The 68,611-nt window shown below is 49.1% G+C and overlaps 4 protein-coding genes and 2 pseudogenes across 8 annotated transcripts in view; 5 read left to right on the top strand and 1 right to left on the bottom strand.

Annotated features, from left to right (window-relative positions):
• The first annotated feature begins 12,325 nt into the window (after positions 1–12,325).
• Positions 12,326–18,885, top strand: LOC112832645 (tubulin alpha-1C chain). The gene is made up of 4 exons (XM_025883390.2): positions 12,326–12,483; positions 15,064–15,286; positions 15,457–15,605; positions 17,800–18,885. Exons 1-4 carry the CDS (start codon positions 12,481–12,483, stop codon positions 18,772–18,774), a joined length of 1,350 nt encoding a protein of 449 aa, XP_025739175.1. The 5' UTR covers positions 12,326–12,480; the 3' UTR covers positions 18,775–18,885.
• Positions 18,886–23,456: 4,571 nt separating this feature from the next.
• LOC112832379 (ATP synthase F(0) complex subunit g, mitochondrial pseudogene) lies at positions 23,457–23,914 on the top strand (annotated as a pseudogene).
• Positions 23,915–34,176: 10,262 nt separating this feature from the next.
• Positions 34,177–37,737, top strand: PRPH (peripherin). 3 transcript variants are annotated; one of them, XM_025883038.2, is made up of 9 exons: positions 34,177–34,754; positions 35,165–35,225; positions 35,408–35,503; positions 35,908–36,075; positions 36,177–36,302; positions 36,391–36,611; positions 36,722–36,771; positions 37,007–37,086; positions 37,339–37,737. In XM_025883038.2, the coding sequence occupies exons 1-9, from the start codon at positions 34,213–34,215 to the stop codon at positions 37,402–37,404; spliced, it is 1,410 nt and encodes a 469-aa protein (XP_025738823.1). In that variant the 5' UTR covers positions 34,177–34,212; the 3' UTR covers positions 37,405–37,737. The 3 variants fall into 3 exon arrangements, with proteins under 3 accessions (XP_025738823.1, XP_025738824.1, XP_073737954.1); XM_025883039.2 differs by having other exon boundaries at positions 37,336–37,737; XM_073881853.1 differs by lacking the exon at positions 37,007–37,086 and having other exon boundaries at positions 37,336–37,737.
• A 9,407-nt stretch (positions 37,738–47,144) lies between these two features.
• LOC141370741 (peptidyl-prolyl cis-trans isomerase A pseudogene) lies at positions 47,145–47,641 on the top strand (annotated as a pseudogene).
• Positions 47,642–59,037: 11,396 nt separating this feature from the next.
• Positions 59,038–65,678, top strand: TROAP (trophinin associated protein). 3 transcript variants are annotated; one of them, XM_025883062.2, is made up of 15 exons: positions 59,038–59,147; positions 59,397–59,551; positions 59,655–59,826; positions 60,582–60,739; positions 60,829–60,966; positions 61,156–61,238; positions 61,744–61,796; positions 62,262–62,374; positions 63,295–63,411; positions 63,519–63,602; positions 63,702–63,761; positions 63,994–64,119; positions 64,277–64,877; positions 65,154–65,347; positions 65,531–65,678. In XM_025883062.2, exons 1-15 carry the CDS (start codon positions 59,111–59,113, stop codon positions 65,576–65,578), a joined length of 2,139 nt encoding a protein of 712 aa, XP_025738847.1. In that variant the 5' UTR covers positions 59,038–59,110; the 3' UTR covers positions 65,579–65,678. The 3 variants fall into 3 exon arrangements, with proteins under 3 accessions (XP_025738847.1, XP_025738846.1, XP_073737952.1); XM_025883061.2 differs by having other exon boundaries at positions 59,067–59,147; positions 59,373–59,551; XM_073881851.1 differs by lacking the exons at positions 65,154–65,347; positions 65,531–65,678 and having other exon boundaries at positions 59,067–59,147; positions 59,373–59,551; positions 64,277–65,147.
• A 672-nt stretch (positions 65,679–66,350) lies between these two features.
• C1QL4 (complement C1q like 4) overlaps positions 66,351–68,611 on the bottom strand; it is a 4,291-nt gene continuing 2,030 nt past the window's right edge. Inside the window, exon 2 of the mRNA XM_025882658.2 lies at positions 66,351–67,215. Coding sequence (XP_025738443.1) covers positions 67,036–67,215 — 180 coding nt within the window. The 3' untranslated portion in view covers positions 66,351–67,035. The remainder of the gene's footprint in view (positions 67,216–68,611) is intronic.

The following is a 68,611-nucleotide window of genomic DNA, read 5'->3' as shown; positions in this document are numbered from 1 at the left end:
CTCCTATTCCTCAAATGTTCTTTGCAACAGCTTTATCTTCCTTCCTTCCTTTTTTTTTTTTTTGGTTTCTTAGTTAATAAATCATAGCCATATGTTTATTCTATATTTGTATGAGTCATAATTTTAACTTTTTGAAAGTTATATTTTAACAGTTGGTGAGGGTTTGTGGACAGTCTCTTCTGATTGCATTTATTTTCTCAGGATGCAAAGTTATGAACTGAGAGTGGGAATGGGGAGGAAATTTGGGGGGGTTGAGTGTTGTGAAGAAGATATCAAGAGACTTTTTGGAGAGTGGGAAGGTGAAGAGACTAAGGGAAATACACTATGACCTGTGAGCAACGTAAGGCCCACTGGAGGTTCCTAGTCATGAATTATAAATGGCTCTGTCAGCATGCCACAGCCATGCCTGCAGGCACAGGGTAGGCAGGGTTAGATTTAATCAGGTTTGAGGTTTTGCTAAGTGAGCACAACAAAGAAAATGGAGCAAGGGAGTTGCAGGTGTAAGCAAGAGTATGATTATAGTGATGGACCATGAAAGGAGGGATGGGAGGACACAAGGGGGTAAAGGACAGGAAAAAGGTGGAAGGGTCAATGGCTTGTCAGTCCCACTAAAGAAGCTTTGTTGGAATTGGCTTCCTCTTGCTGGAAAGGTGGAGGTGGTGATTGGATCCTGGGATGGTTAAAATTGAAATCGTGATGAGGGGGCAGTAGGGGTGGGGATGCTTATTAGAGCTAAGGAGTGTATGGGAGGATGGAAAGAAAAGCACAAGTGTGACTAAAAGGGACGAGATCTAGGGTAGTAACTCAAGCAGGAAACGACACTGTGTGGTTTAGTCCTAATTTGTCCGAATTTGTGTAGACAAAGAGTGAAGGGTCAAGAAAAAGGGGTTATTTATCAAGATCCTAGGGGCTGTGCGCAGGAATAAAAACTAGGGCACAAGTGCATGGGATTAGTGTTAATAAAATTGGAGGGGACCCTAATGAGATAAGAGAACGGATAATATCAGGAACAATAAAGAAGCAGAGACATTTTGTTGAGGATGGGATCAAAGCTGTTGGAGCTCAGGTGAGATCCCTTAATCCTATCACTAAATTAGGAATCTAGGTTATCTGCTATGAGTGAACAGGTAAGAGTAGATTAGGAGTTTAAAGGACATAGAAGAGGTTGGGAGTGGCTGGTTGCCTTGGGAAATGAGTAAAAGAGATGGGTAAAAGAAATCATACGGCAGAGAAGGATGTGAGAAGTTGAAGTCTTTGAGGAAGCTGAGAGAGTATCTGAATTTCCTGTGTCTCGTAAAGGTGGAAAACACAATAAGCTTCTTATATGGGTTAACGTATATAATTTACATGGATTACAAGGTTGATCACATAGAAATTTTACTAGTGTTTGCCACGACAAGCCCTACAACAATGGTACCCTCAAGCTCCTCTGGAGCTCCACATCCCCATACTCACCACTTAATACTTACTTAACTAGCCCTCGCAATTTACGGGTTCTGAAGGTATCCAGAACTCTCTACAGGAAAGCCAAAAACAATCTTACTTCAGCCTTATGTCAAAAAAATAAATATAAGTAACCCCCCACTCTGGTATTTCCTATCACGATGACCAGCCCAGGCTCCAGAGATAGAAAACTCAAAGCCTTGTTGTCCCTCACTCCTCCTGATCCAACGACACACCAATTTCTACACTGTGAACGCTTCTCAAAGCTTGCTCGTCCTCCTATTAGGATCGCTTGCAAACTGTCCAAAATCTTAGGAGGTTTACAGATTCCAAACTGGGACATGGGGGAGTGAGGCAGAGTGGTTGTGGTCCCCCTCCAGGCATCGAATGGGAACCAGCTCTCCCAGGCCAGGTTCTCTCTCTCTCTCTCTCTCTCTCTCTCTCTCTCTCTCACACACACACACACACACACACACACACACACACACACACACACACGCTTGGATGGCTAGGCTCTAATGGGCTTCCAGTCTCCAGTTCCAGTTTATGCAGGAGCACAATCTGTGGTCCCACATCAATACTTGGGGCCTTGTTTTGTTTTATTTATTTATTTTTAAAGAATTTATTTATTTATTTGAGAGAGAGAGAATGAGAGATAGAGAGCACGAGGGAAGAGCGTCAGAGGGAGAAGCAGACCCCTGCTGAGCAGGGAGCCCGATGCAGGACTCGATCCCGGGACTCCAGGATCATGACCTGAGCTGAAGGCAGTCGCTTAACCAACTGAGCCACTCAGGCGCCCTATTTATTTATTTTTAAAGAATGTATTTATTTATTTGTCAGAGACAGAGCACAAGGAGGGGGAGCAGCAGAGGGAGAGGGAGAAGCAGGCTCCCAGCTGAGCAGGGAGCCCCACGCGGGACTCAATCCCAGGTCGCTAGGATCATGACCTGAGCCGAAGGCAGACGCTTAACTGACTGAGCCACTCAGGCATCCCGGGGCCTTGTTTTAAACTACACCACTAGCCTAGACTGCTTTCTTCAAGGTGATTTTGTTTTGGGTCTCAGTGTCCTTTTCTGCCACTGGGCTGTTGTCAGGTACTTCTTGTCTACCCAGACTGGATTCCCTAATATAGAAATATGAAGATCCAAGGGTGCCTGGCTGGCTCAGTTGGTGGATCATGCAGTTATTGATTTTGGGGCTGTGAGTTTGAGCCCCATGTTGGATGTAGAGATTACTTAAAAATAAAATCTTAAGGAGTGCCTGGGTGGCTCAGTCGTTAAGCGTCTACCTTTGGCTCAGGTCATGATCCCAGGGTCCTGGGATCGAGCCCACATCGGGCTCCCTGCTCCGGGGGAAGCCTGCTTCTCCCTCCCTCCCTCACTCCCCCTGCTTGTGTTCCCTCTCTTGCTGTGTCTCTCTCTGTCAAATAAATAAATAAAATCTTTAAAAAAAAAGATTTATTAAAAAAAATAATAAAATCTTAAAAAAATTTTTCTTTGAGACTCTAGGTTGGAAGTTTTGGTCCCTTCCCACCATGGGATCCTTATGCGTATTGATTCACTCCCTACTTCTGTTCCCCACTTGGATGCCTAACAGGTATTTCACACTCAACATGTCCAAAGCAAGCCCTGGTCTCCCTTCTCCTCATCACCCTTGAACCCGCTCCTCCCAAAGCATTCCTCATCTTGACATCCACTCCATTTTCCCAGTTGTTCAGTTCCAAAGGCTTGGAGTCATTATTGATTCTTTTTTTTCTCACAACCCACATCTAATCCATCAAAACCTCCTCTCCTATTCAGAATCTGGCCACTTCTCACCATCTCCTCTGCTACCACCCTGGGCTCCTGCCCAGATTATTATTGGGGCCACTTAACTGGTTGCCTTCTTCCATTTTTGCCTCCCTACAGTCTATCCTGAGCGTAGAGGCCAGAGGGACCCTGTTAAAACAAAGGTCTAATCGTGCCGTGACTTGCTTAGAATCCTCCAACAACTTCCAGTCTCACTCAGAGGAAAAGCCAAATTCCTTACATGGCCTCTAAGGACCTACATAATCTGGGCCCCACTCTGTCTCTGACTATCTTCTATTGCTTTTTTTCCCTTACTCACACTGCTTTAGCCATTCCCTTGGCCTAGACTGCTCTTCTTCCAGACACCTATGTGGTTCAGTTCTTCCTCCAAATCAGAGAGACCTTTGCCACGTCAGGTAGAAGAGCGCTCCTCATTACTCTCTAACCTTCTCACTTGGCTTTATTTTTCTGCCAACATTGTGTCCCTTCCCCAAAGGCAATATGAACTCTATGAGGGGCTTTGTCTTGTCCTCAGCTTCTAGTGCAATACCTAATACATACTAGAGACCAAAGAGATATATATTGAAGAAAAGAAAGAATCGTGTAATTTTGCTTTTCTAGATGATCTTTATGTTTTCAGAGTACTATGTAAAATGACTGCAGGGGCGCCTGGGTGGCTCAGTCATTAAGCGTCTGCCTTCAGCTCAGGTCATGATCCCAGGGTCCTGGGATCGAGCCCCGCATCAGGTTCCCTGTTCAGCAGGAAGCCTGCTTCTCCCACTCCCGCTGCTTATATTCACTCTCTCGCTGTCTCTCTCTCTCTGTCAAATAAATAAATAAAATCTTTAATGACTGCATTATATAAGGAATCTTTAGAGGCTACTCACTCAGTCAGTTATGCTATAACTAACATCCAGATCTCCCAAATCCCAATCCAGTGATCTGTTTAGAAGGCTGGTTCGAGAGCAGGTATTTATCCTCACACTGCAGATGGGGAAACTCAGTCACAATACAGCTAGGGACCCTGCTAAAGGCCGTGCTGTTTAATCACACTAGAAACCAGAATTCCCAGTTCCTAGTAGTCGTAATGGCTCTGAGAGTTTACACCGTTGTTACTGAGGAGTCAGTAAAGTCCTTACTTCAGTATTTTGTTATTTTAATCTTTACTTTCCCTAACCATCCCCCGCCCCATGTCTTTCCTTGTGTGTTTTATTTTGTCCTTGTCTCTGGAGGTCAGAACGACTAATACTTACTTACTAAGTAAGTAACCATTACTTTCTTTGACACCTGGACTTTGTCTTCTTTTGGCTTCCTTAACCATGTGCTTGGGGTTAGGCTGGCAAAATACCATAAACTGAATGGCTAACAAACAACAGAAATTTATTTCACAGTTGTGGTGGCTGGAAGTCTGAGTTCTACATGCCAGCATGGCTGAGTTCTGGGGAGGACTGTTTTCTGGGTTGCAGACTACCATTTTGTTGTTGTGTCCTCATATAACAAGAGAGCTCTCGGGGGTCCTTTTGTAAGGTCACTAACCCCATTCACAAGGACTCCACCTCATGACCTAATTACCTCCAGAAGCCCCACCTCCTCTTTCCATCACAGTGGAGGTTGGGATTTCGGCATATGAATTTGGGGGCACAACAACATTCAGTCCATTGCAGGCTGTCTGGGCCCTGACCAGAGGCCTTGAACCACCCCCCAAACCCCTAATGCAACTAAGCAAACCAGCATCGAGGCAACAGGTTTCATGGCTTGTTAGGTGACCTACATTCCAGGTTTCTTTTTTTCCCTTGGAACAACTTTGGTTTACTCTCAGTCATTTCAGGCATAGTAAAGGGGAAGAGCATTCTTAATGTAAAATTTCTTTGTTTTGAGCGCAAAGAATTCTTTCCTTCTCTTTTTCTTTTCCCACAATAACATGAAGTGGGCTCTGTCCCTTGGGTTCGGTACAAATAAACCGAGCTGCTGAAGGAACAGGGTAAGCAAGTTGATTTTTGTAGTTACAGGCTGTTCCACATAATCCATTTACAAGGTCAGCAGGGACCACAACTTACCAAAACAAAGAAGTATGTAATCTAAAATGAGGAACTCTTGATTATCAGAAAGAAGCAAAGACCTTTTGGGGTTTCTAAATAGCTTATATTCCTGACTCTATTGGAACAAAGTATGCTGGAGGGTGAGGAGAAAGTACATGGGCTAGAGGGTCAAAATAGCCAAGTGCTATACAAGTAAAGGCCGGTGAGTACAGGCCCACATAATTTTAGAACTCTGTACCAGGCTTCACTGTGTCTTGTAATTGAAAGGTTTGGGGATCATTCCAGGTTTGGATGATTTGGGGAAATAAACATGTAATTGAAGTTGTAGATATAAAAGTGGTTCTATATTAATGTTTTTGGAGAGAAAACAGTGGTTCAGAAATGAGAGTCCTAAAACTGACCTCCTGAGGAAAGGGGTGAGGATCCCAGAGAGGAATGCCAGACTGAAGACAGCGTGGGCCAGTGTGTGACTTTAGATAAGTTATTTAATCCCATGAGCCTCAGTTTCCTCTTCTGTAAAATGGAGTAACAAGCGTCCCTACCTCATAGGATTGTTGTGAAGAATAAAAAGTTAAAGCATGTAAACTCCTTGGTCTGAAGATGAAAGCCCAGATGGTAACCCTGGTACTAGTTGGTGGAGATGCTGGGGAGGGCAGTAAAGGAGTTGGGGACTTTTATAACCCAAGAAATAAAAGGATTGGGAAAGAATGAGTTGATTGGGATCGGAGGGCTGGAGGTAACCCTTTCATAGTCCGGAAAGGCCAAATTGGGAGGAGAAGCCAGGCTGGGCTTTTGGGCTTTGGTTGGCTGTGGGGAGAGGATTCAGCCTGAAGCCAGAGAATGAACCAAGCTCTGAGATTGGGGGCTGGGGGTAGGAGGATAGGTAGACCTTGTTATGCCTGGAGTAAAAGAGCTAAGAGAAATGGCCTGATTTGGACTAGTGTGGAAATAGGGGCAGTCCAATTGGTGTGTGTACCTATTTAACAACCAGCCGGGAGTGGGGTGAGAGCCTAATTTGTGGTGTTCAATGATTTATTTCCATGGTGTAAATATAGCCACCACTGCTGATTTCAAGCTCCCCACATGATGTCCAACCGGTTCACAAAATTCCTGAAACTCTAACGATTGGCTCTGGCAGACCAATGAGTAGGGGGACTAGTACAAAAGCATAAGGGGTTCAAATTAGGGAGAAGCCCACTGACTTGAAAGGCCGAATGCTTTCAGCCAAGTTAAACTAACTACCTAAAAAACATGAGACTGATTCACCTTTAAGTTTCCCAACTGTGTATAATTGAATCACTGATATTCCCTGGGATGCAGTACTACTGTACCAATTATGTAGGAAAAAGACAAATAATTCGTGCACCTAAAAATGGTTGGCTCTGTGTCCTGGGAGGAGGGGGAGGGGGCAGGTAGAGAGATACCAGAAGAAGGAAAAGGGAAAGATTATCCTGAGATTCATAGTCTCCGAGTAAATCCCTTACTCTCTCAGCGGCTGGCAAGAACTTATAATCACAAGGAAAGAAAACTCTCAGGGGCCTTTCACTTTGGGCTGCCTGGGTGCTCTTTAGGTACATGAATAAATAAAATTATTAAATAAACATTGCTATAAATAGGGAAGGTTTCCAGACTCCAGGTTATGGTCCACTTACTAGAATAATAATGTAAATAATTGAAGAATTTGAGTACAGTAGCTCCTTTTAATCTTCTGCAAGAGAACTTAACCTGTCTGTCCTAAAGGGGTGGGGGCAGGGCAGGGAACAGAGGGAATGGTTCCTCGTTATGGGAAAGATGAGAAAGAGCTCTAGGTAAGAAGGCTTGGCTGTCCACAGAGTGGAAATATTGGGGAAGTCAGTTGTTTCAGTTAGTCACTGGGAGGAAACAAGTCTGAGGTACTGTATGTTCACGGAATATAAAGCAGATTAGAGCAAGCCAAATGACATGTCTGTGGAAATAAAATGTGAAATTTCCGAAATGAAAGCCAGTGTTCTCTGGTAGTCTCCCGGAATGGAACAGGTGTAAAGAGCCCCCATGAAGGGGAAGAAGTCCAAAACACTGCTCTGGCCACAGGGGACGTTGAAAGAATGTGTAAGAAAGTTATAAATGTTGCAGATATTTTCAGGATAAAGAAGAGTAAGTGAAAGCTAAAAAATCTAAGAATTATTTTCCCCATAAAAGAAAACAACGTATTACCTAGAAGATAAATCTGCTCTTCTGTATTTACAAGGGGGTGAAAAAAAGAAAAAAACAAACCGCCTCAGAATACAGAGATTTAAAATATGCTTGTAGGGGCTCCTGGGTAGCTCAGTCGGTTAACCATCTGCCTTCAGCTCAGGTCATTGATCCCAGAGTCCTGGGATCCAGTCCCACGTCCAGTCCTTGCTCAGTGGGGAGTCTCCTTCTCTCCCTGCTCCTGCATGCTCTCTCTCTCTCTCAAATAAATAAATAAAATCTTAAAAAAAAAAAAACATGCTTGTAAAGAAGGTGATTGAACTTAACTGCAAGGAGTCCCAGCTGTCCTTTGGAGGTCTTAAAAGTAGGACAAATTCTCCTTTTTCTTGCTATATTAGTAGTAGTAAACTTGTCTTAAAACAATAAATTCAATAAGTGACTTTTCTAGGGCTTCCTTTCCTTGTGAACTAGTGCCAGTAACAGGCTAACGGAGGGCCTAGAAATAAAAGAGGCAACTGTCATTTTAGGCATTTATTCTGAGTTCTACCTTTTATGGTTTAGGGTAAGTTATTTTAATCTTAGGACCTTATTTCCCATGGTTCTATAATAAATACCTTTGTTAACAACTTATCTTTGAAAACTTCAAGGCACTATTGCAGTAGAAAATATCTTCTTGTAAATTGCTATAAAGCCCAGTGTATCCATACCATTATTATGGTATGTACATATGTACATATTATGGTATGCTCATATGTACAGCAGAGGGCTCAAGTCACAGTATCTCGGAATGTCAGGGCTGAAAGAGGCCTTAGAGATGAAACTGTCCAATCCCCTCAAATGCACATGCGAATCTGGGGCCCAACAAGGAGAAATGCCCCTCCAAAGTTCTGTCGCCAAAAATGGCTGAGCAGCGGCTCTCTGTTAATAACTCCACATGTTTGTGGTGAATCCTAGAAAATTTCAACTAGAAAGTAAAACTGACTTCTGCCTCGTCTCAGTAATTTTTTAGACCCATAAAGACCTGTTTCCATAAAGGTTACATTTTTAACTGTCCACTCAGGAAAGATTTTTTTTTCCCCTCCAAAACAATCCAGAAGGGGGCAACAAACTTAAATACAGCTCCCAATGCTTAAAATTATTTTATTTATTTTTTTAAACAGAAGGTTTTTTTTTAGATTTTATTTATTTGAGAGCGCGAGCGTGAGAGCATGAGCAGGGACAGAAGGAAAGGGAGAAGCAGACTCCCTGCTGAGCAAGGAGCCCAAAGTGGGGCTTGATCCCAGGACCCTGGGATCATGACCCAAGCTGAAGGCAGGCGCCCAACTAACTGAGCCACTCAGGCGCCCCTTAAAATGATTTTAAAATGCAAGATGCATCTTCATCTCTAATTTTGTTCTCTGCCACCATCACCTTCAACAGTAACAGCTACAGATTTTAATGCTTTGCTGTGTGTATATCTATGTATTTTTTTAATCTCATTTAAGTCCTCACACCAGTGTATCCCACCTATAAGTTATATATTATCCCCATTTTATAAGGGAGGAGATTTAGAGAGATTACAAAATTTGCTTAAGGACCCGCAGCTAGAAAACAAAAACCAGAATCTAAATCAAGGTAATCAGGACTGCAAAGCCCTTAAACATACTGAAGTTCCTCAGGGGCTATCTACTTGAATATGATAGAGAATGAGAAGAAAAATAAAGGTATTTTGTTAATGAATTATATGAGAAACATAATCTAAAAATAAAATGCCTATTATTTTTAATTTTTTAAAAGATTTTATTTATTTATTTGTCAGAGACAGAGAAAGAGAGCACAAGCAGTGAGAGCGGCAGACAGAGGTAGAAGCACGGCTAGATCCCAGGACCCTGGGATTATGACCTGAGCCAAAGGCAGACACTTAACTGACTGAGCCACCCAGGCATCCCCAAATGCCTATTATTTTTAAATTGCCACACTGAACTATTCTCATTAGGGTTACTAATGACCTCCATGTGGCTAAATCTAATGGTCATTTTTGAGTTCTCTGCTTTCTTGACCTATCAGTGGCATTTGACCCTGCTAGTCATCCCTTTTTCCTTGTTTCCAGGACCTCACACTCTTGGGTTTCCTAACTTACTGGCTGCTCCTTTTCAGTGTCCTTCACTGGCTCTTCCTCTTTTCCCAGAGCTTAGTACTTGGTCCTCTTCTCTTGTGTTTCTACACTTAACTCCAGTCACATCTCACCCAATGTCATGACTTGAGGATGGCATTTAGATGTCTAGCTCTACCCAGATCTCTCTTCTTGGAGATCCAGACTCTCATATCCAGCTGTGTCTTGGGCATCTCTACCTCCACATGGACATCAACATCTCGACTTAACAGCACCAAAACAACCCTTGATACCAACACCCTCCAGGCCTGCCCCATTCTCAGCCTTTTGCCTCTGTTGATGGCAAATCCATCTCTCACTAATTCAGGCTAAAAACTAGAGTAATCCTTGGCTTCTCTTTCCATCACATGTGAGCGTTTGGCCCTATCGATAGAAGGTAGTCAACTCTAACCACTTTTCACTAATTCCTCTGCTACCACTCTGGTCAGAGTCTTCATCGTCTCTCAAAAGGATTATGGCAATGAGTTATCATCTTAAGATGTCTTCCTCCTTCTACCTGTGCCTTATTATAATCTATTCTCAACACAACAACCAAAGAACCAAAGTGATATTTTAAGAAAAGGCAATTAGGGGCGCCTGGGTGGCTCAGATGGTTAAGCATCTGCCTTCGGCTCAGGTCATGATCCCGGGGTCCTGGGATCAAGTCCCGCATCGGGCTCCCTGCTCCTTGGGAGCCTGCTTCTCCCTCTGCTTCTCTCTCTCTCTCTCCCTCTGTCTCTCCCTCTGTCTCTAATTAAAAAATTAAAAAATATTTAAAAAAAAAAAAAAGAAAGAAAAGGCAATTAGGTCATGTTGCTTCTATGTTTTCAACCCTACATTAGCTCCCCATGTCAGAGTAGAAGTCACAGGACTTGCAGTGGCTTACAAGAAGCCATTAAGATGTGGCTCCTGTTTCTTCTCCAGCCTCCTCCTCTACTATTCATCTTTTCCAGCCAAGCTGGCCTCCCTGCTCTTCCTTTCAGGAACACTAAGGGCTCACTCTTGCTTGTCTGGGGGGGGGCGGGGGGAGGTAGAGGGGTCCTGTGTTCCAGCTGCTTACTTTTAGCCACTCGGCTAACCTCTCATGACCTTCAAGTCTCTGTTCAAATCTCAGGTATCATTAAGGCTAACCCCACCATCTTGTTGGTATTGCCATCCCTCCCCCCACTCCACCCTCTTAACACGCTCATTCCACTTTGCTCAGTATTTTCCTCTAGCCATCCTATGCACTCGTCACCTTCTAATGAATTTTACGATTTACTTATTTACTGTGTTCATGTTTCTCTTTCTTATCCCTCCTAGAACATGGGCTCTATGAGGCAGAGATCTGTCAATTTTTGTTCACATGCATATTCCCAAGAAATCAAACTGTGCTAAATATATTGGTGGAATGAATTAAAAAGTTGAAATGCTTTACTAATTAAGACTAAAATATTTAGGAACAGACTACGATGCTAGTTATTCCAACTTTCAGAATATCCTACCACACAATAGGTTATCGATAAACATTTGATGGCGGAACTGTGGTCCTGTCATTTGAAAAGGAGTCTCTGTGCATATTTCCACAGCATTCACTTTGTGTGTATGAGTTGGGGTGTATCTTGAGTTCTGCCTATTCTGTACCCAAAACCCATTTTTCCTTTCATTTTGCCTTTTTCTACTTCAGGAAAAAGCCCTATAACTTCTATTCTGTGTAACAGTCACTTTTGTTCTCTGAATATTTCCATAAACTCTAGCGCCCAGAGGGTGAAGAGCTAAGTAACACCATGAGATTGCAAAGAAAGAAAACTGAAATAAAGGCTGTTTCTAAGAAACCTTTGCAGAGTCGGTCAGCGCGGTATATTGACCCCGAGGCTGTACAAGATAATGAGGGCTTATGGGCAGCTCCATTACTCCAGCTGTGTGACCTTAAGCTAGTTTAATTCTGCTGAGCCCTCGTTTCCTCAACTGTAAAATGGGGATAACTCACAGGGTTTGTCCTAAGGATGAAATGTGATTGATACAGTGTGAAAAACCAACTACTCGGAATAGTAAGCAATCAAAAGTGGAAGCTATTGTAACGAACCGATAAAACTGCTTTTGCACCAACTGGAAGGAGACTGTTGTTAGAGACACAAGGTTCATTTTTCAGAAGGTAGGAAAACGAGTAAAGAAGAGAATACGGGCTTCAGGCCAGCCGGTGGTAATTAAGAGCTGGAACCCGGAGCAAGGCCTTCTCGCTCCGGAATCCCCCAGCCGCAAGACGAGCCGCCGCCAGGGCTTTGCAAGGCGGAAGGGGATGGCCTCGCAGACGGGCGGGCGGCTGGCAGGCCCGGCCCCACCGGGAGGTGTGCGGCGGGGACTGGCTGTGTCGCTGGCCGCCGCTCGAGGGTCCGGAGACCCCGGGGCGGGGCGCGCTGCGGGAGGGGCTGCGCTCCCTACACCTGCCCCTATCTTCCTGCGGCTTTGCCCACCTGACGCCCCCCCCCCCCGCCCCCGGAACCCACCAGGAACCCGGCAGATGCTTCGCCTTCCTCTTTCTTCCCCACGCGTCTCCATCCTCTCCCCGCCCCACCCTCCCTTCCCTGGCCCGGGGATGTCTCCTCCCTTCCTAGATCGGGCTCCTTCCGTAGAGTTTCGTTTGAACTTTTTGAACCCACCAATCAGCACCGCGCGGCCATCCTCTCTCCACGGGCGGGTGCGACCCGGCGTCCCGCCCGCGGCCGCGGGCTCGGAGGCGGGGCCGCAGCGGCCGGGGCGGGGTCAGGGGCCCGCCCCCTGGCCACGTGGCCGGGGAAGGGGTATATAGGGTCCCTCGGGGGCGGTTTTGCTTCTTCTCCCCCGGACTCCTTGGTAGTCTGTCAGCGGGAGAACCTTGTCGTCGTCCCCTCGCCTCTTCCCGCTCCGAGGAACCCTATAAGTCGCAGTCATGGTGAGTGGGGGGGGGTCCCCGGGACGTGGCGTGGGGGTGAGAACAGCCCGAAGGGGCGGTGGAACGCGGGCGCACGTGGGCCGTGTCCCGGACGCCTCCAAGTAAACTGGCTTCTGATGGCCAGGCTGGGAAAGCCGAGTTCATCGGCAGACTTCTCTTCAGGCTCGGAAACGCGGCCAGGACGCTGCCTTTGGTGGAAGTGGAAAGCCCTCCAGATCCTAGTGAGACGGCCCGCCACAGCCGAAAGCAGACCAGGGAGCCTTCACATTGGCCCTCAAGGACTTGTGAAAACTAAAAATCCCTCCCCTCCATTTCCCTAAATGAACTCACCTTCCCGGTGCCTTACGCACTCCGGCCCCGAAGGTGCGTCCACTCCCTGGCGCCCCCTCTCCCGGGCCGGGTGACTCCCTGCTGAGTCACCTGTGGCTCGTCCCTGGGGAGAGCTTCCAATTGCATCAGTCCACCTGAAGGATGTAGGCAGGCTGCTCCTTTTAAAGGAATTACTAACCGTCACCTTGTCTTATTTGGCAGTTCTAATGTTAATGTAATGGGATGTTTATAGCTGAAGCTTTGTACTTAGGCCAGGTTTTTAAAAAAACTTGTCCATAAAAAGATATTTTCTTATAAAACCGCTGAGTAAACAAGTACTAACAATGTGTTTCTTAGAGAAGGTCTATAAATCATGTTTTTAAGCAAGTATTTGTGTATCAAATGTTTCAAAATGGTATCTTTAAAGAAAAAGGGATACCGTGAACAGACCAGCCACCCTTTTCAGAGACTACCACACTTGTGAAAGCTAAGTCTGGCTGTAACCAATTGAGCGCTTTTCAGCAAGGGAGGTGGGAAGATACTGGTAAAAGTGTGATTCAGAAAATAATGGGGCTTTTTAAAGAAGAGCAGGAGAGCACCAGCCGCAGACGGATTTAGGCGAACACTGGGTAGATTAATAGTGTTTTACAAGAGACAGTGGCTGCTTGTCCAGTGAAAGCTAGACTGAGTCCATCACCTGTGTCTCACTTCATCTCCAGAGTGGCCAGGGGAGAGTGGAGGGAAAGCAGTGGCCATGGTCTAAATGAGAAAGCAATTAAGACTATTGCACAGTGAAAGTTGTTTTGGGCTTAAAAGTCAATAGAAGAAACACTTCATTAGAATGAAAGGCTTTTCTCAAATACCTGATCTCCTCGGGCCTGGAGCTGTCATGGACCTGTCTCTCTCCAGCTTTCCTGGGCTGTAGAATTTCCGAAGTCCAGTTAAAAGGTAAACATGATGCAATGGTAAATAGTCATAGGTTCATTAGAACAACCAACTCCCCTTTCTCCCACAGCCCTAGAGCTGGGCGGGTAGACACAGGTAATAATGAGCCTGGTGATGTGGTCAGGAGACCATGGGTGTTTTATGAGGAGTGTAGGCGGGAAGGAGGGGGCCATAAGTCAAAGGTTGTGGGTGATTGGGGTTTTTATTATCTCAGGTTATGAAACTAGGCCCTTTGAGATCTTAGTGGTGTTGAGTTTTCTCTAACTAGTTTCCTGTTAGCAGCTTTTAAAAACTTGAAACCCTCTTATTTGGGGAAAATGTAAAGGGAGGTAGATATTTGGTGCCAATATTTTGAAAGTCCTCTACCAGTATGCAAAGTAGCTAATCTGACTTATAGTGAAATACAATAAACCCCCATTTTTTGTTTTCCTCTTAAATCTGGAGGCATAGATTCCATGTTCATGGCCTTATTTTACTAGGCAGGAATGAGTTTGGAAACTTATAAATGATCTTGTTCATCAAATAAAGGAAAACATTTTCCCAATATCATTAAATTCTTGATACCATAGACTTTTCCCCACAGTGCCAGAGATATATGTGTGTATATGTTTTGGTAGGAAACAACTAATTTCTTAAGCTATTAATCAAGTCTTGTTGACACTTCTGGCTTTTATTTCCATGTATCGCCAACCCTCCCTACTCAAGATGTGTTGATAGTGAAGGAAAAATGTTCTTCCTTACGATTAAGTTCTTCCACAGGGTTAAAAAGCTGCCTCTGACCACAGTTTTTAAAATACAGCTAACTGCTGCTTATCTGGCATTTTCTCCATGAGTCATATGGCTGTAGTTTGCTGGTTTAAGCTGGTTGAGGGAGAAGCTCTTGTCTTGTAAAGAATAGGATTAAAGACGGACCAGAATGAGTTCAACAGTTACACAGTCACACAGAATGAATCAGAGCTGCAAAGGGGAATTTTACATGCCTTTAAGGAATCAGCAGGCCTGTTTCCCAGGAGCTGGAGGAAATGTATTGCTGTAGAACAGCTTTTATCTTTCTAAAATGGTAGGAACCTGACCTTGAATATCTAATGTGACTACAAAGCAAGGGTCTGATCTCTGGTCTCGCCTAGTAGTTCATTAACATATCTTTGGTTTTGCAAAGCATTTTCTCCGAATTAGTCAGCAAAGGCTTGTGAAATAAACCTTGGGCAGGAGTGACTTCCAGAAAGGTGATTATCTATCCTGAAGGTTAATTAGTCATTTCGGTGTGAATCATTCCTAAATGTCCCATCTGATGTGTCCTAACATTTTCCTTTCTTCTTCCCACAGCGTGAGTGCATCTCCATCCACGTGGGCCAGGCTGGTGTCCAGATCGGCAATGCCTGCTGGGAGCTCTATTGCCTGGAACACGGCATCCAGCCCAATGGCCAGATGCCAAGTGACAAGACCATCGGGGGAGGAGATGACTCCTTCAACACCTTCTTCAGTGAGACGGGCGCCGGCAAGCATGTGCCCAGGGCCGTGTTTGTAGACCTGGAACCCACGGTCATTGGTGAGTTGGCCTCGGTGACCCCAGTGAGCTCCCGGGGCCAGACAGTGGCGGCCAGGGGGCGGGGGTGTCTGGGACAGGAGGTCCGTCTTGAGGCTCCGTGGACACCCTGGGGTTGAGCGGGCTTGTGCAGGGGGTGAGTGAGGGGTGGCTGCTCTGTTTGCCTTTTGCAGATGAAGTTCGCACCGGCACCTACCGGCAGCTCTTCCACCCTGAGCAGCTCATCACCGGCAAGGAGGACGCTGCCAACAACTACGCCCGAGGGCACTACACCATCGGCAAGGAGATCATTGACCTTGTCTTGGACCGCATTCGGAAGCTGGTAAACAAAAGCTGAGAGTTTTCTCTTACAGCTTTGAGACCAAACTGTAAGAATCCTTCTCTGCACACTGAAATGAGCTGTTGCGTGCTCACTAAGTAACCGGATTTTAAACTGGATGGTCCTGGGTTATGCAACAGCTATTGGGTCAGGGTTAAGTGCTCCATTGCCCATTTTTGTGTCTTGTAAGGCAGACTTGGGCAATTGCTCAAGGCAGTTATGGCAACTTACCTAAAGTCAAGGTGAGAAGCAGGGAGCCTTTTAACATTTTTATTGATATTTAAGACCATTAAACATCCTTGTTCATATTAATTAGCTTCCCTGCTTCAAGCTCAGATGCCCCTTTTTAGGTCATCTTAGTCACATTGAGTGAGTAGGTCGCAGATTGTGACATGTACTGATTGATCAAACTCCTAAAAAAAAAAGGATTACATTACGTTTGGTGCCTTAATACAGAAAGTTTAGAGCACAAGAAACCAGTATAACACTAACGAGAAATGGCGGACACTGGAAACCTCAACAACATTGAAAGTGGAATCAAGGGAGCTCCCTTATTACAGAAGCTAGTGTCAGTCATTAAAAATTGGAAAGTATTGAAATCTAATCAAAGAAAGCAGGCTTTCTTTTCCACTAGAGCTCAGGGCCATGTGGAGTGGCACTGTGGCAGAAAAATCTTAGGTGACAGTATTCACATCGGTAAAGTTGACAAGTGTTTTGTTTGGGTCACTTTAATTAAGAGTCTGGCAATCAGATGACTCCTTGCTCCTCAGGCATGTGGGCAGCTTGTAAGTAATTAACCAAAAATCAAGAATAAAAGCTTGGGTAGAGTAGCTTGTCAGGAAAATCCCATTCTAAGCCTAGCCACAACTGGTCTAGTCTGAAAAGAATGGCCTTGCGTCATTCACAGCTTCAGACTTTTCCAGATGTTGATCATAGTCTTCCTAGCAAAATTGGGGTTCTGGTTCCTGTGTTTACAAATCAAGCTTCAGCTACAAGCACTGACTTGGAAATCAGGACCTGCCTTTAGGAACAAACAAACCTAGTAAAACCCATCGAGGGTTCTGGAATAAAGTTGATTAACTACCAGAACACCTGTATTTGTCTTTGGTGTTATTACTGTGTCCGTAGGAGGCTTAGTGGATTTAATTGGTACTATGAGTCTGCCCTGTACATTGATTCCATTCAGAGTATGGACCTGCAGGAGAAGTAAACTGAGGGATTGGTAGAGAATTCCACAAATCTCAGCACTTTTGAGAAGTGAGGATTGTCAGCAGAAAACTTTGAAACGTCAAAATCATCCTTTCATAGAATGGCAGTTTGTTAACCAGACTAGCGCAGTTAAGTGGTAGAAAGCCCCAGTGACAATAGGTCTCGTGGAACTGTAGTAGCATGTCACCTTTTGCAGAATCCATAGGCTTTCTGATAACTAGTATTTACTGTGTCAAGCACTATTATAAGTACTCAATTCTCAACAACCCGAGGTAGGTTACTATTCTCCATTCTCCACATAAATGTGAAAACTGAGATTGGGAAATCAATTTGGTCAAAGCCACACAGCAAGGAACTGGTAGAGCCGGATCTGGACCCAGCCTGACTGCTAACACCAGGGCATTGGAACTTGGCTGTTCTGTCATATTCCAGCTCGGAAAGCAGCTGCCAGATCTTTATAAGACATTTATTGTCCGGGGCTGGTGGTCCCAAGCCTGCCCTTGGTAGCTCTCCAACTGTGAGAAGTTGCCCTTGCCTGCAGTCACAGCAAGGGCGCCGGAGGTTGCCCTTCCAGTTACTCAGACTTGGGCCTTGCATCCATTCCAGACCTCATGATTCCTGTTTGCGGAAATGAAAATAGTTCATTTTTAAATAGCTGTTTAGCAGATTCCCCCCCCCCCCCCCCCCAGGAATTGTGAAAAGTTTCTCTGAATCTTAGTACTTAGAAGCTTGTTACAGTTGCTCTCTTAGCAAATATTGTTCAGAAGATTAAAAAAATAAATCTCGATCAGGGGCGCCTGGCTGGCTCAGTCAGAAGAGCGTGCGACTCTTGATTTCAGGGTCGTGAGTTTGAGCCCCACATTGAGTGTAGAAATTACTTAAATACAGACTTAAAAAGAATTTTAAAAATCTCGATCAGTGTAATTATGGATTCAAAGACGTCATGGCAGCTTTCACCCAGGCTAAAATTAAAACTTTTCTTTTGCAGGCTGACCAGTGCACCGGTCTTCAGGGCTTCTTGGTTTTCCACAGCTTTGGAGGGGGAACTGGTTCCGGGTTCACCTCCCTGCTGATGGAACGTCTCTCTGTCGATTACGGCAAGAAGTCCAAGCTGGAGTTCTCCATTTACCCAGCCCCCCAGGTTTCCACAGCTGTAGTTGAGCCCTACAACTCCATCCTCACTACCCACACCACCCTGGAGCACTCTGATTGTGCCTTCATGGTAGACAATGAGGCCATCTATGACATCTGTCGTAGAAACCTCGATATTGAACGCCCAACCTACACTAACCTTAACCGCCTTATTAGCCAGATTGTGTCCTCCATCACTGCCTCCCTCCGATTTGATGGAGCCCTGAATGTCGATCTGACAGAATTCCAGACCAACCTGGTGCCCTATCCCCGCATCCACTTCCCTCTGGCCACCTACGCCCCCGTCATCTCTGCTGAGAAAGCCTACCACGAACAGCTTTCTGTAGCAGAGATCACCAACGCATGCTTTGAGCCGGCCAATCAGATGGTGAAATGTGACCCTCGGCACGGTAAATACATGGCCTGCTGCCTGTTGTACCGTGGCGACGTGGTTCCCAAAGATGTCAATGCTGCCATTGCCACCATCAAGACCAAGCGCAGCATCCAGTTTGTGGACTGGTGCCCCACTGGCTTCAAAGTGGGCATTAATTACCAGCCTCCCACTGTGGTGCCCGGTGGAGACCTGGCCAAGGTGCAGCGGGCCGTGTGCATGCTGAGCAACACCACAGCCATCGCTGAGGCCTGGGCTCGCCTGGACCACAAGTTCGACCTGATGTATGCCAAGCGTGCCTTTGTTCACTGGTATGTGGGGGAGGGCATGGAGGAAGGAGAGTTTTCTGAGGCCCGTGAGGACATGGCTGCCCTGGAGAAGGATTATGAGGAGGTTGGAGCGGACAGTGCGGAGGGAGAGGGTGAGGGTGAAGAGTACTAAGCTGTCCGCTGCGATTTTACACTCCGTTGTCTTGGGACTGTCCTATTTCTGTTCTGGAAGCTGTCTGCTGTGGCCCTAACTTGTCAATAAAAGTGATGTTTCTGTTTTAAATGTCATGCTGGCTTCTGTATCACAATAAATACTAGCCCCACTTATTTAAGGCCAGTTGGGGAGGGAGGAGGCTGGCAGAGGATCTGCCCAATCATTTGATCGACACGGCAGGTGGCTTCAGTGTGCCATGCACTGTGCGAAGTGGTTTGTTCACTGCAGACCTGGATTGATGAGCGGTGACAGAATCCTATTGTAAGCAAGGCGACAGGCTCAGATGGGGCCAGTGTCTCTCAAACTTAAGTGTAGATGTGAATCACATGTAGATATTAAGATGTAGACCCACATCTGAAGGGGAGCTTTGGACACTGCATTTTTAACAAGTTTCCAGCTCCTCTTGGTGTGCTGGGACTACATGTGAAGTAGCAAGGGGCTAGGTGACCTAGCTGGTAGATGGTGGGGCCATTCAAGATGGTGGGCCAAGACTCAGGCTACCGAAACTACTGCCATCAGGACTTAATAATGTCTTACAGTCACGTGGGAAGGGCTTGGAATTGTGCTGATTTATTCCACACTTAGCCAAAACCTACAATGACAAATACGATTGCACTTGAAGTTACTGCTTGGAGAAAGAGGAGCTGGCTGAGACAGAATTGCAGTAGTTACAAGTTGTTAACAGTATTGGTACTCGACCCAATTTATGTCCTGGGGAATAGCTGCAGTAGGAAAAGAAGGAAAATGGAATGATGGGTGTGTGTGTAGGAAAGCTTGGAGAGGGAAGATCCCCAATTCGGACCTTCTTCCAAGTACATGTTAGAAGCAGGGTGGTTCCTGATGAAATGAGGGTGAGGGAAGGCATGAATGTCGTGAGTGGCTGGACGGCGTGGTGATGGGTACTCGGGGACCAGTAGTGTGGCCGATAAGGTGGAACCGAGCAGTGGAAAGGGCTGGGCCTCAGGCAGAAGGGAGGAGCTAGTTTGGGTGCTTGGGTGCTGGCCCGAGTGGGTATGTCACACAAGTGGCAGGAGATGGGGACTGCTACAGAGCTGCAGGTGTGTTCGCCTTGGCTCCATGACTGACTGTATTCCACTGGGGCTCCGTTCCCTTCTTCCTTTTCCCACTGGTGTTTTCACCCCTGACTCTGAGGAAAGCATCTAAAAAACATGCACATTCCTTCTGGGAGCACAGTACTGCCTCCTGCCCAAGGTGCTTCAACTTAGTGCCCTGGGAGCCTCCAAACAGCTTTCTTCTGAGAGCGGCCATGGTCTTAAACGCCCTTCAAGGCAGCAAGGTCCAGCCCAGCCCCATCCTTGAGCACAGAGACAGCTATTGCTGGTTATCGGATGGGCCAGATTCCTCTGGCAGCCAGACCATGTGGGGTCAGGGATGAAAATGAACCTCCAAAAGGCCAGGCAGTCCAGCCACCAGAGGGGCACCTGGAGGTTTTCCCAATTTAGGAGATCTGCCAATTGCCACAGTTTGAGCTCTGGAAGACACTGGGCACTCACATGTGAGAAGGAGTGGATACATCATCCAGCTTCAGCCAAGTGTGACACCCCGTGGTACCTGAGAGGTCCATTCGTTAAGCCAGCATTTCCCAAGCACAGGGCCCTGAGAATGGGGTTTAGGGGTTGCCAAGTATAATCCCTCAGTCTTCAAAACAGCCTGGTGAAACCTGAAGATAGCCTGGAGCCCCTGGGCCAGTCAGCCCTAACCAGGAACGACCCCTCCAATGACCTCAGTAAGCCTTTACAGATAAATTATTTTCTACATGTGCCAAGACGTGAAAAAGGTTGGAAACCTTTAAGCAGCCACAATGGTGTGGGGGTGAAAGAGAAGAATTTAGTTGAGAAAAAATATTCCAGTGGAACAGAGCCTGGGGAATTGGAAGAGCAAAGTGCCAGTGGTTGAGGAGGGATCTGTCCTTGCAATGATTTTTTTTTTCTCCCCTCCTGTGTTGGTGAGAGAGTGAATAGAGTTAGCCTGCAGCAAGAACAAATATACCCCAAGGTCTAGGTCACTGCTCTGTGGCTGACAACCATCTGATCTGCCCTTGAGCACAAATGGAAAGTCTGGACTCAGAACGGCTGCCACGGCTGATGCTGCTGAGGTTTGATGGGGATAAATGGAGAAAGGCTCGGAGTGCAGGCTTCGAGATTGGCTGGGGCCCCAGATTCTGGCTGTGTGGACAGAGGGCTTAGGCTGCCCTCAACTGACCTGACCAGAGGAGCAATCTGCTTCTGCCCCGTGGAGGCTGCTGGCCACTGAGGGCCTTGTGGGCCCAAGCATGGCTGCTTTGAGCTGGGGTGAGGGGAGAATGACCAGGAGGGACACGTGCAGGCTGCCCACTTATTGTTCTGTGTTCTGTGGCCAGTGGGGTCGAGCTTGGAGAGAGTCCGTCCTCAGGCCTCTGACTTCTGGAAAGTGTGTGGCAACTCTGAGTGGGTTGTGGGAGGAAGGGGAGGCTCCGTCAGAGTAGGAGTGTTTCGTGATCTTCACAACACCCTTGGAGGTGATGTTATACCTATTTCCACAGCTGAGGAAGTTGAAACCCAGAGAGCTTCAATCTCTAGCCTAAGGCTACAGAACAAGAGGTCAAACCAAAATTTGACCCCAGAACTCCGATTCCAAAGCCCTTGCTCACTCCACTCTGCCGAGTAGTCTCCCAGGGAGGACGAGGGCCACATCTTGGGATGTGTTGGGCCTGAAGCCCACCCGCGGCCAGCCCCTGCCCGGAGCCCTTGCCTGGGGCATTCGTCGGATCACTTTCTAGGAGCCCCATTTCCGAGCCCAGTGGCGGCAGGATGACCCAGAGTGGCAAGGCCAGCCGGTTCCCACTGTCCAGGCTGTAGCTTCTCCAAGTGAAGGGGCTTTTTTGTCCAGGCCTCTCTCTGAACTCAGCGAATCCATTCTCAGCTCGTGGTCAGAGAGTTGCTACCACCCGCCCGGACTCCTGACAAGACACCAGCCACCGTGTGGACGGGACAGCTCACGCCCAGAGCACCGGGGCCAGGATGGTCAGCTCTTGTCGGCCAAGGCCACAAGGTGAAGCCGGCAGAGACAGCCCAGGCAGAGCGCTCCTGGAGCCCAATGCCAGGGCAGCACAAGGTGAAGGGAATAGAGCCCCCGCGTGTTGGGGTGGAGAAGGTTCCCAGCTTCTCCCCCATGGAGGAAGTCCTCTCTGCTGACTCTCATTAGCCTGTCACTGTCCCATTTGTTCAAGAGCCTGGTGTCGGAGTTTGTCAGTCCTGAGTGGGTTCTGGGAAAACGGTTTTTCCCTCCTCCACCGTTCCCTCTGAGTCTGCAGCAGGAAAGAAACAGCAGCAGCGACCGTTGCTAGAGGCTTGTCTTCTTGAGTCATAAGACAGAATGCTTTTAAACACCTGTCTCACCACCAGAAGATTTCTTTTTCATTCGTTTTCAAATGAGAACAAAATGTAAAGCTATCCTAATTACACAAGAGTTTTGTCTAGATTCACGCATTAGTCTAATTCACTGAGGGTCAGGAGGTGGGTGTAAATTCAGGGTCACTGCTGTCACCCTTCACCTCCCTCCCCACACTCTGTTCTTACCAAATACCTCATTTGGCTCACAGGACATATCTAGCCTGACAGTAAACTAACACTAAAATGCCCTTGGCAAAGGTAATCACATCCCATTATACTATTATAACAATCATTTCCATTTTTCAGTTTAACTCATTCAGTATTTTCCAAGAACCTAATTGGTGCAAGTCACTGTGCTGGATACCGTAGGGTTTATATTTAGCTTTTTTGTCTCCCACCTCCCTCCCCGTGCTGTAGAGATAGGTCACAGAGGCACAAGCCTAATTCAAGGCAGTATGGGCCCCACGTCTGAAGAGATTGTCACATGTGGCCGCCACTGTTACGCATCTACCCCAAAGCCACCCCAGCTGATGGCTCTTCCTGCCAACACAGCCTGGTTCTGTTCAGGTGTTGGGCACCCGAGGGCATCAGGGCAAGCTGGGCCTCTCCACCACCGGGGTGAATCTTCGCCCCAGCCGATGAAGGTAATTCCAGTTCTCTAGCCAGGGATTGGCTAAGGGAGCAGCACGTGATGCAGTTCCGGAAATGAGAGGTGAGGTAACGTCTGCTGGTTGGGGTTGGGGGGAGGATGTTGTTAGAGAAATTTCCTTGCTCTTGAAAAGGAATGCAGGGAAAGGATTTTCTGTCTCTTGCAATACTTGGATATTATTGCATGAGTACATGATGCTTGATGGTGCTGCAGTCATTTTATGACCATGAGGGGACAAACATGAGGACAAAAGCTAACACTCTGGGTGTGACAGAGCAGAAAGAGGAAAAGAACCTAGGTTCTTGGTGGGATGTTGAGCCCCTGAATTAACCAGCCTTGAAACTTCTCTGCCTCTTGCTTTCTCATTATGTGAGATTAAAAATCCCCTTATTGCTTTTTTCTTTTTTAAAAAATTTAAGTTCCATTACTTAACACATAATGTATTACTAGTTTCAGAGGTACAGGCCTGTGACTCATCAGTCTCATATAATACCCAGTGCTCATTACAACACATGCCCTCCTTAATGTCCATCACCCAGTTACCCCATCCCTGCACCCCCCCTCCCCTCCAGCAACCCTGTTTGTTTCCTATGATTAAGAGTCTCTTACGGTGCTGGGCGACGGACCTTCCAGCTTGGAACTATGGCCCAGTTTGTCCGTAACCTCGTGGAGAAGGCCCTGGCGCTGGTGAACGCTGCCGTGACTTACTCAAAGCCTCGACTGGCCACATTTTGGCACTATGCCAAGGTTGAGCTGGTTCCTCCAACCCCTGCTGAGATCCCTACAGCTATTCAGAGCCTGAAAAAAATAGTCAAGAGTGCTCAAACTGGTAGCTTCAAACAGCTCACGGTTAAGGAAGCTCTGCTGAATGGTTTGGTGGCCACCGAGGTGTGGATGTGGTTTTATGCTGGCGAGATCATAGGCAAGCGTGGCCTCATTGGCCATAATGTTTGAAGACCAATCTTTAACATCTGTTTATATGTGGCTTATTATTTGAGTGTTCTTGGACCATGTGTGATCAGACTGGTATTTGAATAAAAGAAGATAATGTATCAAAAAAAAAGAGTCTCTTATGGTTTATCTCCCTCTCTGATGTTGTTTTGTTTTGTTTTGTTTTTAAGATTTTATTTATTTGACAGAGAGAGACACAGAGGGAGAGGGAACACAGTGGGAGAGGGAGAGCAGGCTCCCTGCTGAGCAGGGAGCCCCATGCGGGGCTCAATCCCAGGACCCTGGGATCATGACCTGAGCTGAAGGCAGTCGCCTAACCAACTGAGCCACCCAGGTGCCCCTGATTTCATCTTGTTTTATTTTTTCCTCACTTCCCCTATGATCTTCTGTCTTGTTTCTTAAATTCCACATATGAGTGAGATAATAGGATAATTGTCTTTCTCTGATTGACTTATTCCACTTAGCATAATGCCCTCTAGTTCCATCCATGTTGTTTCAAATGGCAAGATTTCTTTTTCTTTTTTTTAAAGATTTTATTTATTTATTTGATAGAGAGACAGCGAGAGAGGGAACACAAGCAGGAGGAGTGGGAGAGGGAGAAGCAGGGCTCCCGCCGAGCAGGGAGCCCGATGTGGGGCTCAATCCCAGGACCCTGAGATCATGACCTGAGCTGAAGGCAGACGCTTAACGACTGAGCCACCCAGGTGCCCCTCAAATGGCAAGATTTCTTTTTTTTTTTTGATGGCTGAGTAGTATTCCATTATATATACATACCACATCTTCTTTATCCATTCATCTGTTGATGGACATCTGGGCTCTTGCCATAGTTTGGCTATTGTGGACATTGCTGCTATAAACACTGGGGTGCAGGTGCCCCTTCGGATCACTACGTTTGTATCTTTGGGGCAAATACCCGGTAGTGCAATTGCTGGGTCATAGGGTAGCTCTATTTTCCACTTTTTGAGGAACCTCCATCCTGTTTTCCAGAGTGGCTGCACCAACTTGCATTCCCACCAACAGTGTAGGAGGGTTCCCCTTTCTCTGCATCCTCGCCAACATCTGTCCTTTCCTGACTTGTTAATTTTAGCCATTCTGACTGGTGTGGGGTGGTATCTCATTGCGGTTTTGATTGGTATTTCCCTGATGCCAAGCGATGTTGAGCAGTTTTTCGTGTGTCGGCCATTTGGATGTCTTCTTTGGAGAAATGTCTGTTCATGTCTTCTGCCCATTTCTTGATTGGATTCTTTGTTCTTTGGGTGTTGAGTTTGATAAGTTCTTTATAGATTCTGGATACTAGCCCTTTATCTGATATGTCATTTGCAAATATCTTCTCCCATTCTGTTGGTTGTCTTTTGGTTTTGTCGACTGTTTCTTTTGCTGTGCAGAAGCTTTTTATCTTGATGAAGTCCCAGTAGTTCATTTTTGCCTTTGTTTCCCTTGCCTTTGGGGACGTGTCTAGCAAGAAATTGCTGCAGCCGAGGTCACAGAGGTTGCTGCCTGTGTTCTCCTCTAAGATTTTGATGGATTCCTGTCTCACATTAGGTTTTAAATCCCCTTATTGTTAGGACATTCTGAGTTGGGTTTTCTATTGCTTCCTGCCAAAAGCATACTACCTAATAGAAGAGGGGCACCGGGCTGGCTCAGTTGGAGCTGATGCACAGGCTCCCAAAGCGCAGGCCCGGCTGGGCCCGGCTGTCAGAGGACTGTCTGCGTGGCCTGCAGGCAGGGCAGTTTGTAGGGTATCGGACTCCTTGAACTTGACTGCTCAGCTGTCACCAGGCCTCTCCCCACAGGAGGTAGGGTGAGATGGATGGCAGGGTGTCCTGATTGCAGAAAGGAGCCTCCTGGCAGCTGGCCTGACAGGCAGGAACCGCTGTCCTGCCTCCTCCGATGGGCGTGCGTGTGTGCTCCAGCCTGCGCCTGCTTAGAGAAGGGGCAACCAGGGCTCCTCTAGCTGAGGCCATTGGCCAGCCCCCCCCCCCCCCCGCGTCTTCGCAGCCCGTGGAACTATAAGTACCGCCTCCCACCACAGCATCTTCTTTAGAGAGTGGGGGAGGAGTGCCAGGTGCCCCAGAGTTTCCTGCTCTCACCTTCCGCAGGACCAGACTAAAGGGCTCATAGAAATTGTCTGGAGGAAGGGAGTCTGCCAGGTGGGCCAGCACCAAGTCCACACCTCCTCTCGGGCACTCTGAATCAACAGAGAGTTGGGGTTTAGGGAGGACATCACTGCCCTCCTTGGACTCCCTGACTGTGGTCTACTCTGAAAGTGGATCCTTCAGCTGCAGATGAGATCACACCTATGTTCCAGCTCTGGTACCAGCCCAAGACAGGCTGCCCCTGCTTTTCCCATCTCTTCCCCTCTCTGTATGGGGACTGCTGCTCCTCATCCAGAGGATCTTGGCACATCACCCTGTGAAGGAAGAGCTTCAAGCTCCTGGGGAGCAGTGTGCTCTGAGACCCACCATGATTTTTTAAAAATGTTTCTTTTATTCCTTGAGTCCTCCACAACAACCTATCTGCTTGGAAAAAATGTCAGAGATCATTTAAGCCAACCCCTTTCTTTAACCATGTGGACAGCACGGCCCAGTGACTGGCCCAGGCCTGGGACCCGGTTTCTTGATTTGTGGTTAGGTGCTCTTTCCTTGCAACATGAGCCATCTTGCATGTAAACCCCTCTGCCTAGCTTTCCTGCCCTCCATAAACCAGTCCCACCTGCTCAGGATGCCCACAGCCTTCCCACAAAACTCTTCAGCCCTAGCCTCACTAAGGCGCTGTTGTTCTTCATGTTCCCTAGAGTTTAGCCATCCAAATCCCCGCCATCCTTCAGGGCCTTAGAATCAACTCAGCACAGAATGTTCTCACTGATCGTGCTGTCGGACCAGAGCATCAGGCTTATTCAGGACTACAGGGCTCATTATCTGCTGGCCCAGGAAGAACTCCTGCCTTGACCTTCATCCTTTCACATGGGGTGGCCCTACCTCCTCCCCACGCAGGGACCTACTGACCAATGAATGACCTACCAATTGTAAACTGACCGAAAGGCATTGAGCCCATGGGGGAGCTCCTAGGAAATGAGGTCAGGGGACCCCATGCACCCATGTTTGATTGGCGAGACCAACTCCATGTGGAGACCATAGGCTTAGAGGAGGGAAGTTTCTGCTCCAGGGTCTCTCCGACTGTGGAGACAACATCCTCTGCCTGGGAGTAGGGAGAAGCTCTCATCAGGCACAGTCCCTTCCAAGAGACCTGCAGAATCAAGTGGAGGCCAAGGTGAGGGCCTAGTTTCTATTCTGATAAGCGGTGTGACTAACTCGGCACCTGCTCCATGGTCTCACTCACCCCGTAGCCAGAGCCTCTGCCTTGCACCACAACAGCATCAAAGACAATGGAACTGACCTACTAGAAAGAAGGCCTGGGAAGTCAGGACACTTTACTGTTAAAGGTGCTCCTGTGGGCACTTGCCAAGAACAAGAACATTCCCTTACACGATCATATTCCCACCTTCACACCTAAAAACAGAATAATCATTCCACAGCCTATAATACACAAATTACTACAGTAGCGCTTTTCCCCCCTTCAAATCTGGGACCCAATCTAGGTTTATACATTGCATTTAGTTGTGGTATATCTTGGTCTCTTTTTTCGTCTAGAACAATCTCCCACTGTAGTGGGTTGAGGAGTGGCCCATTAAAAAGATATGTCAGCATCCGGGAACCTGTGAATGTGACTTTATTTGGAAGAAGGGTCTTTGCAAAATGTAGTTAAGGATCTTGATATCATCCTAAATTAACTGGGTCCCCAAATCCAATGACAAGTGTCTTTATAAGAAGGAAAAGAGAAGACACAGACACAGAGGAGAAGGTCATGTGAAGACAGAGGCAGAGATTAGAGATGCGGCCACAAGCCGAGGAGCGCCAGGAGCTACCAGAAGCTGGAAGAGGCAACCAAGGATTCTCCCCTAGAGCCTTTGGAGGTACAGGCCTGGCAACATCTTGATTTTGGACTTCCGGCCTCCAAAACTGTGAGAATGAATTTCTGTTGTTTTAAGCCACCAAGTTTGTGGTCATTTCTTATGACATCCCTAGGAAATTAATATGCCCACCTTTTAAAAAGATGACACTGACTTTTTTGGGGTACCTAGGTGGCTCAGTCTGTTAAGCGTCTGCCTTCGGCTCAGGTCACGATCTCAGGGTCCTGGGATCACGCCCCACATCGGGCTCCTTGCTCAGCGGGGAGCCTGCTTCCCCCTCTTCCTCTGCCCGCCCCCCGCTTGTGCACTCTCTCTCTCTCAAATACATAAAATCTTTAAAGAAAAATGACACTGACTTTTTAAAGAGTCTAGGAATTGTTGTACTATAGAATGTCCCAATTCTGAAATTGTCTTCAGATTGACCTTTTAAAGTCATAAATCAGATCAAGTCATTCCCCTGCTTAAAACCCTCCAATGGCTTTTCATTGCATTAAAATAAAATAAGCTATAAATTCTTTACTCTGATTTACAAAGCCCGGCATGCCCTGACTCCTTCCCACACCTCTAACGTCACCCTTCCCTCTCTCCTCACCCACCTTGCTCTAGCCTTACCGACCTTTCTCTAACTCCTCAAACATGCCAGGCTCATCCCAGCCTTACCCCTATGCTCTGGCTCTTCCCTCTGCCCAGCTGACAACCAAAAACAATTTTTGATCCTTGATCCCAGATTGGGGGAAATAGTTAGGATGTACATTATTAGGACAGTTGGGGGGAATTCTAATAGGACTATTTATTAGATAATATTGTTCTATCAATGTTAAATTTCTTGAGTGGGTTAATAGTACCATAGGAAAATATCTTTGTTCTTAGGAGATGCATGCTGAAGTATTTGGGGGTGAAATATCATGATGCCTGAATCTTAATTTCAAAGGGATTGTGGCAAAATATTGACAACTGGTAAGTCCAGGAGAAAGGTAGAGTGGTGTTTATAGCAGGCTTCTTTCAACTTTCTCTGGGTTTGAAACTCTTCAAAATAAAATGGGGAAAAAAGATGGACAGTTTAAAGAAAAGACTTAATCCCGGAACTCACTCAAATGTTTGTGTGCATTAAAAATCACCTAGGAAGTTTGTTAAAATGCGGATTCTAGAGATTCAGGAGACCTGGGGGAGGCTTGGAATCTACTTTTTAACAGTCCCTCAGGTGACTCTGTCAAGTCCTCAGGCCACGCAGGGAGAAGGAACATTCACTTAGCATTCCATGTCCGTAAGCTGCTCTCCTGTTCTCCAGCTGAGGGGTAGCTGATTGGAAAGGTCAGGAAGGCAGGTGGAGATGTGATTTTAGGATGGGGCAGGACTGGAGATGGTGAACACAGGAGAAGATGAGGGTGCTGGGGGTGGTGTTTGAAGGAAGAGAATAGATTTTGCCCTGCCTCCCTGGCTTTTTGCTTGGCGGTGGGAGCTGCTGGGGTGGTATAGAGGAGGCTCCTAGGAATCAGGGCTCTGAACTCCTAATACCAGTGTTGCTATTCTATTTTACACACCCTTATGAATTTTTCTCAGCTATAGAAAGAAGGTCCAATAATGGTGAATTCCCCAAATTTCAATGTTCCGTGAACCTTGAGTCTTAGATGTGTTCAGACTGCAAACATGTCATTCTAGCTTCTGACCAGAAGGTGGCAGCAACACATCTCTCTTTATTTTCCAGACCAGCTATCATGGGAAAGATTTTTTTCAGGGGCCTCAGAATTCCCTTCAGTTTAACCAACATTTATTTGACCTAGATCCTATGCTATACTCCACAGCCACAAAGGTGACTAAGACCCGACCCCTGCCCTCAAAGATCATATTGTCAGGGATGGGGGAGTCAGATATATAAACAGATTAGTGCTAGTTTTCTAGCTGTGTGACCTTGGGCAAGTTGCTTAACCTCTCTGGGCCTTAGTTTTTTCAACTGTGGAATGAGAATCATAATAGTACCTGTGCTGTAGAGTGATTAGGAGGATTAAAAATAATAACATGTATAAAATGTATGCCACATAGGAAGTGTTAGCTATTACTATATGATACAGTGCAAAAAATGATGGGATGGAAAAGATGCCCAGAGTGCCCCCTAACTGGGAGGAGTGGAGCCCCCAGAGGGAGATAATGGGGAAGGGATTCCACCCTGGTGCAGCCAGTCAGTCAGCGGGGACCCTGTGGCTGGGCCAGCCTGGGAGAGAACCCACTTTGAGAAGTGTGGAGCCGGAATCCTCCCGGCTGAGGCTCATCTTGGCTCCTACAGGGCCAGAGCCCAGAACATCAGCAGCTCCTGACCCATCAGGATGTGCCTTCCTGCAGAGGGAGCCACTCTTAGCTTGCTGTGCAACCTCAGACAGGCAACTTTGTCCCTCCGAGCCTTGAGTTCTACCTAAGTGACGGGAAAAGGAACCCACAGAACCACGGGATGGTGCCAAGTTCCACATCTGGGCACCACGGAGAATCGGCTGGATAGTCAGCCAGTACAGGGGAAGCAGGACTTGGAGCTAGGGGCGTAAAGGGTGCACTAGGAAGGCAAAGAGATCTTGAGGATGACACTGGACTATCCCCAGGATGTGGACTGGAGGTCGAGCCAGTCCTAGATCTCTGAAGGGCAGGGGGACCCCAGCTGACACTTCATTACAAGTAATCAGGGCTATGGCATGGGTGCTCTGTGTCTGTTTCCTCCCCATCACCCGGTAGGGGAAGAAGGCCATCAACAGTGCTGAGCACCTGCTATGAGCCTCATGACATGCCAATTACTTCATGCACAAGTAGTACACGAAGTACTTAGATCTCACTTACATGTCACAACACCCAGGGATGGAGGTGTCATTATCTCTATTTTACAGATGAAGAAATGGAAGCTCAGAGAGGACAAGTAAGTTGCCAAGGGTCACACAGCTCAGAAGTGCCCAGGCTGGTGGCCTGATCTCTTCTCCCATGACCTTCTCCTTCATTTGACTTTAGCCTCCGTTGCCCACTCCCTTAAAAACACCCTGGAAATCTTACCACTCATCAATACCCCAGCTCCAGAATCACAAATTCATGCATCTCACTCTCTGAAAACAACTTCCTACCCTCTCGGTACCTCTTTCAATCCCCCTGTACTAGGACTGTTCTTTGGCCTTGCCTGGGAGACCAGCTATGGACCTCTTTACTCTCCCAGTCTCCCACCCTCACCTGCCAACACACCCTTTCTTCATCCAGCTTTGAGTCCCTGGCCTGTTGTTCGGTAGCACTTCCCAGTAAACTTCATTGCTCACCTTCCTGACAAACCCCTGAATGCATCTAATTGTCATTTTTCTCCAAGCCTTTACCGGAGCAGCTGGCTAATCCTTGTACAGCACATATCGCGTGCCATGCACTAAGTGCCTCACATATTATAACTCAGCTAATCCTCCAATACTATGAGGAAGGTACAATTCTTATTGCCCCATTTATGGATAAAGGAAATGGAGTGAACAGAGAGAAATCACTCACCCAAACCCAAAAGCATACAGCTAATTAAATTGAGGAGCCATGATCACACCCAGGTGGTCTGTCCAGAGTCCATGTCTTCATCAGTACACTGGGGAAAGATCAGCCAGGCAGTCCTTGGCTCCTTCCGCCCTGGGTCCAGAACCACTCTCAGCCACTAGCGGGGACACTCCAAGAGAAGTCCAGATCCTCACTGCATTCGGCAGCTGGCAATATCACTTGGGAGATCAAGAATGATAATAGTAAAACTAACTTACATTTCAGCCATTATCATATGTGTCCTAAGTATTTAATCCTCCCAGCAACAGTATGAGGTAGAGGTTACGATTATCTACATTTTACTGGGGAACATGGAAGGGCATTGTAACAAGCCTAAATTCCTACAACACACAATGTTAGAGTCAGATGGGAAGCTTGGCAGCTGGATGCCCAAGCCCTGGCTCTTAACTGTGACCCTTTCCTACCTTTCTTCCTGGCTCTTTCTGAGTAAGCGGGGGAGTCTTCTCTCCCGTGCTGGCTGGCCTGGTTCCCCCACCCAGGCCCCGACCTCACTCCCTCCCTCCACAGCTCCCTGAGCCCCGCTGAGGAGGCCCTGGTCCCCTCTCCTCTGAGGCACCGGGGTGGTGAGCTGGGAGCTTAAGCAGCGAAAGGCTGGGAGCTCCACCTGCAACTGCCTGGGCTCAGCCCAAGGGGCCTCTACGCGACGCTCAAAGGCCCAGATCTACCAGCAGTGACCTATAAAGACAGAGCCTGGGAAGGACCAGCTCAGGCTCCCAGTTTGCTCCCCATGGACAGCAGACAGGGACAGGGCAGGGCCTGGGCTGGGGTCCATGGGGCTCCAGGCCAAGGGCAGCTGGGGCTCAGAGCCTAGGGCTGTGGCACAAAGCACCAACACTTCCCCAGCATCTGCGTGCCCCCCCCCCCGACAGCCGCCAAGCCCCTACCCCCAGCCCAGGCTGGGCCGCACCCCTCCCCACTCCTAGAAGTCAGGGGGACAGGCCCGGGTTTATCCATCCCGTTCCCTCTCTCCCATCCTCCCTCTCCCCATTCCCCTGGCAACCAAACCAGACCCATCAAGGAGAAGGACCTGGCAGCTGTGCAGGGAGAGACTAATGGCCCGGAAGGAAGGAGGGGCCTGGAGAGGAGACGTGAAGGAAGGCGGTAGGGATGTGAGCAGGCGGGCGTTGGCCCATCTCAGAGGACACACAAAGGAGGGGAGGTTCCTCTGCCCTGCAATGCTGAAGAGCTGGCTGGCCAAGGAGCCGCCCTCCTCACCCCCTCACCCAGAGATCCAGCCTGGAGTCCCAAACCTTCTTCCCCAGATGCCCAGCTCTAGTCCTCAGGGCCTGTCTGAGGTGGACCTGTCCGAGCAGGAAAGCCCTGGAGTCCCCGGCGGCGGCAGCCCCATGGCTCTTGGCAAACCCAGCGGGCCTCAGCACCCTGGCTCCTGCAGACCACCTGAGCTGCCTCTGTCCGCTCCGGGGCGGCCTGTGCCTGAGTTCTGGAAGCCACAGACATGCAAAGGCCAGACGTCAGCCTTCCTGAAAACTGGGGCGGGGGAGGGCCGGAAGGGATGTGTGGTTGTGTGTTTGTGTGATGTGTGTGCCTATAGGTGATGTAGTGCTCTTATGCATATGCATCTGTTTGTGTGCACAGGCTTGTGGATCTGCTTTGGGGCCTTCTCTCTCCTCTTTCAGTCCCTGGACCACTAGCGATGGACGCTTTCTCCTTCTCCATCTCTTCCCCATCCAGCCCCGCCCATCCCTGGGTACCTGAACTCCTCAATACTGGTAACCGGTTCCTGCCAGTCCATTCATCTCTCAGCCTTGGCAGCAGCTGCTGCCCTCAGCCCCCTCCCCTTCCTACCTCAGGAATCACTTTGCTTCCCGTAAGGCCCATGACTGAGCAGCCGTTGGTTGGGGGAAGGGAGAATCCAGTAAAGCTGGACAGCCTACAACTGGCTCGTTCAGCTCGGCCTCTGGCCGGGCACAGACCCTCCGGAGTGGGACCCAGAGCTGGGCCCAGCCACCCTCCGCGCCCCCCCCCCCCCGGGCCGACCCTGTGGCGGCCTGGTGTAGGTCCAGGTTTGGGAGCTGTGTCTTTAAGGCTGAGCCATCAGCAGGCAACCCCCTGGCCAAGTGTCCAGAGGAGGGGGAGGGGAAATGGCCAGTCCATTAGCTGCAGAGCTGGCGCCAGGCAGCAGACCTCCACGGGGCTCTGGGGATTACGGAGGGATCAGCCCTTCCCCACCCCCTGAGCTCGCTCGCCCTCCTGTCCCCCATTCCTCCCTGGGTGTGGTAACAGAGAGGTAGCTGACAGCAGGTAAAATCAGGATCTAGCCTTCAGGGGACAAGTGGGGGCACAGGCCCTGGGGCTGAAGCCAGGCCAACTCTCCATCTGCCCTGGGCCACCTCCTCACCACTCAGGCGCCAGAAGCCTGCCCTTCAACCTCCAGGCCTCCCATCCCCCCCTATCTCTTACTGCTGTATAACTGACCTAACATTATATTAATTTCAGGGGGACAGTGTAATGACTCTACGTTTGCACATCTCCGATTTTTACCAGCTCTTTCAAGCGGGAACCCCAGCTCCTGTCAGGCCCTCCCACCCTAGGCTCCCGCTTTGGATGCCTGCTGGAAGGTGCTGACCCCCATCCCAGGCCTGCCGGTGGTCGCCAGGCCCGCTTCCCTCCCCGCCAGCAACAGGGGGAATCAAGTAGGCAGGGTGCCAAGAGCCTTGGAGGGAGGGTGCGGCTCTCCTGCTGCTCCGCAGGGGTGGGGCGTCCCCCTCCCCACATAGCCCCGCCGTCAGGCCAGTGGGAGGAGCTGCCCGTGCCCCCCCTGAGCCTGCAGGGCTATAAAGCCGCCTCGCAGCGGTCTGCAGCTCCCTCCCAGCTCCCGGACCAGCTCTGCCAGGGGTGACTGCCCATCTTCGGCCGCCATGAGCCACCCGTCGGGCCTCCGAGCCAGCGTCACTTCCACCTCCTACCGCCGCACCTTCGGGCCACCGCCCTCACTGTCCCCCGGGGCCTACTCCTATGCGTCCAGCTCCCGCTTCTCGAGCAGCCGCCTGCTGGGCTCGGCGTCCCCCGGCTCCTCCGTGCGCCTGGGCAGCTTCCGCGGCCCCCGGGCGGGCGCGGGCGCCCTCCTGCGCCTGCCCTCGGAGCGCCTCGACTTTTCCATGGCCGAGGCCCTGAACCAGGAGTTCCTGGCCACGCGCAGCAACGAGAAGCAGGAGCTGCAGGAGCTCAACGACCGCTTCGCCAACTTCATTGAGAAGGTGCGCTTCCTGGAGCAGCAGAACGCGGCCTTGCGCGGGGAGCTGAGCCAGGCCCGGGGCCAGGAGCCGGCGCGCGCCGACCAGCTGTGCCAGCAGGAGCTGCGCGAGCTGCGCAGGGAGCTAGAGCTGCTGGGCCGCGAGCGCGACCGGGTGCAGGTGGAGCGCGACGGGCTGGCGGAGGACCTGGCGGCGCTCAAGCAGAGGTCAGGGGGCAGGGCCGGGGCTGGGCGGCGGCCGTCGAGGCGGCTGCTCCTCGCTCGGCTCCCTGCCCGCCCAGCCGCCGGAGGGAGTGGCTCCCCTCGTCTACCCAGGCGCGTGCAGGGAGCAAGCTCGCCCGCGGGCTCTCACCGTCCCCCCCCCCACACACCCGCCCTCCTCCTACCACCGTGCTGCCTCTCTGGGGAGGGGAGGGAGGAGCCACTATGTCTGCCCTGTGTATAAAGGGGGTGCCATCTCAGCTCCCAGCCCGTTAGAGAGAAAGTCGGGCAGCTTGAAGACCCCTCCTTCCTCAGAGTCCTGGACAGTAGCAGCCTCTAATCTAGACCCTGGGGTGCGCGGGCGGATGGTTGGGCGGTGACCCTGCAACTCAGCCTCTGCCCATTCTCCTCGCCAGGTTGGAGGAGGAGACCCGCAAGCGGGAGGATGCGGAGCACAACCTCGTGCTCTTCCGCAAGGTGAGCCCGGGCCCCACGTCAGCGCAGTCTCCCCACGTCTACCCCCGCCTTTGCATCTAGGGTGACAAGCGTGGGCGCCAGGAGGCGACCAGAAGCCTCCAGAGACAGGCAGGGAGGGCCTGGCCCTTCCTCGGCCTGAGCAGTCCCTCCCTGCTCTTGAACCCCCTCTGCCACCCCTTAAGGACGTGGACGACGCCACCCTGTCCCGCCTGGAACTAGAGCGCAAGATTGAGTCTCTGATGGATGAGATTGAGTTCCTCAAGAAGCTACACGAGGAGGTAGGTGGACCGAGTGTCAATAGAGGCTTCGAAGGTTGCAGGTTGGTCTCATTGGAGCTGAAAGGCAGGCGCTGGAGAAGATTGGCGAATGCAGCGGAGGACTCGCCCGAGGGAAGAGAAGTGAGATTCGCTGGGTAGACGCAGCCCCTCAACCCGCCCTCTACAGGTGGTTTGACTCCCACCCCTGCGCCACCTGGTGGCGAGCAGCGGAACTGCACTCCATCACTTGGCCGCGGGCTTGGAGCACACCGGGGCGCCGGACGTGCGCGCAGTCCTCGGTGCGCTGCACTCCCTGGCGCCCCCTTCTGTTCATTCGAGCGTTTCTTCTCTTTTCTGTGCGTGAACTGCGCGGCCCGCATGGGATCCGCGCGGCAACCTCGACAACTTGTTGTCCTGGGCGGCAGGAGCTGCGAGACCTGCAGGTGAGCGTGGAGAGCCAACAGGTGCAGCAGGTCGAGGTGGAGGCCACCGTGAAGCCTGAGCTGACGGCGGCGCTGAGGGACATCCGCGCGCAGTACGAGAGCATCGCGGCGAAGAACCTGCAGGAGGCAGAGGAGTGGTACAAGTCCAAAGTGCGAGAGCCCGGGAGGGCGAGGGAGGGTCTGGGCGAGTGGGGCGCTGCGGGGAGCGCGCGTGCCGTCAGCTCACGGCTGTGTTGCCTCGCACGCCGCAGTACGCGGACCTGTCCGACGCCGCCAACCGGAACCACGAGGCCCTGCGTCAGGCCAAGCAGGAGATGAACGAGTCCCGACGCCAGATACAGAGCCTGACTTGTGAGGTGGACGGGCTGCGCGGCACGGTGAGTACCCGGCTTCGCGCCCAGGCCCGGGGGCGGGGGGCGGAGGATGAAGGCTGTTCCCCCAGTTGACCCCCTGCTGCCCCCCCAGAACGAGGCGCTGCTCAGACAGCTGAGGGAGCTAGAGGAGCAGTTTGCCCTGGAGGCGGGCGGGTACCAGGCGGGTGCCGCGAGGCTCGAGGAGGAGCTGCGACAGCTGAAGGAGGAGATGGCCCGGCACCTGCGCGAGTACCAGGAGCTCCTCAACGTCAAGATGGCCCTGGACATCGAGATCGCCACCTACCGAAAGCTGCTGGAGGGCGAGGAGAGCAGGTAGGGGGCGGGGCTGCTGGAGGGTGAGAGTGTAAGGGGTGGTAGGGATTGGGTGTTCAGGGAAGGGGCGGGGCCTGGGTCCAGTCGCTGACCCCTTGCTTCGCTCCCAGGATCTCCGTGCCGGTCCATTCTTTTGCATCCTTAAGCATAAAGACGACTGGTGAGTCTCCCACGCCTGGCTTCCAATCTGCCTGTCCCCTGGTCCACTTCTGCCCCGACCAGACTCTTGCTATGTATGCTTCTGCTCAGGGATCGATTCTGCCCAGGAACGACTGAGTCCTAGTCTGTGCCCCCAAGCCCTGCCACTCCCCTCCCCTCAGAGATGAGAGGGAGGGCTTAAGAGGAGGGACACCGCAAGCCTCCTCTCTTCCACCCCGTCATCCTACTTTTTCCAGTGCCTGAGGTGGAGCCTCCTCAGGACAGCCACGGCAGGAAGATGGTTCTGATCAAGACCATTGAGACCCGGGATGGGGAGGTGAGATGGACCACTTGAGCCCAGGACCCCATCATTGCCCACACTATTTCTGAGCCCCAACCTGGCTGCCGCCGATGTTAGAGTATTGCGGGTTAGCGGTCTTTGGGGCTGGAGGGAGACAGGGCGATAGAGAAGGTGGACAGATAGGAGCCTCAGCTGGTTTTGCTAGAGAAGGAGACAGCCTACCCCACAGGAGAGCAAAGGAGGGTGGTGCTGAATGGTTTGTGCCCGTCACATGCCTTGCCCCAGCAGGTGGTGACTGAGTCCCAGAAGGAGCAGCGCAGTGAGCTGGACAAGTCTTCTACTCACAGCTACTGAACCCACTGGTCCAGAGCTCCCTACCCTGCCCTAGGCCTGCTCCAAGTCCCAGACCCCAGCACCTCTACTGAATTACTCCTCTCAGCTCTGCATGTGTCTAGGGGATGGCACAAGTCACCCCTTCCCTGACCTGTGGCCAAGCCCTACCCAGCCAGCAGTACCTGGCCCTTCTCTCCCTGCCCTGACACATATATATATGACCTGTATGTTCCACTTTATTGAGTCCTAGTAAGAGGCTGGCGATCCCCAGATCTGTTCTCCTCCTGCCATTATCCCATGACCAGTGGAGTGGGCCAGGGTCCGAGTTTCACTTGTGAATCAAATAAAACTGCTGTCAAGAGAAACATCTCCAGTGCATTTGTGTCTGTGGAAGTGGGGATGCCTGTGGGGAGCGGGCTCAGCAGTACTTCCCCCTTGCCTCTAGTCATTTCTTTTTTTTTTTTTTTTAAGATTTTATTTATTTGACAGGGAGAGAGACACAGCGAGAGAGGGAACACAAGCAGGAGCAGTGGGAGAGGGAGAAGCAGGCTTCCCGCCGAGCAGGGAGCCCGACGCGGGGCTCGATCCCAGGACCCTGGGACCATGACCTGAGCCGAAGGCAGACGCTTAACGACTGAGCCCCCCAGGCGCCCCGTCTCTAGTCATTTCTTTTCTGCATCCTGTATCTTGGCCTGTCTATCCTTCTAGTTCTGCATCCACTCCTTCTCAACTTCTATTATGGCGGCCCTGAATGTCCAGGTGCCTTCTGGATGTGCCATAGGCCCCTCAAACTCAACGTGTCCAAAGGAGAGTTCCTCATTTCCCTCTGCACCTGCGATCATGTTCTTCCTTCGAGGTTCCCCACTCTAGAAGAAGGCACCACTAAGAACTTCTGCTGCCAAATTAGAACACCTCATCTTCTTCTCCTTTCTTTTCTTACCCCTCCAATTCTGTCAATTCTACTTCTTAATTCTTTCAAGTCTGTCTTGTTCTCCCCATCTCCACTGCCACCACCCTAGTCCAGGCCACCATCATCGTTTGCCGGGGTTCATTATCTCCCTCAGTGGTGTCTTGCCCTTGGCCTTGCCCTGCCACCCACCTAAACCTACTTGACACACTTGGCTAGCAAATCAGATTCTGCCACCCTCACTCTCCGCCCTGCTTGAAAATGTCCACTTCTACAATGCCCTCCAACTCTATTCCATCCTGCCCTTGCCTTCAAGTCAAGATCCATTTCTGAGTTTGTTTAAAATGATCTTTGTCAGTCAATTATTGTGCTACGTGCAGGGAGTAAGCCAGGGTCCCCGCTCTCGAGGAGTTCCCAGTCTGGGGTAGGGGCAAGGGACTGACAAGGAGGTCATTACCGCCTTGTGAAGAGCGCTGTGACTGGGAAAGAAGATGACCTTGTGGGGACATGAGGAGCGTCTAACCCAGGCTTGCAGGAAACGTTCCCCCGCCCCCCATGACGCTGAGCACTGAACCGAGCAGGAGTTATTCAGGTAAAGCAGGGAGAGGAGGAAGCCTTTCTAGGTAGAGGGTCAGGCAGGAGGTGAGGCAGAGCCAGGTTTTGAAGTGGAAGTACCTCTATCATTCTGGAATGAAGGACAGAAAGGAGGAGTGGCCCTGAGGTTGCAAAGATGACATGAGGGCTAGGTCACGCAGGACCTCACGTGTCAGATGAAGGCTTTCTCCGAACGCACCCTGAGGAAAAGGGAAAAAAGATGGTTTCATCAGGAGGGTGAGGCATTCAGATTTGCATTTTAGAAAGATCACTCTGGCTGTGGTGTGCAGAAGCCATTAGGAGGCGGAGAACCAGGTCAGAGGCTGTTGCAGGGGAACAGGCAAGAGGTGATAGTGAGCAGAGAAGTGGGTGGATTTGAGAAATATTCAGGGTGGAGGGACTCTGCTACACCCAAGGAAACATTGCCACTGGGGACAGGAGGGAAATAAATAGCAGAGATGACTGAAGGTTTTGGCTTGAGTCAGGCAGATGGTGGATCTTCCACAGAAACAAGGAAGACGTGAGGAGGGGGAGGAGGGGGCCCAGACAACAGTCCGTTTTAGGCCTACTGAGTGTGAGATGTTACGGAGCAGCCAAGAGGAAGACCTGGCAGGCGGGTGGATCCAGAGGTCAGGAGTTCAGGTGTGATGGGATATTTTGAGATACTGACTCTATCAGGATGCTATCTGCTGCAAGTAACATAATACCTCATTTTTTAAGAAAAAGAAAGAAATCGGGGCGCCTGACTGGCTCAGTCATTAAGCGTCTGCCTTCGGCTCAGGTCATGATCCAAGGGTCCAGGGATCGAGCCCCACGTTGGGTTCCCTGCTCGGCGGGAAGCCTGCTTCTCCCTCTCCCACTCCCCCTGCTTGTGTTCCCTCTCTCGCTGTCTCTCTCTCTCTCTGTCAAATAAATAAATAAAATCTTAAAAAAAAAAAAGGAAAAAAGAAAAAGAAAGAAATAGCTCATGTAACAAGGAGCCAGAGGTAGGCAGGCTCTGAGGGCTGTTGATTCAGTAGTTCAATGATGTCATCAAGGACTTAGATTCTGTCCAAGGTTCTACTCAGCCTTCCTCCTTGAAGCTTTGTCCTTGGGATAGTTCTCCTCACGGTCCCAAGATGGCTGCCAGCAGCTACTGGGTGATGCTTCCCTCTTCACATCCAGTGGAGGAAAAAGAAAAACCTCCTCGCGGGTATGAGATACAAGTCCTTTCCTTTAGACTGTCCGGCTAAGGCCATTGGTGTGCCCAATCCTGGAGTAGTAACAGTTGCCAGGGAAAGCTACTGACCGGGTGGGCTAATCATCTGATATGGAGTGGGTGCTGAGAATCAACCACAGTGTCCATTGCAAATATTGTGCAGGCTTCCCACTGCCATTGCCCTCCACACACAGGCGCACATATACACACATTGTTTATACCTCTTGCTTTCTCTCCCTTTCATTCAGTGGCACTTAATTACCTCACAGGAGAAATATTACTACAGAAAAACAGACAAAAGCTTTGGTGTGGCCTTGGGAAGGCAAGAGAAAGCTTTCAAGGGGGGAAGCGGCCGCCGCACTGGAGGATGCAGGGAGCATGGGGTTGGATAACAGAAAATCTGGGCTCTGTCAGCAGGGAAGATGTTACAGACCTCAGGGAGGGCCCCTCAGCGCAGGGCGGGGCCAGAGACAAAACACGGCCACTTGAAGAGTGAACCCAGGTGAGGCAGTGGAGAGCTGACTACTCTCTCGAGATACTTGAGGAAAGAAAAGAAAGAACCAGAGCAAAGGAAGACCTGCATTTAAGAAGTGAAATTTTGGAGAAAGGCGAAACCAGACCAGTAATTTTCAAACAGTGGGTCATGAAACATTGTGATATAAATTACTGGGTCAACACCAACATTTAAAAAGAAAAAGAGGGGCGCCTGAGTAGCTCAGTCGTTAAGCGTCTGCCTTCGGCTCAGGTCATGATCCCGGGGTCTTGGGATGGAGCCCCGCATCGGGCTCCCTGCTCCGCGGGAAGCCTGCTTCTCCCTCTCCCACTCCCCCTGCCTGTGTTCCCTCTCTCACTGTGTCTCTCTCTGTTAAATAAATAAATCTTAAAAAAAAAAAAGAATAGAAAGTGTTAGGGTATGGTGAAACCTTTCAATGTATTTATATACATGTGTATTGGCTTGTCATATAAAATACATTTTTTTTATCTTGGATTGTGGCAAAAAAAAAATTGAGAAAAAACCCATACTTGAACATGTTAAAATGCTGGGGAGAATTAGAAAGAATCAAATTGTCATGGGTGGATCCAGCCATCTGTTGAAATGACACAAACTCAGACTTGGCTATGATTGAAGAGTTTTAGGAAAACTTCAAATCCAATTCTAACCAAGGGGGATCAGATGTTAACCTCAGGAAGACAGGGCTGGGATTTGATTGTAATTAAGAAAGCTTATACCACATTGATTTCATTGTACTCAGCTTGCTGGAAGCACGGAGATAGTTCCCGTGACATCTATAAGAAGGTCATCTCAAAAGCAAGGAGGTGGCCATGTTTATTTAGTAGTTCCTAGAAGGAACCGGATGTGGTGGGTATGTGGGCAGGTGTCCTGGACCCCAGGGAGGTGCCCACTATTGTAGCAGGGATGATTCCTTAGGGGCCACCTGCAGTGGGTGGAAGGAGCTCATTATCTGCATTGCAAAGAACAGAGACTAACCAGACATCTCAGGCAAAGGGGAGTGAATTGTGAGCTTACACCCGGAAGTAAGGGGACTGAGAATTGCAGCTGCCTGGGGTGGAGTGGGAATGGCTTCCAGGAACCCAGAAACGGGTGGGTGACCTGGCCTCCTAGGAAGAACGGACTCTGCGGCCCCCCAGGCCCCACCGAGCCTGAGAAGTGACAGAAAGGCCCCTCAGCTGCAGACGCACACTGCTCCCTGATGGAGGCTTCTACTGCTTCTATGACTCCTGTCACCATGAGCAAATGCCCTCATCCCCCACCCTGGCCTTTGCTTCTCACAGTCCTTCTCACTTTTTTTTTTTTTAAAGATTTTATTTTTTTATTTGAGAGAGAGAGAATGAGAGAGAGCACGAGAGGGAAGAGGGTCGGACTCCCTGCCGAGCAGGGAGCCCGATGCGGGACTCGATCCCAGGACCCTGGGATCATGACCTGAGCCGAAGGCAGTCGCTTAACCGACTGAGCCACCCAGGCGCCCTCATAGTCCTTCTCACTTATGGCTTCAATTGTCCTCTGGCTTCCAGGGTCTAATAGCCATTGCCTGCTGACTTCTAGGGCTTTCTTTGGTTCTGCTTTCATTTCCTTTCACAGAAGATGCCCACTTTACTAGCCTTAGCAGATTAATTGACATTTCCCATTTCTTCTGTAAAACAGACCAACACATGTCCAAAACACTGAGCTCTTGGGGCTGACAGGCTACTTTCGCCCCCTGTGCACTTCCGCTCCCACCGATGAACAAATGTTGATAAATGTGGAACCATTGTTGGCTGTATTTGTTCCTAAACCTGTTTTGTTACATAATCCCACAGTTTCAGCAAATGTTTTTTTAAACTCATCAAAGAATGTGGAAAGTACCGTTTTAATTTTAACAGAGAGCATGGTGATTAAGAATCTGCATTTAAATCTTGGATCTTTACTCACTAGATACATGAAAGATCTATCTAGTGTCTTTCTCTGGGAAAGATACTTGGCCTCTCTTTGCCTCAATTTCCTCATCTGTAAAATGGGCACAATTGTAACAAGCTACTTCACAGGATTATTGTGAAGAATAAATGCGATGATTCATGCAGGGTTGAGTGGTCTTGGCTGTCCCGTAGGCAGGAGAATGAGGGGACATGGTTCAGAATATGGCCTCCCAGATGGCTTCCCTGAGCAAGGTGGCCTGGGACGATCATAAATTATAAACCAAAGATTGCAGTTGAGTTATTCTTCCACAGTATAAACATCAGAGGTTTTTTTCCGTTTCAAGAGGACAGCTTGAGCATGTCCTGCAGCTTCTCTTCATACTGTACTTATTTCCTATTACTGTTGCAACAAATTACCACGAACATAGTGGCTTAAAACAACAAATTTATTATCTTCCAGTGCTGGCAGTTAGAAGTCTAAAATGGGATGACAGATCTATGTTCCTGCTAGGAGCTCTGAAGAAGCCTTATTCAACTTCTAAAGACTGTCCACATTCAGTGGCCTGTGACCTTTTCCATCTTCAAAGCCAGGGACCCCATCACTGATCTCTGCTTGCCTCTGGTAAGGATCCTTGTCATTATACTGGGCACATTTAGACAATCCAGCTTAATCTCCCCATCTCAAAACCTTTAATTTATGCCATTAACGTCCCTTTGCCATGTAAGAAAATAGCCACAGGTTCTGGGCATTGGGATGCGGACAGGAGAAGGCACTGTTACACTTACCACGGTTCTGCCCTCTGGTGTCCAAAAGATGCATGTTGGTCTCATCTACAAAATATATTCACCCCATTTCAGGGTCCCCCAAAGTCTCAACCCATTACAGCATCAGCTGAAGGGCAAACTCTCATCTAGATGTCATCAGCTCAGAAGTCTCAAATCTCATCACTTAAACCACCTACATTAGGTGTGGGTGAGGCTCTGGGTATAATGGATCCTGGGGAGCGGGGAATCTCCTCTCTCTCCGTGGACTTGTGACACTAGAAAACAAGTGATCTGTTCCTAAGATACAACGGTGGGACAGGCAGAAGGTAACAGCTACAGACATTCCCATCCAGAAGGGGAGAACTGGAAAGGAAAAAGGGGGTTGCAGAGCAAATTCAAAATCCACCTGGCAAAACCACATAAGGTTGCAAGGCCTAGGCATGCTCTTCTGTGGCTCCTGGCCCCGCTTCCCGGCCTCACTGTCTGGCCTGGGAATCAGCCTTCCTCTCTCTTGCGTGTTTTCAGCTATTCGTTGCCCGGGTGTACAGTCTGGGGCGGGGGGCGTCTAACAGCTTTCTTCCATTTTACCCTTTGTCTGGCTCTTTCAGGACAAACTGGTAGGGTCTCTGTTTGCAAGACATTCTCAGGAACCATGTGGGTCTCCTGTATATATGGCTCTGGAATTTACTCCAGTAGACAAGAGGCGCCTCCACAGATCTTTTTAGACAATGCCATTTCTCTGCTTGGTTTCTGCTGACATGACTGAGGAAATCCATGGGTCACATGGCTGATCCCTCCAAAGGGGCCTTCCTGTGATTGAGTACTCTGACCTCTGATCCTTCCTAGGCACTAGCAAAAGATTGTCCAGGTACATCCTCAAATGTCTCCTCAGAGCACACTTTCCTGACAGCAAATGGCCTAATTTTAGCATTGTTTGCAATCTGGGTGGGGTGAAAATTTCTAAAATACCAAGTTCTGATGCCTTTTCTGCCTCTTTCCTCTCATATTTTACTATAAACAAGCAAGAAAAAAAAAATCAGGCCACACCTTCAACACCCGGCAACTCAGATAAATACCCCCGTTCACCCTCACAAATTCTGCTTTCCACATAACTGTAAAACACAATTCTGCTAAGCTTTCTGCTACTATATAAAAAATATCTCCTTCCCTCCATCTATCAATAACATATTCCTCATTTCCTTCTGAGTCCTTGATGCCAGCAGCACCTTTAACGTCCATATTTCTCCCAACTGTCTGTGGGGATTTAGGTATTCTGCACCGTGCTTCCTCACTCCCCTCGGAGCCCTCACTAGCAAACTGTAACATTCCTATTTCTACTAACAGTCTCTTCAAGGCAAGCTAGGTAGGCTTTTCCTATCATCCTCCTCAAAGTTATTCCAGACTCTACCCGTTACCTAATTCCAAAGCCACGTCCACATTTTTAGGTATTTGTTACAACAGCACCCATTTCCCGGTACCAAAACCTGCATCGGTCAGAGTTCAACCGGAGAAGCAGAACCAGCAGGAGATGTGTGTTAAGAGATCTATTGCAGGGAACTAGATCACACGACTGTGGGGGATTGCTGGGCAAGTTCAAACCCTGGAGGGCAGGCCAGGAGGCAGAGTGGGCCGCCAGCGTCCTGCACGGGTGGAAACTGCTGCCCACAGGTGGAGCCCCCTGTTGGTCAAGGAAGCCCCAGCTCCTCCCCGGAAGGCCTTTTCAGTGGATCCAATCAGGCTCACCCAGCCGATCCAGGATAAGATTACTCCCTGCAAGTTCACTGATTGTGGATTGTAATCACATCTATAAACCTTCACAACAACGCCTACCTTCGTGTTTGGGGACTGTAGCCCAGCCAGGTCAACACATAAAACTGACCATCGAACATCCAAATCCCTAGAAATGACAGAAAACATATATCAACAAATTAACAAATACTTAGCCACACCCTAAAACAAACAAACAGAAAGCATTCTTAGTGGTCCAGAAATCCAGAAATCAAGGTAATTCTTTTCCCCCCCCAAAGGTCCTGTTTTATTGTTCTCAGTATAGTCCCAGAAGTCCCCAAAGAATGAAAACCAGTACTCCAACAAATAACTGAACATGTGTGTTCATAGCAGCACCATTCATAAGCGCAAATGGTGGGAAAAAAATGAGAATGTTCATCAGTGGATGAATGTATAAACAAAATGTGGTCTATCCACACGATGGACTAGTATTCAGCTATAAAAAGGAAAGGAGCCCTTATATACACCACAAAAGGGACAGAGGAATATATATATATTCCTGGGGTGTAGGAGCCAGATAGAAGAGGCAGGGCTCTGAGTTGGTTAGTTTGTGTATTGAAGGCATGCTCCTGGCTGAGTCCTCTGCTAACTGTTAAGAGCCAGCTAGCCCTGGAAAGGCAGCCTCTTTCTAGTTTTATGTTATTTATTTATTTATTTATTTTTAGTTTTATGTTTTTTGATTTCTTTTTTAGGATGTCAAAACACTATGATATGCAGAAAATTAAATATATATATAGATATACACATGCACACACACAGTGTTGATCCCACACAGTCAAAAATCCATGTATAACTTTTGACTCTCCAAAAACCTAACTATTAAGAGCCTGCTGTTGACCGGAAGCCTTGCTGATAATATAAACAGTCAATACATAGTTTGTATGTATTGCTTTATATATATTATCATAGATTGTATTCTCACAATAAAGTAAGCTAGAGAAAAGAAAAGGTTATTAAGGAAACCGTAAGGACAAGAAAATGCATTTATAGTACTGTACTGTTGTGTTTTTTTTTTTTAAGATTTTATGTATTTATTTGACAGGAGAAAGAGAGAGCACGAGCAGGGGGAGCAGCAGGCAGAAGCAGAGGGAGAAGCAGGCTCTCCGCTGAGCAGGGAGCCCAGTGTGGACTCTATCCCAGCACCCTGAGATCATGACCTGAGCCGAAGGCAGATGCTCAACCAGCTGAGCCACCCAGGTGCCCCAGTACTGTACTGTTTTTATTGAAAAAAAAATCCATGTATAAGTGGACTCGCACAGTTCAAATCCATGTTGTTCGAGGGCCAGCTGTATATACACATATGTATAAACCCAGATCATCTGAAGAATTCTAGAATTCTCCTATTGAAGATTAAATTAGGGGTGCATTGCTCCAATATTTACAAAGGGATAAATGGAAAATATAAAAGAAAAGTCAAAAAATGGATAATAGATGCAGAAATGCCTAAATCTGTCCAACAGGAGTTTGAGTGGGAGAGAATAAAATAAACTAGTACTTCCCAAACTTCAGCATGTATACAAATCGTGTGAGGATCTTATCAGAATGCAGATTCTGATTCAGTGGGTCTGGGTGGGCAGTGCTGCCAAGCCATGAACCAGACTTTAATAAAAATTCTCCAATGCAAAAGATAGGTGTAATTGCAAAGCCCTTCAAGTGCTCCTTTGGATAAATCAAAACACAACCAGGACATGTTACAGTTAGATTTCAGGACTCTCAGACCCACTCCAGCCCCACTGAATCGGAATCTGCATTTTAAGTCTCAGGACATCAACAATAAAGAGGAAATTCCAAAAACTCACAGAGAATGCCTACAAGGGAATAAGGATCATGGCGACATCAGACTTCTCACCAGAAACACAAGCTACAAGAAGATGACAGAGAAATATTGCAAACACACTGAGAAATTGTCTCAAACCTAGAATTCTATCTTCAAAGTATCAATGATTTGATGAAATTTTAAGACGAAGAATTCGGAATTTTATCACCCACAGATTCTCTCTGATAGAATCTTTAGAGGAGATACTCCAGATAAGAAGTTAAAAAACGAAACAGTAGGGCAGACACCGCAGCCCTGAGCACCCACACAGGCTGGCCATGGTCAAACCCACCGTCTTCTTCCACTTCGCCCTGCGCCACAGGCCCTTGAGCTTCGTTTCCTTCCAGCTGTTTGCAGACAAAGTTCCCAAGACAGCAGAAGACTTTTGTGCTCTGATCACTGGGGAGAAAGGATTTGGTTCTAAAGGTCCCTGGTTTCACAGAATTATTCGGGGATTTCTGTGCCACGGTGGTGATGTCACACTCCATCGTGGCACTAGTGGCAAGGCCAACTATGAGGAGAAATCTGAGGATGAAAATTTCATCCTGAAGCGCTCAGGGCCTTGGCATCTTGTCCATGACACCTGCTGGATCCAACACAAATTGTTCCCAGTGTTTCATCTGCACTGCCAACACTGAGTGGTTACCCAGCAAGCATGTGGTCTTTGGCAAGGTAAAGGACGACATGAATATTATGGAAGCCATGGAGCACTTTGGGTCCAGGAATGGCAAGACCAGCAAAAAAAATCACCATTGCTAACTGCGGACAAATCTAATAAATCTGACTTGTGTTTATCTTAACTACCAGACTATTCCTTCTGTAGCTCAGGAGAGCACCCCTTCACCCTTATCTGCTCAAAGTATCCTATAATCCTCATGCTCTCGCTGCAGTTCTGTGGGCTCCATATTTTCCTTGCTCCCCTCCAAGTCTAGCTGGATTGCAGAGTTAGTTTATGATTATGACATAAAAACTAAACAACAACAAAAAATGAAAAAGTAGGAAAAAGTAGTCATGGAAAAAAGTGGTGGGATATGAGAAGCAAGGGTAATAAAAAGAAAAAGTATAAAACTTACCAAATCTAAATAAATAATAATTATAAAATCAAAATATTTTCAAGATAAGACAAAAACAAAAGCCATAAGGGTCATCTTGTGTGGATGCTTAGAGCTACCTGCCTGTCCTCCCATCTGTCTATCTATCCAGTCATCATTTCTGCAAATATTTGTTGCGCATCTGCTCTGTATCAGGTCATATGCCAGGTATGGGACAAGGTTGCCCTGTGGGTACAAAGATGACCAAAATAAACTGTTCGCTCGTGGAGGTTACAGTTCAGTGGAAAAGACTGATAATAGTAAGCAGGCAATTAAATATATAATTAGAAACTGGAAATGCCATGAAGGAAAAGAACAAGGCATTGTGAGAGAGAATAACAGTGAAAGGAAAAATAGGGAAGATCTTTCTGAGGAAGTAAGAGGGAAAAATAGAATCCCAATAATGGTTAAAAATGATAGGAGCTGACATTTATTGAGTGCTTACTCAATAAATTGCTTTTCGAGAATTAACTCATTTAATCCTCAGAACAGTCTATTAGACAGATACAATTATTATCCACATTTCATAGGTGAGGAAATTTATAGATGAAGCAACCTGCTCCAAGTTCACAGAACTGGAAAGGAGGAGATGGGGTTTGAACCCAGGTGGCTTAGCTTTGGACGCTGGACTCTGTGCTGAGGTTGGGAAGGAGTCAGCCAGCCCGGGAAGATGCCCTAAGTGTCCAGACAGAGCTCTCAATGTTCGAGGAACTAAAGAAAAGCTAGTGGAGGCTGATACTGCTACCTGTGCTCTAAAATTTGTTTTCCCTTCCAGCACAGTCATAAAAAGATCAGCTGGCATATTGCTGCTGAGAATAAGGACCGTATTTCCTAGCTTCCCGGAAAGCTAGGATGGCCATGTGACTAAGTTCTGGCCAATAGGATGCAAGCATAAGTATCACGTGGCAAACTGTACCCCTCTTCCTTAAGGGTTCGCTGGCGAGAGCCCAGTTCCCCCTCTTCTTTGTTCCTTCCTCCAGCCTGTTGTCTCTTGCTCACATGCTGCCACCGGAGCCTGAGGACGAGGGCCATACCCTGGGGATGACAGAGTAGTAAGCTGGAAGAAGCTGCCATACTAGCCCTGGACGGCATACTACTGGAATTGTAAAATTATTATTAATCATTGTTATTTTTTAGAGTAGTGTCAGGTTCATGGCAAATTGAGTAGAAAGTACCGAGAGCTCTCATTACACCTCCTGGCTTAATCAACTCAGGCTACCATAACAAAGTACTATAGACTGGGTGGCTTAAACAATACCGGTCCAGAGGTGAGAAGTCCAAGTTCAAAGTGCCATCGTGGTTGATTTCTGATTACGGTTCTTTTCCTGGATGTAGACAGCTACCTTCTCAGTGTGTCCTCACATGGGGGTGGTGGGGAGCAAGTTCTTTGGTGGCTCTTCTTACAAGGGCCCTGATCCCTCCATGAGGACCCCACCCTTATGACTTCATGTAAACCTAATGATCTCCCAAAGACCGCATCTCCAAATACCATCACATTGGGGCAAGGCCTTCAACATAGGAATTTGGCAGGGTGGTGGGGCACGACACAATTCAGTCCATAGCACTCCCTGTCCCCACACACATACAGCCCCCATCATCATCCTGTACCACAGTGTTCTATTGGATTTTTAAGTAAAATATAAATAAGTAAATCTGTATCTCATTTAAGCCACTGTTGAGTGGGGTTTATCCTAACTGACCCAGCCATATGGAGAGGAGGCACGGGAGGACATCATGCAGGGCCTTGGAAGCCACAATACTCTGGGAGATCTGGTGGATTCTGACTGCAACTGCAAAGGACTCTTTAACATGAGTGATGTTACAATGTTTCTTTTTCTCAAGAAGAAATGGAATTGACAAGTTATCACTATGGTTACTAGATTAAGGTCTCTCTAGTCCAAGAGATAATTTATACATTTTATAGCACACAACAAAATTCTTTTTTAAAAAGATTTTGTTTATTCATTTGAGAGAGAGAGAGACAGAGAGAGCACAAACAGAGGGAGAGGCAGACTCCCTGCTGAGCTGGAGCCCAACATGAGGCTGAATCCCAGGACCTGAAGATCATGACCTGAGCTGAAGGCAGAAGCTTAACCATCTGAGCCACCAGGTGCCCCCACACAACAAAATTCTTGTATCTGTTTGCTCAGAGTTGTATGCTTGCTACGTTTTTATTTTTTAAAAAGATTTTATTTATTTATTTGAGAGAGAGAGAGAACACAAGCTGGGGGAGGAGTAGGAGAAGAGGGACAAGCAGACTCCCCCTTGAGCAATGAGCCCATGCGGAATGATCTCAGGACCCCTGGATCATGACCTGAACCAAAGGCAGACACTTAACCAACAGAGCCACCCAGGGGCCGCATATGCTTGCTACTTTGAAAGTTTGTCAGTGGGGTGCCTGGGTGGCTCAGCCGGTTAAGCGTCTGCCTTCAGCTCAGGTCATGATCCCAGAGTCCTGGGATCGGGTCCCGCATCGGGCTCCCTGCTCAGCGGGGAGCCTGCTTCTCCGTCCGCCCCTCCCCCTGCTTGTGCTCTCTCTCTCTCAAATAAATAAATAAAATCTTTAAAAGAAAAAAAGTTTGTTAGGAACTAGAAAATGCTTGCTTCTTAATACCTCAAATAAGAAAAGAAAAACTGCAATTGGTTGTCAGCGTTGTCAGTCATTTGTGCATTGGGAAAGATTCTACAAGGGGAATACTGACACGTTTCTTCTAGGAAACAGTTACCAGGCCACATCCACAGAACCTGACCATAAATGAAGCTCTCTTTGCTACACCTTTTAAGGCAAATGAGTCTCGGGGCTCCTGGGTGGCTCAGTCATTAAGCGTCTGCCTTTGGCTCAGGTCATGATCCCAGGGTCCTGGGATCGAGCCCCCGCATCGGGCTCCCCGCTCAGCGGGAAGCTGGCTTGTCCCCCCTCACTCCCCCTGCTTGTGTTCCCTCTCTCACTGTGTCTCTCTCTGTCAAATAAATAAATAAATCTTTAAAAAAAAAAAAAAGAAGGCAAATGACTCTCAAATATTTGAAATGAGAAAATAAACCTCATCAGCAGAGGGTTAAAGAAAGCACTCTAGGTTAGGTCTGATTATTAACATCTGCGTATATGAATTTTAAAACAAAAGAATTATAGAAAAACCCTTTTTGGCTGATCTCAGTCTTTTTTTTTATTGCTGAATTTTCCATCTCAATTCATTAACTGGATCTGGCAAAGAGAAGAGAGCCCATATTAATTTGGGAAGTTCCTAAGATATTTGCTAAAGACAGTAGAAAAACTGAACTATTTTATTTATTTTTTATTTTTTTAAAGATTTTATTTATTTATTTGACAGAGAGAGACACAGTGAGAGAGGGAACACAAGCAGGGGGAGTGGGAGAGGGAGAAGCAGGCTTCCTGCCAAGCAGGGAAGCAGATGCGGGGCTCAATCCCAGGACCCTGGGATCATGACCTGAGCCGAAGGCAGACGCTTAACGACAGAGCTATCCAGGTGCCCCAAAAAACTGAACTATTTTAAACATGGTTTATAAAGGCCAGTCTTGACCTCATGGTTTTCAATATATTTAGATATAGAAAGAGAGATGTAAATGTGGTGTGTTCATGCATATGTGTGCATATAGACTATATTTGTGTGTGTAGACTATATTCCCTAGATCTGTTCACTGAGAGGAACTGGGACACCAATACCCTAATGGCAATGAGCAGAGTTAGTGTCCAGCTCTTGGTTTCTTTTCTTTTCTTTCCTTTTCATTTTATTTCCTTTTTTCTTTTCTCTTCTTTCTTTTTTTCTTTTTTAAGATTTTATTTATTTATTTATTTGTCAGAGAGAGAGAGTGCAGCGGGGGGGGGGGTGGCAGGAAGAGGGAGAAGCAGGCTCCCCACTGAGCAAGGAGCCCAATGCGGGGCTCGATCCCTGGACCATGGGATCATGACCTGAGCCAAAAGCAGACACTTAACTGACTGAGCTAATGACAGAGCTACCCAGGCACCCCTCTTTTCTTTTCATTATTTTTAATAGGCTTTATTTATTAGAGCATTTTTAGATTTATAGAAAAATTGAAGGGAAAGTACAGAGGTTTCCAAATACTTTCCCTCTGCCACCCTAAGAGGGAAAGGATTCCCCATATAGTTAACATTTTATATCGGTGTGATACATTTATTACAATTGATGAACTAGGGGCGCCTGGGTGGCTCAGTCATTAAGCGTCTGCCTTTAGCTCGGGTCATAATCCCAGGGTCCTGGGATCGAGCCCCACATCAGGCTTCTTGCTCAGCGGAAGCCTGTTTCTCCCTCTCCCACTCCCCCTATTTGTGTTCCCTCTCTCGCTCTCTCTCTCTGTCAAATAAATAAATTTTTAAAAATCTTAAAAAAACAATTGATGAACTAATGACACATTATTATTAACTAATGTCCATAGTTTACATTGAAGATCACTTTTTGTGTTGGACAGTTCTCTGGGTGTTGCCAAATGCATAATGTCACGTGTTCACTATCACCGTATCATACAGACAATTTCCCTTCCCTAAAAATTCTCTGTGCCCTGCCTGTTGATCCCTCCCTCTCCCCTACCCCTTGGCAACTTTCCTTCCTGCTACCTCTTGCCTTTTTCAGAATTTCATATAATTGGAATCATATAGCATATAGCCTTTTGAGATTGGCTTCTTTCACTTAGCAATATGTATTTAAGATTCCTTTTGTTGGCGTAATAGCTCATTTCTTTTTATCACCAAATAATATTCTATTGTATGGCCATACCAGTTTGTTTATCCATTTAGCTATTGAAAGACATCTTGGTTGCTTCCAAGTTTCGGCAATTATGAATAAAGCTACTAAAAACACTCATATGCGGGTTGTTATGTAGACATAAGCTTTCGACTCATTTGGATCAGCTCTTGGTTTCTAAATAACTTACTCCAGTAAAAGGAACCAGAGCTCCTTGGAGAAATGGCTGATTCCAGAGCTGATGTAGGGAAAGTATAATTTGAGCGTGAAATTTGTTGCTATGCTAGAAAGAGAAGAAATGCTAAAAACTGATAAATGCTAAAAAGATGTAGTCAAGCTGACAGGACACAGAAGATGACTTGAAAGGGCCCCAACTGACCAAATCAGAGTCAACCTGAGTGTAAAAAGAAACACTATTAGTAATTGGGTAGTAATCCACTGAATATAACAGGAAAGTATGAGTCCATACTGATGTAATTAAGTAAAGTGAAAGTTGGATGAGGAATGGAATATTTACATAATCTCAACATACTCACTCACACACACACACAAAATAAAAATTACAAGGGGAAAGAGTGATTTACAGCACAGAAAGCTGGTCTTACTTTAATGAAGTAATCAAAGTAATAGGACATATGGAGGTGCACACCACCTGGAAGGATGCAGTAGAAAGAAAACAGCATCATTTCCACGACGGTCCTGCCAGAGATGCGTGCCCTGAGTCTAGTCACGAGGGACAGCAGACAAACCCAAATTGAGGGGCAATCTGCAAATAAAGGACCTGTAATCCTCAAATGCATCAAGATCATGAAATTCAAGAATGAAGGACTGTTCCAGATTGAAGGAGACAACCAAATGCAACACCTGCTTCTGGGCTGGGTCCTTTTGCTATAAAGGATATCACTTAGAAGACTGGCAAAACTTGGGCGCCTGGGTGGCTCAATCCATTAAGCGTCCGACTTTTGATTTCTGCTCAGGTCATGATCTCAGGGTGGTGAGATTGAGCCCTGCATCCAGCCCTGCATTGAGCCAAAGCATCAGGCTCCGCACTCAGCAAGGAGTCTGCTTGAGATGCTCTCTCTCTGCCCCTCCCCCACCCCTCTAAAGTAAATAAATCTTTAAAAAAATAAAAAGAAGAAGAAGACTGGTGAAACTTGAATGGGGTCTGAAGGTTAGACAGAAAGAATGTATCAGTATTCTTTTCCTGATTTTGATGGTTGTGTTGTGGTTATGTAGGAGAATGTTCTGGTTAGCAAGAAAAATACACTAAAGCATTGGATGGAGATGGGGCAACATAGTGGTAACTTACTCTTAAATAGTTGAGAAAAAGTTTTGTGTACTAGCCATGAAGATTTTCTGTAAGTTTGAGATTGTTTCATCAAAAAAAGGTGAAAATGAGAAAAACTTTAGATGGTTTCCCACTTCAGGGTTCAGGGTTGCCCCTGGTGCTGCTACTATGTTAATATAATATTGAAAGTTTTGTAATGATGTAAGAAAAAAATCAAACAAACAAAATAACAACAACAACAACAAAAACCCAGCAAGGTGTAAAGATTGAAAGGGAATGTATGTTACTTTTCATTTGCAGAAGATAAAATTATCTCTATAGAAAACCCAAGAGAATCAGTAGAAAAACTAGGAAAACAAAGGAAAGAGTTCATTACAATTTCCAGATGGAAAATCAATTAAGGATTGATAATCCTGAATGGCTTAGTCGGTGGAGCATGCAACTCTTGATCTTGGGGTTCTGAGTTTGAGCCCCACATTGGGCATAGAGATTATTTATGAGAAAGAAAGAAAGAAAGAAAGAAAGAAAGAAAGAAAGAAAGAAAGAAAGAAAGAAAGAAAGAAAGAAAGAAGGAAGGAAAGAAGGAAAATAAATTCTATTTCTCTGTAGGTAAAAGAAATATTTGCAGTGTCAAAGTGGACATGGGATTCATATACAGAATATACAGTAAAATCTTATAAATCAACAAGAATAAAGACAGGAAATGGGGCGCCTGGGAGGCTCAGTTGTTAAGTGTCTGCCTTCGGCTCAGGTCATGATCCCAGAGTCCTGGGATTGAGCCCTGCATCGGGCTCCCTGCTCCGCGGGAAGCCTGCTTCTCCCTCTCGCACTCCCCCTGCTTGTGTTCCCTCTCTCGCTGTCTCTCTCTGTCTGTCAAATAAATAAAATCTTTAAAAAAAAAAAAAGAATAAAGACAGGAAAGCCAATAGGAAAAAATGCACAAATGACATGAGGAAGCACTTCCAGAGAAAGAAGTTCTATTGGCTAACAAGAATATGAAGTAACACTCAAACTCACTAGTAATCAGAAAAATGCAGTTGAAAATAACCAAGAGTCTGGGGCGCCTGGGTGGCTCAGTCAGTTAAGCCTTTAATTATTGATATGGGCTCAGGTCATAATCTCAGGGTTGTGAGATTGAGCCCCGCGTCAGACTTGTTGCTGGGTGTGGAGCCTGCTTAAGATTCTCTCTCTCCCAGGGCGCCTGTGTGGCTCAGTCGGTTGGGCATCTGCCTTCAGCTCAGGTTGTGATCTCAGGCTCCTGGGATCGAGCCCTGCATCGGACTCCCTGCTCAGCAGGGAGTCTGCTCCTCCCTCTCCTTCTGTGCTCTCCCTCCCTCTCTCTCCCTTTCAAATAAATAAATAAAATCTTAAAAAAAAATTCTCTCTCTCCCTCTCCCTCTGCACCTCCCCACTCCCTCCCTCTTTAGAAAAAAAGAAAGAAAATAACCAAGAGTCCACTTAATACCCATTAGAATTATAAAAATTAGAACATTGTATAACATCAAATTATCAAGAAGATAATTCTCTAGCATTGTTCATAGAAGTGGGGAATGGATAAGTAAGTATGAGGGATGCCTATCATGGAATCCTATGCAATTGTTGTAAGCAATGAACTAGATTAAATACAACAATAAGGATGGATCCTAGAAACAGTTGGCTGAAGAAAAATAAAACCAAAATCATATGGTAATGCCACTTATGCAAATTAAAAACATATATCCTAAACAAACTGTAGTAGGTTGAATAATGACCCACTCCCAAAGATGTCTATGTCTTAATGCCTTAATGTCTTAATGAATCTGTGAGTGTTACCTTATATGGCAAAAGGGATTTTGCAGATGTGGTTAAGGACCTTGAGACGGGGAGGTCATCCTGGATTATACGTGTCACCCAGTGTTATCATGAGGGTCCTCATTAGAGAGAAGCAAGAGATCATCGTGAGCAGTAGATGTGATGACAGAGGCAGAGGTTAGAGTGACGGAAGAGGGAGCCACAGGCCAAGGAATTCTGGCAGCCCCTAGAAGCTGGAAAAGGAAAGAAATGGACTCTTCCCTGAAGCCTCCAGAAGGAACAGAGCTGTGCCAACACCTTGATTTTAGACTTGACCTCCAGACCCATAAGAGAATATACTGGCATTGTTTTAAGCCCAAATTGCAGCAATTTATTACAGCAGGAATAGGAAACTAATATACAATCTTACACGTTTTATGAGCTCACACTCATAGTCAAAAAGTTCTATCAATCACATTAGAGTGCTGTGTATAGGACAGAGGAATAGGAGAGAAATAAGGGGTGTCTGTGATAGAATAAAACTGCACACAGGTCTGTACACAGGTCTAGCAAAGACAAACAGAAGCAGGTCACCCTGACTGCTATGTAGAAAACAGTTTGGATGCTCTGATAGGCATGGCAGATATTCTGGACATTGGCTCTTTTAAAGAGTTCTCTGATATAAAAATCAGTCTCCCTTGTAACTTGATTCTGTGAAGGTGATGCCCTGATGAACAGGCATAAATATTTTGGTCATTGAAAGGTATATCCTCTTGGTAAATCGTTCCATTTCTCTTCTGAATTTGATTAGTATGAGTCAGTCCCTAGATCTACTCTGGGTAGCCTGACAAACTCACATTTCCAGGTTTGTGAAGCTGAGGACCAGACCTGCATTGTGCTGACTACCTTAAACTAATGTAGAATCACTATACAGCCAACCTCCAACCTGGTGCCTCCCCATCTTTCAAATTTGGCCTTATCCCAAACATCTATATCTCAAACACCTAGCAAAGGGATTTACACACAGTAGGTGCACTATGCTTGTGAGTAACCATCCCTGTGGGTCTAATGGCTAGAATCTGGCACATTCACAGTGCCTGTCAGTGGAAGGAGGTGACCTTCTTTCCCTCAACTCAGACCACCTTTCTATTTTTATTTCCTACTATTTCCTACATTCCATCTACCCCTAAGAGCTCACTATTCTCTGAACACTCCATATTCTTTCATGGTTTTTTTTGTCTTTGTAGAACAGCCTTTTCTCTTTTATTTTTTTTTAAGATTTTATTTATTTATTTGACAGAGAGAGACACAGTGAGAGAGGGAACACAAGTGGGGGAGAGGGAGAAGCAGGCCTCTTGCTGAGCAGGGAGCCTGATGTGCGGCTCAATCCTGGGACCCCAGGATCATGACCCAAGCCGAAGGGAGACACCTAACAACTGAGTCACAAAGGTGCCCCGCCTTCTCTCTTTTAAAGAAGTTCGAATAATACTTCTTGGAGGTCTTCCCTGTCACTCCATGCATTCATTTGATCAATTATTCATCCCTCCATTGACTCATTCAACAAATATTGAGTACTTTACAAGGCAGGCACAAAGCAGGCATTGAAAATATGATGGTAAGCCAAAAATAAAAGGTCACCACCCTCATGGAGGTCTAGCAGGGGGATGGAGTTTAATAAACACAATATATTATGTTCACATTGATGAATAATCAATTATCAACTGAGATGCATGCTCTGAGGAAATAAACACTGTTCTCTGAGAGCACAGAACCAAGGAATCTTTTTTAAAGTCAGGGCAGGTTGTGAATAGAGGGGTTCAAGGAAGACCTTTAAAGGAAGTAACAGTGACTATCAACTTGAAGGCATGAATAGGCAAAGTGGAAGCAACAAAGGCATTCCAGACGGAGAGACTAGAGGGACCGTGAGGAGTTTGAGGAATTCAAAGAGGCAATGAAGTTGGAAAGCAGAGAATAAGATGCAGAGTGTGAGTGAGGAACAGTCAAGGCACAGTGGTAACACGACCAGATTTGCAATTTTGGAAAGATTGCTCTAGCTGCTATGTGGTGAATGTATTAAAGTGGAGAGCAAGAGAGAATGGAGGCTGGAAGACTCTTGCAATCCTCTAGGTGAGATTAGGGTGGATTAGGGAGGTGGTAATGAAGAGGAAAAAAGTAAATGAATTGCAAAGATATGAAATGAAAAGTAGTAAGAGTGAAAGAGAGATCGTAAGGAGAGGGAAAGAGGAGTTCGAGAATGACTCCTGGTTCTTGGCTTGAATAATAGAATCCGCTGTAGTCAGGGAGAAAATCTACCAGAGTCCTGTACACTTGAAACCATCGCCCATTTTCCCATCGTCCATTAGAGGTCACCACTCCATTGTAACCAGGGTATTCTAGGTTCCCTCTGTTTCACACCCCTGCCTGCCAATAATAGGCAGGTGACGCCCCTCTCCCCAGTCCTCCAGGCTGTGGGTGTTGAATGAGTTCCAGTGACACTGAGTCTTGTTTATCTGCGAAATGGAGACCAATCCTCACCGGGTTGTGAGGCTCCTGTGAGAAAAAGATGGTTTGTTTGTTTGTTTAAGATTTATTTATTTACCTAGAGAGAGTAGCGGGGGGGGGGGGTGCTGCGGAGAGGGAGGAGAATCTCAAAGAGAACTCTCCACTGAGTGCAGAGCCCCACGTGGGGTTAGATCTCACAACCCTGAGATCATGACCTGAACCAAAATCGAGAGTCGGAGGCTTAACCAACTTTGAGCCACCAAGTGTCCCAAAGATGGTTTATTTTTATTTTTATTATTGGTTAGGCTCAGTTCTTTTCCCTCCAGCCCTCTCTGTCCGTTTGGAGGCGCTTCATCCTCCCAGGCAGAAAGTGCAGAAGACGTTTCCTATACGTGTCTGGAACTGCGTCCCCAAAGTTTCAGCCGCTCTCTAGTCAGAGTCAGGTCTGGGGATCCCGCCAGCCTCCAACACCGTTAGCCTCTTTCAGGACCGCCAGCCCTTCCCCCAAGGCCGCGAGAACAATCCTTCAGCCAGCAGTCTCCAGACCTCGCGAGAGTAGGCAACGCCCGTTGTGGCTGGGACTCGGAGCGCCACGCCTTCCCCTGCCTCGGAACGCCCTCCTCCTTTCTCTTTTCCCGCCTCCCACCCCGCGCTCCGCTCTCGGATTGGCTGACTGAGTCGGGTCAGTTTTTTCCTGGCCAGAAAGCGGCTCGACAGCTAGTCCTTCTTCTGGCCCCGCCTCCGAAGCCTGTGGATTGGACTGCTCAGCCAGGTGTCACGCGCCCCCGCGGGAGCGCAGAAGAGCCAATCAGGCGCTCGGCGTATTTTACAAACTGGGGAAGTAGCTGCAGCTGAAGCCAGTCAAGAAAAAGCGAATGAAGTGGGGGGTGAGCCAGAGTGGTTCCGAGGAAGGTGCGGCATGGAGATCTTGGAGGGAATGGGGGCTGCGGGGCTCATAGGGAAGAGAGGCAGCTCGGGGTCCTGGAGCGAAAGAGTAGGATCGGGGTGCCTGGAGGGAGCGGCTTCCTGGAGCGGCCTTGGAAGCATCAGGTCTTCTGGGCACATGGGTTTGGGCGGAGGTGGGAGCTTCAGGAATGTCAGAACTGATGCTCCGAACTGGCTGACCTTTGATCCCAGGTCCTGCTTTCTTCCCCATCTCAGCTGTAGCCGTCATGACCACCCTCCAAGCCACGAAGGATCCTGTCCTCAGGGGTGTATCTCCTACTCCTAGCAAGATTCCCGTCCGCTCTCAGAGACGCCCGCCTCTCCCCACAGTCAAACCCTGCGCCCTGGACCAGGAGAACCAAGATCCAAAGGTAAGAGGGGCCTGCTGGGTGAAGACAGTAGCTGCAAGGAGACAGCACATACCACCAATGCACCCCAAAGCTGACCCCAGCTTTTTGTCCTCCTCTCCCCCAGAGATTGGTGCAGAAGCTCAGCTTCGACTCAGCAGGCCCCAGGCCGAAAGTCACACATCAAACAGAGAAATCAGAGAGATTGGTGGGGAGCACTCAGCTCCGGAACCCCTTGGAGGAACTGAGGCCTAGCCCTGGGGGACAAAATGTGGGGCCTAGGCCCCCTCCCCAGACAGGTACCTGTTGGAGACTTGAAAACACCCAGTCTCCTTGTGTGGGCGTGGGGGAATGGGATGGTGCTGCGAGGTTTGGGAGCTTTCCACTACCCTGGTCCCCTGCTTACTCTTAAGAGTCCTGGACCCTGCTCCAGGACAGCTCTCTACCCCTAGAAGCCCTCTCTCTTTTTCCACAAAATGTTCTCTCTTCAGGGAGCCTGGGTGGCTCGGTCGTTAGGCATCTGCCTTTGGCTCGGGTCGTGGTCCCAAGGGTCCTGGGATCGAGCCCCGCATCGGGCTCCCTGCTCAGCGGGAAGCCCGCTTCTCCCTCTCCCACTCCCCCCGCTTGTGTTCCCTCTCTCGCTGTGTCTCTCTCTGTCAAATAAATAAATAAAGGTCTTTAAAAAAATAAAATAAAAATTAAAAAAAAATGTTATCTCTTCTAAAGCCTTTCCCAGCTCCCTCAGTCACAATCAATTGCTCTGTGTTCTAATACTTCACAGTTCTTTTATAGCGTGTCCATACTTTGGCTTGAGCCTGTCACCTCTTTATAGTTTGATGGTAACTTCTTGAGGATGGGGGCTTTCTCATTCATCTCAGAGCTCCAGTGCCCAAAATAGTGTCTTACATAAAGTAAAGTTCTATGAGCTTTGGTGAGCTGAGTTCAATAATATGAGTCTCTTCGGCTCACCCTTGCACCTCAAGATGACGACGCTGCAGCCCCTGGCCCCATCAGCCTTCCTTCTTCTCACTTTCCTTCTCCTCTTCTCTTGCAGAGGCTCCAGGGACCATAGAGTTTGTGGCCGACCCTGCAGCCCTGGCCACCATCCTGTCAGGTGAGGGGGTGAAGAGCTGTCGCCTGGGGCGCCAGCCCAGTCTGGCTCAGAGAGTACTGATCCGAGGGAGCCAGGGAGGCACCATCCGTAGGGGCCAGGTAATCAGAGAGGATACGAGGAAATCAGGCTGGTATGGACTGAGGAGGGAGTCCTGAGCCTGTGCTGATAGCTTCATTTGTGGTGTCAGGGTGCCCGGGCCTCTGCATATTTAGCCCCTAGAACCCCTGCCCACCGACTGGACCCTGCCAGGGCTTCCTGCTTCTCGAGGCTGGAGGGACCAGGACCCCGCGGCCGGACCTTGTGTTCCCAGAGGCTGGAGACTCTGGTGAGTGCCTTGAGGGGCTGATGCTCAGTGCTTCTGTGAGCTCCTCCCTGGGGCAAAGCTGGCCCTTAGGAGGGAAGATACCTTCTGATGAGCTAGAGCAGTTTTGGATGCTGATGGGGCTGGTGGTGAGGCCTGAAGGTTTGGGGCCCACCTCTGATTCTGCTTTTTCCTCTTGCTCCCATGGGTCAGATTCCACCTTCAGGACCTTCCTTTCACCCCTCTGCTCACCCCAGTTTCCAGGAGCTAAGAAGAGTGACAGGTGGCGGCAGCCGGTGAGGAGGAGAGGATCACTTGGAAAAGAATGATCCAATGTCTGATACAGGTGTCCCTCAGAGCTAGAGTTTTCCAGTAGCTTTAAGACTTCCCAGCAACCGAGGGAGGGGAAGGGGGAAACCTGTGACTGCCCAAGGTGAACCCGTGGAATAGGGTTCAGACCTCCACATCCAGGTCTCAGTATGACATCAGTTTTTTTCAGTTTGAGGGGGAAGAAGGAACAGAAATGAGAAATGTTGTCTCTTTTGTTTAGTAGCTGGAGCATAGACTATGGCAATAAATGGGATTTGGGTTTGACTCCTGACTCTCAGCACCTACTAGAGTAAGCTTGCCTTAACCCCCGATCTTCAGTTTCTTTAATCTGTCAAATGAGGATAATGTTTGTAGCATTAGAGGTTGTTGTGCAAAGACTTAAATGAGATGACGTTCGTAAAGCACTTAGCAAAGTGCCCAGCTCATACTTGGTACTCGGTGACTGCTAGCTTCTGTCCTTATTGTTGTCAGGACTTCAGTGAACCAGACCTCAGGATTGCTCCTGGAGACCCCAGTCCAGCCTGGTGAGTGTGTCTGGCCAAGGGAGAAAACAGGGGCAGATGGGCTGCCTGAAGTTGGAGAAAGCTCAGCAGGTAGGGAGGGGGCTCGAGGGGAAGGCCATATCAGAAGGAGCCGCAAAGGAAGGGACCTTGATAGGCCAGAGGTTGCCCAGTTGCACTTGTGTCAAAGGAGGTGATCCTCACTTCAACCCTTTCTCTGCCACTTCCTATAAGATTTAACCTTCCACTCACTGTTCTGTCCTCAGCCCTAAGAGCCATCATCACATCCCTAGCCCACTTGGGGTGTTCAGATTAGTAAGTGATTACTGAGATAGTGCTGGGCTCTGAGGGGGATGCTGGATGGGTCCCCACCCCTGATGGTACAGTGGGGGCTGTCAAACTGGCACACCCTCTTTGGAGGTGGCAAAACCCGGTGCCAGATGTTGGTGTGTGTTCTAGCACTACAGCAAACTTCCTGTCTCCTCCTAGCTCCCTCTCTTCCTGAAGGAGAACATGAAGTTGTTACTCGCTCAGATGAAGGAGGAGGGGGCCCCCTAGGTCTGGCCCAGCGGGTACCATTAAGAGAGATAACCTACACCAGGGTGAGATGAGACCCTTCTGGGATGGGGGGAGGGAGGGGAGATGTTTGGGGGAATTCTCTGGCGCTGGCCAGCACTGAGGATTGTGGGTGGGCCTTGGGATGTTAATTGAGTCTGTGTTTGCCCCATGGGCCCAAGGCCTCTCCAGAGTAGGACTAGTCTCTGCTTACCAGCTGTCTGGAGCCTGGGGCTGAGAGGTCACAGTCTGGTATATATTTGTATCACACATCAGATCAATGCTGAGAGTGAGACAGATCTGATGTTCATTGACTCCACAAGTTATTGACTAGTTACTGTGTGCCAAGCAGTACTCTAGGTTCTGGATACACAGTAGCAAATAAGTTCACATTCTAGAAGGGGGAGACACAAAGAAACAAACAAGCCCATATGTAAAATATATAGCATGTCAGGTGGCGATGAGTGAAAAGAAAGTAGACACTGAAGGGGGTGTGGGAGTTGGGGAGGGGGTATTGCAATTTCAAATAGATTGGTCAGGGAAATCTCATTGAGAAGATGATATTTGAGTGAAAACCAAAAGGAGTTGGGGAAGTGAACCATGCAGATATCGGGGGAAGAATGTTCCACGCCAACTGAACTGCAGATGCAAAGGCCCTGAGGCGGGAATGTGCCTCATACGTTTAAGGATCAGCCGAAAGGAGACTCCAGCTAGGCTGAAGCCGAATAAGGAGGACAACAGGAGGTGAGGTTAGGGTGATGGCAAGATCAGTTTGGGTAAGGATTTAGAAAACAGTGTGAGGCCGTGCCTTTTCCTTGGAATGAGTGGAAAGCCACGGGGAGGGGCGATGAACAAGGGAGAGACAGGATTTGATTAGGTCTTAAAAGAATCACACTGGCTGCTGTAATTAGGAGACATGGGAGTGCAGAGGGGAGCGATCACTCTTCCACCTTGTTCCTCCCCACAGGACAGCAGTGCCTCCCACCTGATACCCTCCCCTGGCCGTGTGGCACCACCTTCCATCACCCATCCATCACCCTTTGGACGGGCTCAGCGTGTACCCTCTCCTGGCCCCTCAGCTCCAGTATGTATCCACCACTCCCGGGGGCTGGGCGAGGGCAGAACAGTCTGGCTGGGATCCCCGCCAGGTCTAGGTTTTGCTCCTGCTCAGCCATCCTCCTCTCTCCCCAGACCTCGTATTCGGTTTTGCGGCGTCTTGCCATTCGTCCCAAAACCCAGTTCACACCCATCCTATCGGCCCCCAGGGTTCAGCAGGTAAGAGAAAGCAGGGGAGGTACCTGACCTAGGCCAGGGCGGGGGAGGAAGGGAATGGACGGGTACAGGGAGAGTTATGATGTCTCCCTTCTGTCCCAGGCCCAGGGTTTGAGTGGCCTCTCCCCTCAGCCGTGCCCGGAAGAGCCTGCCCTGCCCTGGGTGAGTATCTGAAGCCTTTTTCCGTGCTGAGATCCCAGCAGTTTGAGGCAGGTGGGCTCTCTGGAAAAGCTACTAACTCTCCAACTCCCTGGGCTTCTCTGCTGCCCCTCCTCATCTAAGTTTAGGGCCTCTCAACTAACCCGATCCCTTCCTCCTGCGGGTGGGGTCAGACTGATCTTCTCTCCGTCCCAGACTGGCTTCCTCACCTAGCCCCTCTCCTCCCACGTGGCAGGAGCAGATTGCAGTCCGGTTATTTGACCAGGAGAGTTGTATGAGGGCGCAGGAGGGGCCTGGGAACCCCCCTGTGGCGACTCCTCACCCTAGTACAACCCCCAAGCTCCAGGAGCTGAAGATGCAGGTGGGTGTGTGTGGGCACCAGCTTTGAGGCCTGATTGGCGGTGGCAGAGCTGGGAAGGGGACACAGGAGGAGAGGAGAGGATGGGAGCAGGACAGTGTGGGTGGGGACTTGAACCCACACCTTGACATCACCCTGGGTGCTCTTCTCCTGCCCACAGCGCATCAGTATCCTGCAGCAGCTGTTGCGACAGGAGGTAGAAGGGCTCGCTGGGGGCAAGTGTGCCCCCCTTAATGGAGGCTCCTCTCTAGAAATGGTTGAACTTCAGCTCCTGCTGGCTGAGATTTCTAGAACCCTGAATGCCCCAGAGCAGAATTCAGGGGCCTTACACCTTCCTGAACTGTTACAGGGCTCGGGGCTAGCAGAGCCCTGCCTTCCAGACAAGTGTGAGGAAGCACAGCCCTGCCCAGGAGCAAAGCTGGAGATAGCTCAGCCCTGCCCTTCAGCAGAGCCAGGGCCCCCAGAATCCGGCCATAGGAGGGAGCCTGAGGTATCAGAGCCCTGCCCTCTGGTAGAGCCCGGACGCCTGCAGGCAGACTCCCACAGGCAGACTGGACTCCTAGAGCCGTCCCCTAGGATAGAACCTGGGGCATCAGAGGCCTGCTCCCTGGAACCTAGAAGTCCAGAGTCCAGCCCACAGCCCTGCTGCAGTCAGTGGGCTCCAGCGACCACCAGCCTGATCTTCTCCTCTCAACGCCCACTTTGTGCCAGCCCCCCTATTCACTCACTCCAGTCTCTGAGGCCCCCAAGAGGCCAGGCAGGTAAGGAGTTGGTCAGAAGGGATTGCGAACAAAGGAGGTCCTCATCTCTCACTGGGAGCGGGGCCCCTACCTTGCACCAGGCGGTCCCATGCTTTCTTTTCTCCACCTACCCTGCCCCAGCCTGGCGCTCGTTCAGAAAGAAAGGAGGAGTTGCACCTCAAGCTCCATGCTCCTACTTGGCTTGGCCCCTGGTGGGGGAGTGGGAAAGGGCCATAGATGGTGGGAGTATAGGACTCCAGAGCCTGCCCTGAAGTGTCTTTGGCCCTCCGCCCTCAGGTCCCAGCAGTCTTGCCCCTCGAACCCTGGCCCTAAGGCAGCGCCTCAAAGCATGTCTGACTGCCATCCACTGCTTCCATGAGGCCCGCCTGGATGATGAATGTGCCTTCTACACCAGCCGAGCCCCACCCTCAGGCCCCACCCGGGTTTGCACCAACCCTGTGGCCACGCTACTTGAGTGGCAGGATGCCCTGGTGAGCCCCCCATCCGCAGCCAGGCTGTGCCTGCACAGCATGCCTGTGGAAAATAGGGTGGTGCGGGTGCTGGGGAGGGGGCGGGGGCAGGGGTCCAGCCTCTGCTTCTCCGCAGAGGTCAGTGGGGAAGGGTTGGCCATGGTTCAAGGATGGCGGGGCTGTGACAGTCCTCTCTCTCTCCAGTGTTTTACTCCAGTTGGTTCTGCTGCCCCACAGGACTCTCTATCATGATGCATCCACCTCCTGCCCTGCCTTGCTCCTTCCTTTTAGTCCTTATTTATTGTCCGCCCCATGAGAGTGGGAGCCCATACTGTACCCTTCAATAAAGTTTCTCAAGTGTCCGGAGTGTCTGTTTCCCGCTGGGCTGATCTAGGCCCGCTACAGTTGTTGCTCTCCAATTGCCCACACGGTGGCAGTGTCCTCCAGCTTAGAGGCAAGCCCTGGGCTCTCCGGATGCCCCAGGCGGCCACACCTAGAAGCTGTCCCGGAGACGTCCCTCTGCTGCCCGCTCCGCCCCTCAGCAAGCTCTAGGAGTGCGTGTGTGAATTGGGGGAGTGGGGGGCTGGCAAATCTGGACCTTTTCGGACCCGCTCTTCTTGCGTTTTGAGATCAGTGCCCCTCCCAGGAGACATCCACTCCCTCCTCCCCTAGAGCTCCTCTTCTTACAACTCCCCCTGCATCAGGCAGAGAGCAGAAGCACCAGACCCATATCTCTGGACTCCCCCCCCCCCACGTGTTAGTGCCATTCTGGCTGGCGTCTCCCTACACTATGAGGCCTCAGAGCTCTCCTGAAGCTGATACGCCTCCCTTTCTATGTCAGAGTAGAAGCCCTGGGCTACTCCCCTTCTCTTCCCTCGACCCCCGCAGACAGGCCTTGCCAGGGATTAGTAAACCTTTGCCTCTGGCAGAGTGGTAGGACCAGAGTCCTTGAGAGGAGTGAGGGAAAGGGTCGGCCATTCTCCCCGGCACCAAGTTAAGAAGCACACACATTCTCCACCTTCACTTTATTGGAAGAGGTAACAGCAGCTGTAGCCCCAGGGCCTAGGCAGGATGGGGGTGAAGTGGGGACTGTACAGAATGAGTTTTAAATGCTGGGGAAGAATTCACTGGTTGTTCCAGTTCACGGGAAGGCTGCTAGGCCGGAGCCTGAAAATGAGGATGAAGGGAGGAGAGGATGGCGAGAGCAAGCTGTGGTGGCAGGGGACAAGCGCCAGCCCAACGTTTCCTCTCCTCCCACCTAGACGGCCTCCTGCTTCTGCTCTCCACCCCCCCCACCCCCGCACACACGGCTGCCACCAAACGCCAGGGCTTCCTTTCCGCCTGCAGCTCCCGCCCGTAAAGCTGTTCCCCAGCCCCCCTCCCCCCCCCCCGCACCCCGCCCTAGAGAGGGCCCCGACCTCCGCCACTCTCGGGCGGCTTTCACGGGCGCGTACTCTGACCCCGGGGGGTGGGGCTGGGGCTTCCAGGGCCGCTCGGCTCCTGCTCCGCCCGGCCTCCTCCTGTCCCCAGCCACTTCCACCCCGGAGCGTGGAGAGTCCACCCAGCAAGGCCGCCTCGGGAGCTGGAGGTCCGCCCCGCCGCCAGGCTCTCAAAGGATGGGGTTGTGCCTTGGGTGGGGTCGGCTGAAGGTGGGTGACGAGGAGAGCGGAGGTGAAGGGCGAGCGGGGTGCGGGGGGTGGGGGCCCTGCTCAGTCTGGGTAGATGATGAAGCCGGAGAAGGTGCTGTACTTGTTGGTGTTACCGCCGTGCACCTTCCCGCCGTCCAGCTTGATGAAGACTTCGTCGCCCACATCCAGGTGCAGGATGACGCTGTTGCTGGCGTAGTCGTAGTTCTGGTCCGCGTCCTGAGCAATGGCGCTGGCCCGGACCTAGCGGGGGAGAACAGAACGAGCCCCTCAGCCCGTGCGGAGCTGCGGTGGCCAGAAGCGCTGGGCGGAGTCGGTGCCGCTGGGCCTGTGAAGGCGACACCAGGTGAGCGGACTGCAGGGGTTAGGGAGGACAGGGAGAGGGCAGGAGAGCGCTGAGCTTCTCAGGCACTGTCATTCCCTAGCTGTGCCACTCGACAAGTTTCACTCCTTCTCTGGTCCTCAGTTTGAACCAAAAGATGGGAGGTAATAATAGAGCCGACCTCATAAGGTTGTTCGGATTAAATGAGTTACTACATATGAAGTCTTAGAACAGCGCTCTGCATCTAGAAAACGCTGTATAGGGTTTGCTATTATTATAATTTAAACAATAAAATTAGCCTGTAGGATAGTTTCTAAGATTTTGAACCCGCTCTGACCTCCTAAAGTTTCGTCCCCTTCCCTCAGTGATAGGGCACAGGTATGTCTGTAGCATGCAAGCAAGGGCGCGGGCCACGGGAGGGTGCAATGATGCATTCTCGCCTCTGGGTGCCCTTTCCCCTTCTAGCACCCACTGGCGCCACGACATGGGGGTCGCCTTCCACCCCAACAGGTAACCCCTTCCTCCCTCTGGCCTTGCTGCTGGTCGCCTTGGGCTGCCAGCCCCTTCCCCAGCCCCCCTCTTCCTGTCCCGCGGGGGCTGGTTATTAACTCATTAATTATTCATCATTATTCTAATCACTATTTACCGTCCCCAGGGCCGCAGCGCCCGCGCCGAGGAATACAGAGTGGGAGCCTCGGGGCCCCGCCCCCTCGGAAACCGGCACACTCTAGACACTCACCCCCTCCTCCTGCTCACAGATACCCTGCATAGACCACACACCCCTACTCAGTGCCACATGCAGACAGACACTGCTCTGTTATCACACGTTCGTACCCTGCACCCACAGACACACTCACATCATGCACACACACTCTCATTCCCTTACACACATACAGCTCTCACTCCCATACAGACACACATACACTTTCTTTTTCCTTGGGTTCCTGGGCGGCCCTGCTGGGAGGAGACCCCAGTGCAGTGCCTACTAGTCCTGGAGCGGGAGGGTGCTGCAGCCATAGCAGGACCGGGGTTCGGACCTCCAGGACCAGCAGGCCTGATGCGCCACGGTCAACACCACCCCACGGCGGCGCAGGGCATTCAGAGGTCACTGCTTAGCCCCAGTCTTACCCCCTGCAGCTTGTGGGGCCCAGGCGCCTCCGCCAACCCCCACCCCTGCGACCTCTCCTTCCCTCTCTGCGTGTCCCCGTGTTCCAGCTGAGTCCTTGGAGCTATTCTCCCAAGCCAAGGTGGCAGTGACTCCAACTCTGACCACAGGGACAGGGAGGAGCAGAACCTGGAGGCCAGAGGTTGCCTGGG

The sequence above is a fragment of the Callorhinus ursinus genome, unplaced genomic scaffold (assembly GCF_003265705.2).
Source record: "Callorhinus ursinus isolate GAN/ISIS: 27379988/994484 unplaced genomic scaffold, GSC_fseal_2.0 scaffold44, whole genome shotgun sequence".
Taxonomy (NCBI): Eukaryota; Metazoa; Chordata; class Mammalia; order Carnivora; family Otariidae; genus Callorhinus; species Callorhinus ursinus.
Note: the sequence above shows the minus strand (reverse complement) of the source record. Positions and strands in the feature narration are given on the sequence as shown.

Bases quoted from the DNA above. Each gene is read 5' to 3' on its own strand.
- LOC112832645 (XM_025883390.2), top strand. The intron at 15,287-15,456 runs GTGAGTTGGCCT...TGCCTTTTGCAG, and splicing joins CCTGGAACCCACGGTCATTG to ATGAAGTTCGCACCGGCACC. The intron at 15,606-17,799 runs GTAAACAAAAGC...TTTCTTTTGCAG, and splicing joins TGGACCGCATTCGGAAGCTG to GCTGACCAGTGCACCGGTCT.
- PRPH (XM_025883039.2), top strand. From the start codon at position 34,213: ATGAGCCACCCGTCGGGCCTCCGAGCCAGCGTCACTTCCACCTCCTAC. The intron at 35,504-35,907 runs GTAGGTGGACCG...CCTGGGCGGCAG, and splicing joins TCAAGAAGCTACACGAGGAG to GAGCTGCGAGACCTGCAGGT. The intron at 37,087-37,335 runs GTGAGATGGACC...GCCTTGCCCCAG, and splicing joins TTGAGACCCGGGATGGGGAG to CAGGTGGTGACTGAGTCCCA.
- TROAP (XM_073881851.1), top strand. From the start codon at position 59,111: ATGAAGTGGGGGGTGAGCCAGAGTGGTTCCGAGGAAG. The intron at 61,239-61,743 runs GTGAGGAGGAGA...TATTGTTGTCAG, and splicing joins GTGACAGGTGGCGGCAGCCG to GACTTCAGTGAACCAGACCT. The intron at 61,797-62,261 runs GTGAGTGTGTCT...GTCTCCTCCTAG, and splicing joins GGAGACCCCAGTCCAGCCTG to CTCCCTCTCTTCCTGAAGGA.